General features: G+C 46.7%; 1 protein-coding gene across 3 annotated transcripts; it reads right to left on the minus strand.

Annotated features, from left to right (window-relative positions):
- Window positions 1-3,137: 3,137 nt before the first annotated feature.
- LOC143805480 (uncharacterized) lies at window positions 3,138-40,791 on the minus strand. Of its 3 annotated transcripts, none has more exons than XM_077284912.1 (7): window positions 40,658-40,791; window positions 38,136-38,656; window positions 37,871-38,051; window positions 5,642-6,538; window positions 5,046-5,105; window positions 4,911-4,973; window positions 3,138-4,102 (listed from the first exon to the last, which is right to left on the minus strand). In XM_077284912.1, exons 2-6 carry the CDS (start codon window positions 38,652-38,654, stop codon window positions 4,915-4,917), a joined length of 1,716 nt encoding a protein of 571 aa, XP_077141027.1. In that variant the 5' UTR covers window positions 38,655-38,656; window positions 40,658-40,791; the 3' UTR covers window positions 3,138-4,102; window positions 4,911-4,914. The 3 variants fall into 3 exon arrangements, with proteins under 3 accessions (XP_077141027.1, XP_077141037.1, XP_077141018.1); XM_077284922.1 differs by having other exon boundaries at window positions 3,875-4,102; window positions 38,157-38,656; XM_077284903.1 differs by having other exon boundaries at window positions 3,875-4,102; window positions 37,871-38,656.
- Window positions 40,792-72,089: the final 31,298 nt, after the last annotated feature.

Genomic DNA, 72,089 nt, shown 5'->3' on the forward strand with positions numbered 1-72,089 from the left:
GGTCGCGCTGGATCATGTGAAGTTGACACCTAGCCGGTCAGGCTATATCTACGCTCTTACCATCGTAGATCACTACTCCAGATTTTTGGTGGTTGTACCTGTCAAGGATCTAACGGCCAGGACTGCCGCCAAGGCCTTCCAGCAGTACTTTTGTAGGTCCCATGGCTACCCGGAGAAGGTACTGACCGATCAGGGACCAGCATTCGAAGCAGAAGTGTTCCAAGAGTTCTGCCAACTGTACGGGTGTAAGAAGATCTGAACCACGCCGTACTATCCTCAAACCAATGGGATGTGCGAAAAGATGAACTAGGTGGTGATCGACTTATTGAAGACCTTGCCCGTAGAGGAACGGAACCTGTGGCCGACGAAGTTGCCTGATTTGGTGGATATCTACAATCACATCCCAGTAAATTCCACCAACTGTACTCCAGCGTACCTAATGAGGGGAAGGCCTAGCCAGTTACGCGTTGATCTGGACATGGGGGTCCTAGTCCCCGAAGATACCTCACCGGATGCAGATTGGGATGCAGAAAGGCAGCGAAGGTACCGCAAAGTACAGGAGTGCGTGGAAAGAAGTCTCGCCCAGGCTAGGCAAAAACAAGAAAGGGACTACAACCAGCACGCTCCTGCGATTCCCCTGTCACCTGGTGAGCAAGTACTTAAACGAAAGAGGAGACTACACAAGCTCGATGACCAATGGGAAGCGGAACCGTATACCATCCTGCCATCCGATTTCGACAACACGAAGGTCTGTCTCATCAGCAAGGACAGAGGGGAGACCTCGACAGCGGTATCCAGGGATCACCTTAAGGTCTGCCCCGATAAGTTGAGAGAGAGGGACACGGCCCCAGGAATCTCCCCGCCGGTGGAAAAGGAGAAGATGATCCATACCGTCCTTGGTGACTTTCCCCAGTCCTGGATTCAGATAAATCAGGCCATCGTGGTACCTGTTCTAATGTTTCAACAGCCGGACCCACCAGAAACAATGGTGGTACCAGATAATCCGGCCCCGCAACCTCAACAAGCCTTACCTGAAGATGCCATGCCAACCGTTGAACCGGCAAATCCTCCCTCTGCTAGTGGTGAATCTGCTGTACCCACTGTTGATAGCAGCAGCTCTGAGAATTCCAGCCTGCCAGTGCTACCCAGACTCACTAGAAGTGTAGCTAGAAGACAGTGCACTACACCAGCGGTAGCAAGCATAGTGGGCCCTGTTAGGCCAATAGCAACCCCTGCGCTGCGAAGGTCCACACGCAGCACTCAAAATCAAACTCCCCTCCGCTACAAAACTTGGAGGTATTGATAAGGGCTGCTATCTAGTTGAAAATGTTTGTGTACATATCTTTTGTTACAGTTTGTAAAATGGACAATAGAGTAATGGACGGTGAATTGCTCAAAAACTTTCCAAAGGTGGGACCCCTTTGTTTACCCGGGGTCCCCGCTGTTTCAACCACTGAACTGAGAGTCATAAACTGTGCATGACCTAACTTTCGCAACGTTCAAGAGTCCTCACCTCCCATAAAGGGAAGCACTGTTATGTTTACTTGTTTATGCTATTTCAAAATTTTGTGTGTTTTCTGTTAACATGTATTATTGTTCTTGTTTTCCCAGTCCGGGAGTACTGGATTTAACCGGGGGGGAGTGCAGCGCCCCAGAGTCCTGGTCGTTGCAGTAATGTCGCTCTGCCACTAAGGGGAGTGATGTTACGTCTGATTGCAATAAAGGAGTTTCTCTGACCAGGTAACACTCACACTACACTTCACACTCCGGCCACCAGGGGGGGTGGTTCTATCTAGTAGGCCACTCCTCACACTCTGGTAAAACTGGGGGTTGGACAGGAAGACAGGGAGAGAAGTAACTGGGGAGAGCTAGTGAGAGGACCTGTCAGGGATGGGGTCCTGGCAGACTCCTAAGAGCAGAACTAACCAGTGAACAACGGGAATACAGTAAAGAGGAATTAGGACCAGAAGGAGTCGTGCTGTTAGACCGAGGCAACATCCTTCTGAGGCGCAAACAGTCAGTGGCCGGAACGCCGAGCAAGTAAGAGACTCTAAGTACTACTGCAAACCACGGCCGGACAGCCAGTTATAGGTTGGCTGTCTCACACAAATTACCTAAGCAGACAACGGAGGCAGCTGTGGGAGAGGGGCAACTCTAGGGTCCCGGAAGAACTCCAGGCCTACCCCGTCATACGGGTGCGTCCTACCATATCACCTGGGGGACGGAGAGAACGAACATCAGAGACAGGCAGAATCAGTTGTGAGGACTATCCCGGGAGCTCAGCAGGGAAGAACTACAACACCCAGCGCTAGAAGGTAGACACTGATTCCCACCTGAAAAGGGAACTCCTGATGTGCCTTTGGACCGGCCGGTCTCTGACAGCCCTGTTGACAGCACTCTGGACTGAGGACTCTAAAACCTTCAGTAAAGAGGTAAAGAGACTGCAACCTGGTGTCCTCGTTATTTACTACGACCTACACTGCACCGCAACATTACCATCGCATCTATCATTTACTGTACGCCCCTCAGCAGGGTCACGGACCGGGCCTAGCCACCGTGACAACCCCAGAGCAGAGACTCAGAGGCCCGGTGCCGGGTGCCCCTCGGCCCTGCGGCAGTGGGGGCGCTACAAGTACATCATACAGAACTTTTTGCATCCATATGCTATCAGTTTTAAATGTCAATTAAAAATATAATAAAAGTCCAAATACAGTTTTATATGTTAATAATTACAACTGAAGAGTAGAAAATGGATGCGGTATGGATGGTGGCTGTATTGCATCCATTCTTTCTTGAGTTTCGTGCACATCTATGATTTTTTCTACGCGGATCGAAACATTCATGTGAATTACTCCATTGACGTGCATTGGTCTGTGTGCTACATGTTTTGCACACAGACAACACCCAGATGTAAAATAAACTTGTCTGAGCAAGTGATAAACTTTGCAACTCCTCCATATTCTGGATTCAGTCCTCTTGATTTTGGTTTAGAAATACTGATGCAAAATGCTGCCATGCGAAGGAGATCTAAGAGTATATTCTGGCCCAGGCTCGATAAGACTAACGAAGATATTGTATGCAATGTAAGCCTAGGGGAAAGCATGACGTGCGCTAATGATGGAAAAAATCCAACAATGCTAGATTAATTCAGTTTATTTCTGAAAACATATTCAGGTTCCTTCCCTCTTATTACACAGAATATGGCTCCCATACCACATGCAAACTCGTATTGTGAAGTATTGTGGCAATATAATACAGTGAAGCTGTAGCCTTCAAGGGAGTCTATCAGCACAAAATGACTGTTCAAACCAAGGACAGGAGCCCAGGGCACCGTGGCGGGGCCAAGTAGTTCACCGCTCCTTCCCACCTACTTGTTTCCCCTCTATCTACACCCTTCTCTTCCTTGATTGACAACTCTGGCTGTACAGGAACATGGGAATGAGATAGATGTAAAGCAAGTAGGTGGGAAGGTGCACCCTAATTGCTTGGCCACATCAAGGGTTCCCCACTTGTTCAGGCTTGTTTTGAACAATCATTTTATGATGATTGACTGAGGATTTAAAGGGATTGTTCAGGATTAGAAAAACATTTCTACTTTAATTCAGAAATAGTGCCACACATGTCTAAAGGTTGTATGTGGCATTGCAGCTCAGTTTTGTTGAAGCAAGTGGGGTTGACCTGTGAGACCACACACACCAATACATTTTTGGAAAAAAGCACCCGTGTTTCTCTAATGCTGAACATCCTCTTTAATCTAAAAGGTTTCCCGTAGTGAGACTCAGCTAATTCATTCATTAGAACTTGACATAGAAATTCCTCAGTTTTATTTCAAAAAGTTCTACTCAAAAGAAAAAGGCAAATCTTACACTCGACATGAAAAATATGAGAGAGTTTAATCCTGGAGAAGGACCATATAGAAATCATAAACTGGTGGTGAGACTCCACATAATAAGACCATTGTGCAGGAGGAATACGGCTTGGCCGAGGGATATCTGATATTCATCCTAAAAGTTTACTTTTGGTCTGATATCAAAAGACTTTGGGATCCTCAGAAGATTCGACAATTCAATTCCAGCTTTAATAGAGTCACTCGTAGAAGAACCTGGAACATATGAATAATATAAGTCATCTCATGGTCTTCCCAGAATCACTGTCTTTAACGGTTCATAGCCAGAACAATCTTAAAACAGATTTTTACCACCTTGATGTTTATGATCCTTCCCCAGATGAATGGGGGTCCGATACCAGGCACCCCCACTAATTAGCTGCAATCAGCTCCGGCAATAGGCGAATATAAACGCTGTATGAAGCTGAACATAACACCTTAGCGATTAGCGAATGCAGGGTACTGCAGATGATCCTATTATGGGGGCCCCATCGCAAAGTCTCCTAACAATCAGTAGATCAGGTCTTCCACCTTTCATCCTGACCACATAACCTCAGTGAGAAAGAGACTGGAAAGGCATTAGGAGTGGACCTATGCATGCCAAGTGCATCAGTCTTCTCATTACTTTTCACCCGAAGCCAAGGAGAGGAATGTAGAAGTGGGCAGAAAGTAATGAAGAAACTTGGTGTGCATTGGTCCGTCACCAATGAACTTCCTGCCTCATTAGCAGATATGTTCAGATATGTTACAGATATGTTCTCTGCAATACAGCAGCACTTTGGAACCAAAGAAGTATCCATTATCTTGTATTTTCAAGACCTACACAGTCATGTATTCTGTTGTGAAGTCTAACGTTGATGACAGGTCCCCTTTTTAATTGGAGTGGTGGTGACGCAGTAAATGGTCAGTACTTTACATTTTGGGCATAAATGGAAAGCAGTAAACCACTGCCGACGCTTCTTGAAGATGGACCGTATCAATGAATAGACCAATGTCATCCTATGCTTACAGATGAAGTGATTACCTTATTACTGACTCTCTGTCGACTCCTGTGGCTCTTCAATGGATGGAGCATCACCGACAGGTTCTAAGATAATGTGAAATGGTCGTTATTGTCAACTTTCCAATTAATACAATATCCCAAACAGCAAAGCACTACCTTTATTCTCAGCACTTGCCACCACCTCAGCTGGCTCTTCAGAAGACTCAACATTCACATCTAGATAGAATTCAAGAAACGAAAGCATCACTATGTTGAATGGAGACTCGAGCTCAGAAAATAATCCAATAGATCACTCAACTGTAACCAGGTGTTAAACACACAATCTCCTTCACGTAGAGAGTTTTTTCATCATAGAAACCTATTAAAACCTAGTTTTGTACAACCAAATATGAAATTCTGAGAGCGGTCTAACATCCCGGAGCCCACTTGTGGCTAGAATTGAGAGTGGTTACAAAGAGGGACCCTTGCTCTGGAGGACCTGTCCTATCATACATTACACAGACAACATAGTAAATTTAATGGACACTGCATAATTCTTCATTTCGCCTGTGGTGGCGCTGCAGAAAAGTGGAATGACAGATTACAGCTGATTGCTAGTGGTCCCAGCAACGTTATGATTAAAAGGAGCTTTCCAACAAGCATGGATTGTCTAAAGTGAAGAATCTTTTTAATAGAACCACTCAGAAATTATTCTGGTCACATAAGAAGACAAGTGCATGGCTTCTCGTCACAACCCTGTATATCAGACTTACCAGGTGATTGTACTTCATTTTCTGCTGATGGTGCATCATTTTGTGCTGATGGGGAATCAGTCTCTGTGGCTGTAGCTTCAATGGCCTCTGATGGGGCTTCCTTCTCTTCGGCTGGAGGATCACTCTCTGTGGATGATGCTTCAGCTGACACAGAAGAAGCTTTGGATTCTGCAGCTGGAACCTCATTGTCTGCAGCTGGAGCCTCAGTGTCTGCAGCTGGAGCCTTAGTGGCCACCAATGCAGCCTCATTTTCTGTACCAGGAACCTCAGAGTCCTTGGATGGAGCAGCATTCTCCACAGATGAAGCTTTACTATCTACTGCCGCAGCCTCATTCTCTATACTAGCAACCTCATCAGCCACTGGTGTAGCCTCATCCTCTTTGGGTGGGGTCTCATTTTCTACAGATGGAGGCTCTTCAGCCACAGATGAAGCCTCAGTGTCTTTGGATGGAGCTTCATTCTCCACAGATGAAGCTTCACTGTCTACTGCTGGATCCTTATTCTCTATACTAGCAGCCTCATCAGCCACTGGTGGAGCCTCATCCTCTTTGGGTGGGGTCTCATTTTCTACAGATGGAGGCTCATCAGCCACAGATGGAGCCTCAGTGTCTTTGGATGCAGATTCATTCTCCACTGAAGGAGTCTCTTTAGCCACAGATGGAGCTTCAGCGTCCACCGGTGCAGCCTCACCATCTGTATTTCCAGCCACAGTGATGTCTGATTCAGCTACATTTTCATTTTCTGTAGGTGAAGATTTACTGTCCTCTGCAGGGGCATCAGTTTCCACTGATACATCCTTCTCAGGGGATGATGCTTCAGCCTCAGAAGCTGGTATCACCTCACAAGACACGGCTGGTGGAGCCTCTATGGCAACTATTGCTTCTACACTCAACATTTCTGAAAAAGGAAAAAAGAAAAGTTAAACACCAATGTCCTCAGTATATCTTCTATTTATTTACATGCTAATGGATCAAAAAATGCCTAAGATAATTCCAGGCCGTTCTCCATAATCACATAGTTACATACATTACAAAAGTGATCAGGTCCATCAAGTTGAACCTTTCTTGATCAATTGTATATTATCTCTTGATTATTTGTAACCCTCAATAACATGTATTTTGAGAAAAATCATCCAGCCTCTTTATAAATGCCAATATAGTATATGCCGTAATTACCAGGGATGTAACTATAATGGGTACAAGGCTTGGAGTTACACCCAGGTCGTGGACCAAAGTGGAGCCAAAAGATCTTTATGGCCCATATGAAAAGACCAGTGATGGTTGGTGGCCATTGTCATAGGTTTTGCACTGGAGCTCATAAGCTTCAAGTTACACCATACTACCTCTTGCAATTGGTCATTACACAGTCTGACATGTCTAACTGTAAAGAACCTTTTCCTATTTAGCTGCTAGAATCCTCTTTCCCCCATGTGTAATGAAAGTCCCCCGGTCCTTCACAAGGTCATTGGAATCAGTAAATTACATGCCAGTTCTTTGGATTGACCGCACATGTATTGATACATGTAAAAGAGATCTTCTCTAAAACACTTTTTTTTTTTCAAAATGCACAAAAACAACTTTTCTAACATCTCATTTTAGGAGAGACCTTCCATGCCATGTAATAATCTAATTGCCACCTATGAACTGACTCTGGCCTTGCAATATTATTTTTAGAATTTTTAAAACTAGATCCCATGTTCCAGATGTGGCCTCACAAGTGATTTATAGAGGGGTAATAATACATTAGAGTCACAGGATTTTAGTTCTTTTTTTTTATACACCCTAAAATCTTGTTTGCTTTTGCAGCTGCTGCCTGACATTGATTACTGCTGCTCAGCTTACTAGTAACCGTAATATCCAAGTCCTTCTCCTGTTCTGTAATCCCAAGTATATTTCCATTTAAGGTGTATGCAGCAATGCGATAACTACGGCCTTGGTGCATTACTTTACATTTACTGCAATAACTTTTCAGAATAAGTTGTCCTTTATGTGTAAATGAGGAATAACTCTATTTCTGAACATTGTCTGACTTTTGTCCTGAATTTCCAGTAGTTTTACCCTCTACAGGATCTATCTCTTAATTTGCAATTGAATCTGAGCTGGTGGAAGAAGACTAGTTGCCATGATGTTTCCCGTGGACACATCTACTGAACGGTGTACACGTGAATCCAGCTTTAGGGTGAGATAAAAGATGTAGCAGGCGATGGGCTGTACACTACGGAATTAAAAATCGCTCTCTTCATCAGAACTTTTTAATGCAAATTTTCAGCTGTGTTTTGCAGCATCAGCAAAGTCTATGAGATTTCATTAATCTTGTGCACACCTTGTTTTTTTTGTCATCAGGATTTTGTGCTTTGCATGTTTGTTTGCACAATGGAGCATTTCACTTCTTTCAGAGTTTTTCTAGCATGTCAAAACCACAGCAAAAAAACACACAAAAAATGCAGCAAAAACGCAGCAAGAAAAAAACAAGGAAAACTTGTTTCTTTCCTGCCAAGCAATCAGGTTCTGCTGCAGAAAAAAAAGGTGAGGAAAAAAATGAATTAACTATTAAAGGGAACTGTCAACAGGTTTTTGCTACCCCATCTGAAAGCAGCATGATGTACTCTAGGGGGCAAAGACCCTGATTCTAGCGATGTATCACTTACTGGGCTGATTGCTGTAGTTTTAGTAAAGGGAACCTGTCACCAGGTTTGTCCCATATGAGATAAGACCACCACCATTCAGCCCTGATATGCAACATTCTAATATGCTGTATATTTGCCCCCAATCTGGCTTACAAAACTAGAAAAACCACTTTGATTATACTCACTTATGGGGCGGTAGGGTCTGATGGATGTTGCTGTCTTGGTTCAGTGCCTCCTCTCTCCTTGTGATGCTGTTCTCCTTCTGTGATTCATGTAGATGACGCATCCAAGTTATCAACATAATGTCCCTTGGATCGCGGCTCCTGCGCGGGCGTACTTCTGTGCCGTGATCAGGGCAGAGGAAAGTACTGTAGTGCCCATGCACTGGGGCTCTTTGATCCTTCCCAGCGCATGTGCACAATAGTACTTTGCCTTGCCCTCAACAGGACAGAGAAAGCATGCCTGGACAGAAGCGCTGTGTCGAGGGACATTGTGTGGATGGCATAGGATGCGTCATCCACATGAAGCAAGAGGGAGGACGACATCACAAGAAGAGATGTGGCACCGGACCAAGACCAGCGACACCACTTGGACCGGAACCGCCCAGCAGGTGAGTATATTTTAAGGTGTTTTTCTTGTCTAGCAGGCCAGATTGGGGTGTATTTGAGTCGCCCCATGGGCTAGGGGTACTCGGTACCGGGTCCTGCAGGTCACAGGGGGATGTCACGGTGGCTGAGACCCGGTCCGTGGCCCTGGGTGCCCATGTAAAAGGGAAAGGTCTTTAAAGGGATAAAGTTTATGTTCGTGATGCGACCTGTGGTATTCGGTCAGGGTGACCGACACTGCTTAAAGGGGTCCGCTGGAGTGATGTTATGGCAGCTAGGTGGTATATCTTCCCACAGGTGAAGTATATCCCCAGGGTTCCCTGTGTGTAGATGGTGGTATGGTGAGAGGTGCAGAGAAGAACGAGGACCCAGGATTGCAGTCTCTTTACCTTGTTTACTGTTGGTTTCAGCAGCCAGAGTACAGGGCACCAGACCACAGGGCAGGTAGAGTCTGGCTGGTTCGGAGGCAAGTTCAGAGTCCCCTTATCCAGGTGGAGAATAGAAGCCTTCCTTTGCGCTGTAGTGGTGTAGTCCCTTACTGCTAAGTTTCACATAAGGTCCTCAGATGTTATCTCTCTCTCTGTCCCCCCGGTTAGGATAGGACAAAACCTGTATGACTGGTGACTTGAGCCTGTTTATAGGGTCTCTTAGATGACCCGGCTCCGTGGGGTGTCACCGTGCCTCCTGGGTGTGGGTGCAGACAGGTAACGTGCAATTAGCTGTCCTGCCGGTCTCTGATGTAAGGCGTGGAGGTCCTCACAACCTCGGTGTTCCAGCTACCGGTGTTTCTGCTGTCATGAATCCCAATGGCTAGGGATAGCACAGGACAAGCAAGGTACAAATATATAACGGACGAGCTCTAGGGTGATGGAACCTGGGCTGACCGCTGCCCTACGCCTGACAAACGCAACTAGAGATAGCCAGGGAGCGTGCCTACGTTGGTTCTAGACGCCACGCACCAGCCTAAGAGCTAACTAGTACTGCAGAGAAAATAAAGACCTCACTTGCCTCCAGAGGAACGAACCCCGAAAGGTATAGTTGCCCCCCACATGTATTGACGGTGAAATGAGAGGAAGGCACACACATAGAGATGATATATATAGGTTTAGCAAATAGAGGCCCGCTGTAAACTAGAAAGCAGAACGATACAAAAGGGGTCTGAGCGGTCAGCAAAAAACCCTAATCAAAAAACCATCCTGAGATTACAAGAACCCATGTGCCAACTCATGGCACATGGGGAGAACCTCAGTCCACTAGAGCTACCAGCTAGCATAGAGACATAATAAGCAAGCTGGACAAAAAACCAAACAACTGAAAATCAGCACTTAGCTTATCCTGAAAGATCTGGGAGCAGGTAGGCAGGAACAAAACAGAGCACATCTGAATACATTGATAGCCGGCAAGGAAATGACAGAAAGGCCAGGTAAAATAGGAAACACCCAGCCTCTGATGGACAGGTGGAAACCAAAGGCCGCAACCCACCAAAGTCACCCAGTACCAGCAGTAACCACCAGAGGGAGCCCACAAACAGAATCCACAACAGTACCCCCCCCTTAAGGAGGGGTCACCGAACCCTCACGAGAACCCCCAGGGCGATCAGGGTGAGCTCTATGGAAGGCGCGGACCAAATCAGTCGCATGAACATCGGAGGCGACCACCCAGGAATTATCCTCCTGACCATAACCCTTCCACTTAACCAAATACTGGAGTTTGCGTCTGGAAACACGAGAATCCAAGATCTTCTCAACAACATACTCCAATTCTCCCTCCACCAGCACCGGAGCAGGAGGCTCAACCGAAGGAACAACGGGCACCTCATACCTCCGCAACAACGACCGATGGAACACATTATGAATAGCAAACGATGCTGGGAGATCCAAACGAAAAGATACAGGGTTAAGAATCTCCGAGATCCTATAAGGACCGATGAACCGAGGCTTGAACTTAGGAGAAGAGACCTTCATAGGGACAAAACGAGAAGACAACCACACCAAATCCCCAACAAGAAGTCGGGGACCCACGCGGCGACGGCGATTAGCAAACTGCTGAGTCTTCTCCTGAGATAACTTCAAATTGTCCACCACCTGATTCCAAATTTGATGTAGCCTGTCCACCACCACGTCCACTCCAGGACAATCCGAAGACTCCACCTGACCAGAGGAAAAACGAGGATGAAACCCCGAATTACAAAAAAAAGGAGAGACCAACGTGGCAGAACTAGCCCGATTATTAAGAGCAAATTCGGCCAGTGGCAAAAAAGCAACCCAGTCATCTTGGTCAGCAGAAACAAAACACCTCAAATAAGTTTCCAAGGTCTGATTAGTTCGCTACGTCAGGCCATTCGTCTGAGGATGGAATGCAGACGAGAAAGACAAATCAATGCCCATCTTGGCACAAAATGTCCGCCAAAATCAAGACACAAACTGGGATCCCCTGTCAGAAACGATATTCTCCGGAATCCCATGCAAACGAACCACGTTCTGAAAAAACAAAGGGACCAACTCAGAGGAGGAAGGCAACTTAGGCAAGGGCACCAAATGAACCATCTTAGAAAAGCGGTCACACACAACCCAGATAACGGACATTTTCTGTGAAACCGGGAGATCAGAAATAAAATCCATGGAAATGTGCGTCCAAGGCCTCTTCGGGATGGGCAAGGATAACAACAACCCACTGGCCCGAGAACAGCAAGGCTTAGCTCGAGCACACACTTCACAAGACTGCACAAAGGCACGCACATCCCTAGACAAGGAAGGCCACCAAAAAGACCTGGCCACCAAGTCTCTAGTACCAAATATTCCAGGATGACCAGCCAACACAGAAGAATGGACCTCGGAGATGACTCTACTGGTCCAATCATCCGGAACAAACAGTCTTTCTGGTGGACAACGATCCGGTTTATCCACCTGAAACTCATGCAATGCACGTCGCAAGTCTGGGGATACGGCGGACAATATTACCCCATCCCTAAGGATACCAGTAGGCCCAGAATCTCCAGGAGAGTCAGGCACAAAACTCCTGGAAAGAGCATCTGCCTTCACATTCTTTGAACCTGGCAGGTATGAAACCACGAAATTGAAACGAGAAAAAAACAGCGACCAACGAGCCTGTCTAGGATTCAAACGCCTGGCAGACTCAAGGTAAATGAGATTCTTGTGATCAGTCAAGACCACCACACGATGTTTAGCACCCTCAAGCCAATGACGCCACTCCTCAAATGCCCACTTCATGGCCAAAAGCTCCCGATTACCCACATCATAATTGCGCTCGGCGGGCGAGAATTTTCTAGAGAAGAATGCACATGGCTTCATCACCGAGCCATCAGAACTTCTCTGTGACAAAACCGCCCCCGCTCCAATCTCGGAAGCATCAACCTCAACCTGAAAAGGAAGTGAAACATCTGGTTGACACAACACAGGAGCAGAAGAAAACCGGCGCTTAAGTTCCTGAAAGGCCCCCACAGCCGCAGGAGACCAATTAGCAACATCAGCACCCTTTTTAGTCAAATCAGTCAAAGGTTTAACAATACTGGAAAAATTTGCAATGAACCGACGATAAAAATTAGCAAACCCCAAGAACTTCTGTAGGCTCTTAACAGATGTAGGTTGTGTCCAGTCACAAATTGCCTGAACCTTGACGGGATCCATCTCAATAGTAGAAGTAGAAAAAATGTACCCCAAAAAAGAAACCTTCTGGACTCCGAAGAGACACTTTGAGCCCTTCACAAACAGAGAATTGGCCCGCAGAACCTGAAACACCTTCCTGACCTGTAGAACATGAGACTCCCAGTCATCAGAAAACACCAAAATATCATCCAAATACACAATCATAAACTTATCCAGATATTCACGGAAAATATTGTGCATAAAGGACTGAAAGACTGACAGAGCATTGGAGAGTCCAAAAGGCATTACCAAATACTCAAAATGGCCCTCAGGCGTATTAAATGCGGTTTTCCACTCATCACCTTGTTTTATCCGCACCAGATTATACGCACCACGAAGATCTATCTTAGTGAACCACCTAGCCCCCTTAATGCGAGCAAACAAGTCAGTCAATAATGGCAATGGATACTGATATTTGACTGTAATCTTATTCAGAAGGCGATAATCTATACAAGGCCTCAGGGAACCATCTTTTTTTGCCACGAAAAAAAAACCTGCTCCCAGAGGGGACGAAGATGACGAATATGTCCCTTTTCCAAGGACTCCTTAATATAATTCCGCATAGCAGTATGCTCTGGCAGTGACAGATTAAATAAACAACCCTTAGGGAACTTACTGCCAGGAATCAATTCTATAGCACAGTCACAATCTCTATGAGGAGGGAGCGAATTGAGCTTAGGCTCCTCAAAAACATCCCTATAGTCAGACAAAAACTCAGGGATCTCAGAAAGAGTAGATGAAGCGATTGAAATCGGAGGTGCATGATCATGAACCCCCTGACATCCCCAGCTTAACACAGACATTGTTTTCCAGTCCAGGACAGGATTATGAGTTTGTAACCATGGCAGCCCCAGCACTAGTACATCATGTAAATTATACAGTACAAGGAAGCGAATCACCTCCTGATGAACGGGAGTCATGCGCATGGTCACTTGTGTCCAATACTGCGGTTTATTCATAGCCAATGGTGTAGAGTCAATTCCCTTCAGAGGAATAGGAACTTCCAGAGGCTCCAGACTAAAACCGCAGCGTTTAGCAAATGACCAATCCATAAGACTCAGGGCAGCGCCCGAATCCACATAGGCATCAACGGAAATGGAAGACAGTGAAAAAATCAGAGTCACAGACAAAATGAACTTAGGCTGCAGAGTACCAATGGCAAAAGATTTATCAAGCTTTTTTGTGCGTTTAGAGCATGCTGATATAACATGAGCTGAATCACCACAATAAAAACACAATCCATTTTTCCACCTATAATTTTGCCGTTCACTTCTGGACTGAATTCTATCACATTGCATAGTCTCAGGTGCCTGTTCAGAAGACACCGCCAACTGGTGCACGGGTTTGCGCTCCCGCAAACGCCGATCAATCTGTATGGCCATAGCCATAGACTCATTCAGACCTGTAGGCATAGGGAACCCCACCATAATATCCTTAATGGCCTCAGAAAGACCATTTCTGAAGTTTGCAGCCAGGGCGCACTCATTCCACTGAGTAAGCACCGACCATTTCCGAAATTTTTGACAATATATTTCCGCTTCATCATGCCCCTGAGAGAGGGCTAACAAAGCCTTTTCAGCCTGAATCTCCAGGTTGGGTTCCTCATAGAGCAATCCCAATGCCAGAAAAAACGCATCCACACTGAGCAATGCAGGATCCCCTGGTGCCAATGCAAATGCCCAATTCTGAGGGTCGCCCCGCAGGAAAGATATTACAATCCTGACCTGTTGAGCAGGGTCTCCAGAGGAGCGAGATTTTAAAGAAAGAAACAATTTACAATTGTTCCTGAAATTCAGGAAGGTAGATCTATCTCCAGAGAAGAACTCTGGAATAGGAATTCTAGGTTCAGACATGGGAGTGTGAACAACAAAATCCTGTATGTTTTGAACTTTTGCCGCGAGATTACTCAGGCTGGAAGCCAAACTCTGGACATCCATGTTAAACAGCTAAGATCAGAGCCATTCAAGGGTTAAGAGGAGGTAAGAAGCAGCTAGACAGCAATTAAGGGCTAGGCAGCAAAACTCTGAAGGGAAAAAAAAAAAAAAAAAATTTCCCTTAAACACTTCTTATTCTCCTGCTTCAGCCCAAACAATTAACACTTTGTGGGCCGGCTATACTGTCATGAATCCCAATGGCTAGGGATAGCACAGGACAAGCAAGGTACAAATATATAACGGACGAGCTCTAGGGTGATGGAACCTGGGCTGACCGCTGCCCTACGCCTGACAAACGCAACTAGAGATAGCCAGGGAGCGTGCCTACGTTGGTTCTAGACGCCACGCACCAGCCTAAGAGCTAACTAGTACTGCAGAGAAAATAAAGACCTCACTTGCCTCCAGAGGAACGAACCCCAAAAGGTATAGTTGCCCCCCACATGTATTGACGGTGAAATGAGAGGAAGGCACACACATAGAGATGATATATATAGGTTTAGCAAATAGAGGCCCGCTGTAAACTAGAAAGCAGAACGATACAAAAGGGGTCTGAGCGGTCAGCAAAAAACCCTAATCAAAAAACCATCCTGAGATTACAAGAACCCATGTGCCAACTCATGGCACATGGGGAGAACCTCAGTCCACTAGAGCTACCAGCTAGCATAGAGACATAATAAGCAAGCTGGACAAAAAAACCAAACAACTGAAAATCAGCACTTAGCTTATCCTGAAAGATCTGGGAGCAGGTAGGCAGGAACAAAACAGAGCACATCTGAATACATTGATAGCCGGCAAGGAAATGACAGAAAGGCCAGGTAAAATAGGAAACACCCAGCCTCTGATGGACAGGTGGAAACCAAAGGCCGCAACCCACCAAAGTCACCCAGTACCAGCAGTAACCACCAGAGGGAGCCCACAAACAGAATCCACAACATTCTGCGCCTCAGAAGGAGGCAGCCTGCTCGCGGCTGATGCCCTTCTGGTATCCTCTCCTGTGCTTCCTCTCCTTCATGCTCGCTACAATCAATTCTGCCTTCAAAATGTCTCTTTCCGGGAGCTGCAGCTCTGGGGGCATGCACAGCTCCTTAAACCCTCTGTCCTCCTCAGACTGATGTCTGGAACTAACTAACTTTCCCTACAGACTACCAGTTATATATATATATGTATATATATATATGTATATATATATATATATATATATATATATATATATACATCACAAAAACAGGCAGCACTCCATGTCCTTAAGTTCACATGCAGGTGTTTATTGTGCCCACATCTCCATGCAACGTTTCGGCTCTGACTGAGCCTTTCTCAAGCCTTTTTTCTTTTATATATATATATATATATATATATATATATATATATATATATATACTGTATATATATATATATATATATATATATATATATATATATATATATAGGGAGTCACCTAGTAAATAGGATCAAAAGCTCCCCCTGGTGGCCTGGAGTGTGAATGTGTTGCATGTTTGTGGTACCTGGTTGCAGTTATCCTTTCTTGCCTCCGAACGTAGCACCACTCTCCCGGGAGGAAAGCAATGCCGCTGTGACGACCAGGACCCTGGGGCGCCACATATTTATACAGAATATTAGAATGGAGTATATGAGGGCTAAAAGGTGCTGGTCTTATCTCACATGCGACAACAGGTTCTCTTAACCCCTTCATGACCCAGCCTATTTTGGCCTTAATGACCTGGCCGTTTTTTGAAATTCTGACCAGTGTCCCTTTATGAGGTAATAACTCAGGAACGCTTCAACGGATCCTAGCGATTCTGAGATTGTTTTTTCGTGACATATTGGGCTTCATGTTAGTGGTAAATTTAGGTCGATAATTTCTGAGTTTATTTGTGAAAAAAACGGAAATTTGGCAAAAAATTTGAAAATTTCGCAATTTTCACATTTTGAATTTTTATTCTGTTAAACCAGAGAGTTATGTGACACAAAATAGTTAATAAATAACGTTTCCCACATGTCTACTTTACATCAGCACAATTTTGGAAACAATTTTTTTTTTTGCTAGGAAGTTATAAGGGTTAAAATTTGACCAGTGATTTCTCATTTTTACAACAAAATTTACAAAACCATTTTTTTTAGGGACCACCTCACATTTGAAGTCATTTTGAGGGTTCTATATGGCTGAAAATACCCAAAAGTGACACCATTCTAAAAACTGCACCCCTCAAGGTGCTCAAAACCACATTCAAGAAGTTTATTAACCCTTCAGGTGTTTCACAGCAGCAGAAGCAACATGGAAGTAAAAAATGAACATTTAACTTTTTAGTCACAAAAATGATCTTTTAGCAACAATTTTTTTATTTTCCCAGCGGTAAAAGGAGAAACTGGACCACGAACGTTGTTGTCCAATTTGTCCTGAGTACGCTGATACCTCATATGTGGGGGTAAACCACTGTTTGGGCGCACGGCAGGGCTTGGAAGGGAAGGAGCGCCATTTGACTTTTTGAATGAAAAATTGGCTCCAATCTTTAGCGGACACCATGTCATGTTTGGAGAGCCCCCGTGTGCCTAAACATTGGAGCTCCCCCACAAGTGACCCCATTTTGGAAACTAGACCCCCCAAGGAACTTATCTAGAAGCATAGTGAGCACTTTAAACCCCCAGGTGCTTCACAAATTGATCCGTAAAAATGAAAAAGTACTTTTTTTTCACAAAAAAATTATTTTAGCCTCAATTTTTTCATTTTCACATGGGCAACAGGATAAAATGGATCCTAAATTTTGTTGGGCAATTTCTCCTGAGTACACAAATACCTCACATGTGGGGGTAAACCACTGTTTGGGCACATGGTAAGGCTCGGAAGGGAAGGAGCGCCATTTGACTTTTTGAATGAAAAATTATCTCCATCGTTAGCGGACACCATGTCGCGTTTGGAAAGCCCCTGTGTGCCTAAACATTGGAGCTCCTCCACAAGTGACCCCATTTTGGAAACTAGACCCCCCAAGGAACTCATCTAGAGGCATAGTGAGCACTTTAAACCCCCAGGTGCTTCACAAATTGATCCGCAAAAATGAAAAAGTACTTTTTTTTCACACAAAATTTCTTTTAGCCTCAATTCTTTCATTTTCACATGGGCAACAGGATAAAATGGATCCTAAAATTTGTTGGGCAATTTCTCCTGAGTATGCCGATACCTCATATGTGGGGGTAAACCACTGTTTGGGTGCATGGCAAGGCTCGGAAGGGGAGGCGTGCCATTTGACTTTTTGAATGGAAAATTAGCTCCAATCGTTAGCGGACACCATGTCGCGTTTGGAGAGCCCCTGTGTGCCTAAACATTGGAGCTCCCCTACAAGTGACCCCATTTTGGAAACTAGACCCCCCAAGGAACTTATCTAGATGCATAGTGAGCACTTAGAACCCCCAGGTGCTTCACAGAAGTTTATAACGCAGAGCCGTGAAAATAAAAAAATAATTTTTCTTTCCTCAAAAATGATTTTTAGCCCAGAATTTTTTATTTTCCCAAGGGTAATAGGAGAAATTGGACCCCAAATTTTGTTGTCCAGTTTGTCCTGAGTACGGTGATACCCCATATGTGGGGGTAAACCACTGTTTGGGCGCACGGCAGGGCTCGGAAGGGAAGGCACGCCATTTGGCTTTTTGAATGGAAAATTAGCTCCAATCATTAGCGGACACCATGTCGCGTTTGGAGAGCCCCTGTGTGCCTAAACATTGGAGCTCCCGCACAAGTGACCCCATTTTGGAAACTAGACCTCCCAAGGAACTAATCTAGATGTGTGGTGAGCACTTTGAACCCCCAAGTGCTTCACAGAAGTTTATAACGCACAGCCGTGAAAATAAAAAATGTGTTTCCTTTCCTCAAAAATATTTTTTAGCCCAGAATTTTTTTATTTTTGCAAGAGTAACAGGAGAAATTGGACCCCAAAAGTTGTTGACCAGTTTCTCCTGAGTACGCTGATACCCCATATGTGGGGGTAAACCACTGTTTTGGCACACGTCGGGGTTCGGAAGGGAAGTAGTGACGTTTTGGAATGCAGACTTTGATGGAATGGTCTGCGGGCATCATGTTACGTTTGCAGAGCCCCTGATATGCCTAAACAGTAGAAACCCCCCACAAGTGACCCCATTTTGGAAACTAGACGCCCCAAGGAACTTATCTAGATGTGTGGTGAGCACGTTCAACCCCCAAGTGCTTCACAGAAGTTTACAACGCAGAGCCGTGAAAATAAAAAATCATTTTTCTTTCCTCAAAAAAGATGTTTTAGCAAGCAATTTTTTATTTTCACAAGGGTAACAGGAGAATTTGGACCCCAATATTTGTTGCCCAGTTTGTTGTGAGTATGCTGATACCCCATATGTGGGGGTAAACCACTGTTTGGGCGCACGTCAGGGCTCGGAAGGGAAGTAGTGACATTTGAAATGCAGACTTTGATGGAATGGTCTGCGGGCGGCACATTGCATTTGCAGAGCCCCTGATGTGCCTAAACAGTAGAAACACCCCACAAGTGACCCCATTTTGGAAACTAGACCCCCGAAGGAACTTATCTAGATGTGTGGTGAGCACGTTCAACCCCCAAGTGCTTCACAGAAGTTTACAACGCAGAGCCGTGAAAATAAAAAATCATTTTTCTTTCCTCAAAAAAGATGTTTTAGCAAGCAATTTTTTATTTTCACAAGGGTAACAGGAGAATTTGGACCCCAATATTTGTTGCCCAGTTTGTTGTGAGTATGCTGATACCCCATATGTGGGGGTAAACCACTGTTTGGGCGCACGTCAGGGCTCGGAAGGGAAGTAGTGACATTTGAAATGCAGACTTTGATGGAATGGTCTGCGGGCGTCACATTGCATTTGCAGAGCCCCTGATGTGCCTAAACAGTAGAAACACCCCACAAGTGACCCCATTTTGGAAACTAGACCCCCGAAGGAACTTATCTAGATGTGTGGTGAGCACTTTCAACCCCCAAGTGCTTCACAGAAGTTTATAACGCAGAGCCGTGAAAATAAAAAATAATTGTTCTTTCCTCAAAAATTATGTTTTAGCAAGTAATTTTTTATTTTTGCAAGGGTAACAGGAGAAATTGGACCCCAACAGTTGTTGCCCAGTTTGTCCTGAGTACGCTGGTACCCCAAATGTGGGGGTAAACCACTGTTTGGGCGCACGTCGGGGCTTGGAAGGGAGGGAGCACCATTTGACTTTTTGAATGCAAGATTGGCTGGAATCAATGGTGGCGCCATGTTGCGTTTGGAGACCCCTGATGTGCCTAAACAGTGGAAACCCCTCAATTCTAACTTCAACACTAACCCCAACACACCCCTAATCCTAATCCCAACTGTAGCCATAACCCTAATCACAAACCTAACCCCAACACACCCCTAACCACAACCCTAACCGCAACACACCCGTAACCCTAATTCCAACCCTAATCCTAACCCTAATCCCAACCGTAGCCCTAATCCCAACCCTAACCACAACTGTAACCCCAACACACCCCTAACCCTATCCGTAACCCTAACCACAAGCGTAATCTTAACCCTATTTCAAACCCTAGCCCTAATTCCAACCCTAACTCTAATTCCAACCCTAACCCTAAGGCTATGTGCCCACGTTGCGAATTCGTGTGAGATTTTTCCGCACGATTTTTGAAAAATCTGCAGGTAAAAGGCACTGCGTTTTACCTGCGGATTTACAGCAGATTTCCAGTGTTTTTTTGTGCGGATTTCACCTGCGGATTCCTATTGAGGAACAGGTGTAAAACGTTGCGGAATCCGCACAAAGAATTGACATGCTGCGGAAAATACAACGCAGCGTTTCTGCACGGAATTTTCCGCACCATGGGCACAGCGGATTTGGTTTTCCTTAGGTGTACATGGTACTGTAAACCTGATGGAAAACTGCTTCGAATTCGCAGCGGCCAATCCGCTGCGGATCCGCGGCCAATCCGCTGCGGATCCGCGGCCAATCCGCTGCGGATCCGCGGCCAATCCGCTGCGGATCCGCTGCGGATCCGCTGCCAATCCGCTGCGGATCCGCTGCCAATCTGCTGCGGATCCGCTGCCGATCCGCGGCCCATCCGCTGCGGATCCGCTGCCAATCCGCTGCGGATCCGCTGCGGATCCGCTGCCGATCCGCTGCGGATCCGGGGCTGATCCGCTGCGGATCCGCTGCCAATCCGCTGCGGATCCGCTGCGGATCCGCGGCCGATCCGCTGCGGATCCGCTGCCCATCCGCTGCCGATCCGCTGCGGATCCGCGGCCGATCCGCTGCGGATCCGCTGCCTATCCGCTGCGGATCCGCGGCCCATCCGCTGCGGATCCGCTGCCAATCCGCTGCGGATCCGCGGCCGATCCGCTGCGGATCCGCGGCCGATCCGCGTCCGATCCGCTGCCGATCCGCTGCGGATCCACGGCCGATCCGCTCTGTGTGCACATGCCATAACCCTACCCCTAATTACCCTACCCGTAACCCTAACCCTACCCCTAACCCTACCCCTAGTTCTAACCCTAGTTCTAATCCTAACCCTAGAGGAAAAAAAAAAAAAAAAAAAATTCTTTATTTTATTATTGTCCCTATGGGGGTGATAAAGGGGGGGGGGGGTTATTTATTATTTTTTTATTTTGATCGCTGTGATAGAACCTACCACAGCGATCAAAATGTACCTGTAAGGAATCTGCCGACTGGCAGATTCGGCGGGCGCACTGAGCATGCGCCCGCCATTTTCCAACATGGCGGCGCCCAGCGAGGAGACGGACGGACACCGGGAGGATCGGTAAGTATGAAGGGGTGGTGGGGGGGTGGATCGGAGCACGGGGGGGGGGAACGGAGCACAGGGGGGGTGGGTCTGGGCAAGGAGGGAGCGGACAGGAGGACGGGGGAGCCGGCAGGCGGACGGAGGGGACCGGACCCCATAACAGAGGACGGGGGGGGCGATCGGTGGGCGTGGGGGGGGGTACTTCAGTATTTCCAGCCATGGCCGATGATATTGCAGCATCGGCCATGGCTGGATTGTAATATTTCACCATTTTTTTAGGTGAAATATTACAAATCGCTCTGATTGGCAGTTTCACTTTCAACAGCCAATCAGAGCGATCGTAGCCACGGGGGGGTGAAGCCACCCCCCCTGGGCTGAAGCACCACTCCCCCTCTCCCTGCAGATCGGGTAAAATAGGAGTTAACCCCTTCACCCGATCTGCAGGGACGCGATCATTCCATGACGCCACATAGGCGTCATGGGTCGGATTGGCACGGGTTTTCATGACGCCTACGTGGCGTCATGGGTCGGGAAGGGGTTAACCCCTTCATGACCCAGCCTATTTTGGCCTTAATGACCTGACCGTTTTTTGCAATTCTGACCAGTGTCCCTTTATGAGGTAATAACTCCGGAACGCTTCAACGTATCCTAGCGGTTCTGAGACTGTTTTTTCGTGACATATTGGGCTTCATGTTAGTGGTAAATTTAGGTTGATAATTTCTGCGTTTATTTGTGAAAAAAATGGAAATTTGGCAAAAATTTTGAAAATTTTGCAATTTTCACATTTTGAATTTTTATTCTGTTAAACCAGAGAGTTAGGTGACACAAAATAGTTAATAAATAACATTTCCCACATGTCTACTTTACATCAGCACAATTTTGGAAACAAAATTTTTTTTTGCTAGGAAGTTATAAGGGTTAAAATTTGACCAGTGATTTCTCATTTTTACAACAAAATTTACAAAACCATTTTATTTAGGGACCACCTCACATTTGAAGTCATTTTGAGGGTTCTATATGGCTGAAAATACCCAAAAGTGACACCATTCTAAAAACTGCACCCTCAAGGTGCTCAAAACCACATTCAAGAAGTTTATTAACCCTTCAAGTGTTTCACAGCAGCAGAAGCAACATGGAAGTAAAAAATGAACATTTAACTTTTTAGTCACAAAAATGATATTTTAGCATCAATTTTTTTATTTTCCCAAGGGTAAAAGGAGAAACTGGACCACGAACGATATTGTCCAATTTGTCCTGAGTACGCTGATACCTCATATGTGGGGGTAAACCACTGTTTGGGCGCACGGCAGGGCTCGGAAGGGAAGGAGCGCCATTTGACTTTTTGAATGAAAAATTGGCTCCAATCTTTAGCGGACACCATGACGCGTTTGGAGAGCCCCCGTGTGCCTAAACATTGGAGCTCCCCCACAAGTGACCCCATTTTGGAAACTAGCCCCCCCAAGGAACTTATCTAGAAGCATAGTGAGCACTTTAAACCCCAAGGTGCTTCACAAATTGATCCGTAAAAATGAAAAAGTACTTTTTTAAAAAAAAAATAATTATTTTAGCCTCAATTTTTTCATTTTCACATGGGCAACAGGATAAAATGGATCCTAAAATTTGTTGGACAATTTCTCCTGAGTACACCGATACCTCACATGTGGGGGTAAACCACTGTTTGGGCACATGGTAAGACTCGGAAGGGAAGGAGCGCCATTTGACTTTTTGAATGAAAAATTGGCTCCAATCTTTAGCGGACACCATGTCGCGTTTGGAGAGCCCCCGTGTGCCTAAACATTGGAGCTCCCTCACAAGTGACCCCATTTTGGAAACTAGCCCCCCAAAGGAACTTATCTAGAAGCATAGTGAGCACTTTAAACCCCAAGGTGCTTCACAAATTGATCCGTAAAAATGAAAAAGTACTTTTTTTAAAAAAAAAAAAAATTATTTTAGCCTCAATTTTTTCATTTTCACATGGGCAACAGGATAAAATGGATCCTAAAATTTGTTGGGAAATTTCTCCTGAGTACGCCGATACCTCATATGTGGGGGTAAACCACTGTTTGGGTGCACGGCAAGGCTCGGAAGGGGAGGCACGCCATTTGACTTTTTGAATGGAAAATTAGCTCCAATCGTTAACGGACACCATGTCGCGTTTGGAGAGCCCCTGTGTGCCTAAACATTGGAGCTCCCCTACAAGTGACCCCATTTTGGAAACTAGACCCCCCAAGGAACTTATCTAGATGAATAGTGAGCACTTAAAACCCCCAGGTGCTTCACAGAAGTTTATAACGCAGAGCCATGAAAATAAAAAATAATTTTTCTTTCCTCAAAAATTATTATTATTATTATTATTATTATTTATTGTTATAGCGCCATTTATTCCATGGCGCTTTACAAGTGAGGAGGGGTATACATAATAAAAACAAGTACAATAATCTTGAACAATACAAGTCATAACTGGTACAGTAGGAGAGAGGACCCTGCCCGCGAAGGCTCACAATCTACAAGGGATGGGTGAGGATACAGTAGGTGAGGGTAGAGCTGGTCATGCAGCGGTTTGGTCGATCGGTGGTTACTGCAGGTTGTAGGCTTGTCGGAAGAGGTGGGTCTTCAGATTCTTTTTGAAGGTTTCGATGGTGGGCGAGAGTCTGATGTGTTGTGGTAGAGGGTTCCAGAGTAGGGGTGATACGCGAGAGAAATCTTGTATACGATTGTGGGAAGAGGAGATAAGAGGGGAGTAGAGAAGGAGATCTTGTGAGGATCGGAGGTTGCGTGTAGGAAAGTACCGGGAGATGAGGTCACAGATGTAAGGAGGAGACAGGTTGTGGATGGCTTTGTAAGTCATGGTTAGGGTTTTGTACTGGAGTCTCTTGGCAATGGGGAGCCAGTGAAGGGATTGACAGAGGGGAGAGGCCGGAGAATAGCGGGGGGACAGGTGGATTAGTCGGGCAGCAGAGTTTAGAATAGATTGGAGGGGTGCGAGAGTGTTTGAGGGGAGGCCACAGAGCAGGAGGTTGCAGTAGTCAAGGCGAGAGATGATGAGGGCATGGACTAGGGTTTTTGCAGATTCTTGGTTGAGGAATGAACGGATTCGTGATTTTTAGCCCGGAATTTTTTATTTTTCCAAGGGTAATAGGAGAAATTGGACCCCAAATGTTGTTGTCCAGTTTGTCCTGAGTACGAAGATACCCCATATGTGGGGGTAAACCACTGTTTGAGCGCACGGCAGGGCTTGGAAGGGAAGGCACGTCATTTGGCTTTTTGAATGGAAAATTAGCTCCAATCATTAGCGGACACTGTTATGGTTCTCAATGGCAAGAGAACATAGCCCAGCATACATAGGAACTAGCTCTTGGAAGGATGGAAACTCAAACTGACCATGAACTAAACCTGCCGCACAACTAACAGTAGCCGGGTAGAGTAGCCTGCGTTTTATCCCTAGACGCCCAGCGCCGGCCGGAGGACTAACTAATCCTGGCAGAGGAAAATATAGTCCTGGCTCACCTCTAGAGAAATTTCCCCGAAAGGCAGACAGAGGCCCCCACATATATTGGCGGTGATTTAAGATGAAAATGACAAACGTAGTATGAAAATAGGTTTAGCAAAATCGAGGTCCGCTTACTAGATAGCAGGAAGACAGAAAGAGTACTTTCATGGTCAGCTAAAAACCCTATCAATACACCATCCTGAAATTACTTTAAGACTCTAGTATTAACTCATAACATCAGAGTGGCAATTTCAGATCACAAGAGCTTTCCAGACACAGAAACGAAACTGCAGCTGTGAACTGGAACAAAATGCAAAAAACAAACAAGGACAAAAGTCCGACTTAGCTGGAAGTTGTCTGGTAGCAGGAACATGCACAGAAAGGCTTCTGATTACAATGTTGACCGGCATGGAAGTGACAGAGGAGCAAGGTTAAATAGCGACTCCCACATCCTGATGGGAACAGGTGAACAGAGGGGATGATGCACACAAGTTCAATTCCACCAGTGGCCACCGGGGGAGCCCAAAATCCAATTTCACAACAGTACCCCCCCCTCAAGGAGGGGGCACCGAACCCTCACCAGAACCACCAGGGCGATCAGGATGAGCCCTATGAAAGGCACGGACCAGATCGGAGGCATGAACATCAGAGGCAGTCACCCAAGAATTATCCTCCTGACCGTATCCCTTCCATTTGACCAGATACTGGAGTTTCCGTCTGGGAACACGGGAGTCCAAGATTTTTTCCACAACGTACTCCAACTCGCCCTCAACCAACACCGGAGCAGGAGGCTCAACGGAAGGCACAACCGGTACCTCATACCTGCGCAACAATGACCGATGAAAAACATTATGAATAGAAAAAGATGCAGGGAGGTCCAAACGGAAGGACACAGGGTTAAGAATCTCCAATATCTTCTACGGGCCGATGAACCAAGGCTTAAACTTAGGAGAAGAAACCCTCATAGGGACAAAACGAGAAGACAACCACACCAAGTCCCCGACACAAAGCCGAGGACCAACCCGACGCCGGCGGTTGGCAAAATGCTGAGTCTTCTCCTGGGACAACTTCAAATTGTCCACCACCTGCCCCCAAATCTGATGCAACCTCTCCACCACAGCATCCACTCCAGGACAATCCGAAGATTCCACCTGACCGGAGGAAAATCGAGGATGAAACCCCGAATTACAGAAAAAAGGAGACACCAAGGTGGCAGAGCTGGCCCGATTATTGAGGGCAAACTCCGCTAAAGGCAAAAAAGCAACCCAATCATCCTGATCTGCAGACACAAAACACCTCAAATATGTATCCAAAGTCTGATTCGTCCGCTCGGTCTGGCCATTAGTCTGAGGATGGAAAGCAGACGAGAAAGACAAATCTATGCCCATCCTAGCACAGAATGCCCGCCAAAATCTAGACACGAATTGGGTTCCTCTGTCAGAAACGATATTCTCCGGAATACCATGCAAACGAACCACATTTTGAAAAAACAGAGGAACCAACTCGGAAGAAGAAGGCAACTTAGGCAGGGGAACCAAATGGACCATCTTAGAGAAACGGTCACACACCACCCAGATGACAGACATCTTCTGAGAAACAGGAAGATCCGAAATAAAATCCATCGAGATGTGCGTCCAAGGCCTCTTCGGGATAGGCAAGGGCAACAACAATCCACTAGCCCGAGAACAACAAGGCTTGGCCCGAGCACAAACGTCACAAGACTGCACAAAGCCTCGTACATCTCGTGACAGGGAAGGCCACCAGAAGGACCTTGCCACCAAATCCCTGGTACCAAAGATTCCAGGATGACCTGCCAACGCAGAAGAATGAACCTCAGAAATGACTTTACTGGTCCAATCATCAGGAACAAACAGTCTACCAGGTGGGCAACGATCAGGTCTATCCGCCTGAAAATCCTGCAAGGCCCGCCGCAGGTCTGGAGAAACGGCAGACAATATCACTCCATCCTTAAGGATACCTGTAGGTTCAGAATTACCAGGGGAGTCAGGCTCAAAACTCCTAGAAAGGGCATCAGCCTTAACATTCTTAGAACCCGGTAGGTATGACACCACAAAATTAAACCGAGAGAAAAACAACGACCAGCGCGCCTGTCTAGGATTCAGGCGTCTGGCGGACTCAAGATAAATTAAATTTTTGTGGTCGGTCAATACCACCACCTGATGTCTAGCCCCCTCAAGCCAATGACGCCACTCCTCAAAAGCCCACTTCATGGCCAAAAGCTCCCGATTCCCAATATCATAATTCCGCTCGGCGGGCGAAAATTTACGAGAAAAAAAAGCACAAGGTTTCATCACGGAGCAGTCGGAACTTCTTTGCGACAAAACCGCCCCAGCTCCGATTTCAGAAGCGTCGACCTCAACCTGAAAAGGAAGAGCAACATCAGGCTGACGCAACACAGGGGCGGAAGAAAAGCGGCGCTTAAGCTCCCGAAAGGCCTCCACAGCAGCAGGGGACCAATCAGCAACATCAGCACCCTTCTTAGTCAAATCAGTCAATGGTTTAACAACATCAGAAAAACCAGCAATAAATCGACGATAAAAGTTAGCAAAGCCCAAAAATTTCTGAAGACTCTTAAGAGAAGAGGGTTGCGTCCAATCACAAATAGCCCGAACCTTGACAGGATCCATCTCGATGGAAGAAGGGGAAAAAATGTATCCCAAGAAGGAAATCTTTTGAACCCCAAAAACGCACTTAGAACCCTTCACACACAAGGAATTAGACCGCAAAACCTGAAAAACCCTCCTGACCTGCTGGACATGAGAGTCCCAGTCATCCGAAAAAATCAGAATATCATCCAGATACACGATCATAAATTTATCCAAATAATCACGGAAAATGTCATGCATAAAGGACTGAAAGACTGAAGGGGCATTTGAAAGGCCAAAAGGCATCACCAAATACTCAAAGTGGCCCTCGGGCGTATTAAATGCGGTTTTCCACTCATCCCCCTGCTTAATTCGCACCAAATTATACGCCCCACGGAGATCTATCTTAGAGAACCACTTGGCCCCCTTTATGCGAGCAAACAAATCAGTCAGCAGTGGCAACGGATATTGATATTTAACCGTGATTTTATTCAAAAGCCGATAATCAATACACGGCCTCAAAGAGCCATCTTTCTTAGACACAAAGAAAAAACCGGCTCCTAAGGGAGATGACGAAGGACGAATATGTCCCTTTTCCAAGGACTCCTTTATATATTCTCGCATAGCAGCATGTTCAGGCACAGACAGATTAAATAAACGACCCTTAGGGTATTTACTACCCGGAATCAAATCTATGGCACAATCGCACTCCCGGTGCGGAGGTAATGAACCAAGCTTAGGTTCTTCAAAAACGTCACGATAGTCAGACAAGAATTCAGGAATCTCAGAGGGAATAGATGACGAAATGGAAACCAAAGGTACGTCCCCATGCATCCCCTTACATCCCCAGCTTAACACAGACATAGCGTTCCAGTCGAGGACTGGGTTATGAGATTGCAGCCATGGCAATCCAAGCACCAACACATCATGTAGATTATACAGCACAAGAAAGCGAATAATCTCCTGATGATCCGGATTAATTCGCATAGTTACTTGTGTCCAGTATTGTGGTTTATTACTAGCCAATGGGGTGGAGTCAATCCCCTTCAGAGGTATAGGAGTTTCAAGAGGCTCTAAATCATACCCACAGCGTTTGGCAAAGGACCAATCCATAAGACTCAAAGCGGCGCCAGAGTCGACATAGGCATCCGCGGTAATAGATGATAAAGAACAAATCAGGGTCACAGATAGAATAAACTTAGACTGTAAAGTGCCAATTGAAACAGACTTATCAAGCTTCTTAGTACGCTTAGAGCATGCTGATATAACATGAGTTGAATCACCACAATAAAAGCACAACCCATTTTTTCGTCTAAAATTCTGCCGTTCGCTTCTGGACAGAATTCTATCACATTGCATATTCTCTGGCGTCTTCTCAGTAGACACCGCCAAATGGTGCACAGGTTTGCGCTCCCGCAGACGTCTATCGATCTGGATAGCCATTGTCATGGACTCATTCAGACCCGCAGGCACAGGGAACCCCACCATAACATCCTTAACGGCATCAGAGAGACCCTCTCTGAAATTCGCCGCCAGGGCGCACTCATTCCACTGAGTAAGCACAGACCATTTACGGAATTTTTGGCAGTATATTTCAACTTCATCTTGCCCCTGAGATAGGGACATCAAGGCTTTTTCCGCCTGAAGCTCTAAATGAGGTTCCTCATAAAGCAACCCCAAGGCCAGAAAAAACGCATCCACATTGAGCAACGCAGGATCCCCTGGAGCCAATGCAAAAGCCCAATCTTGAGGGTCGCCCCGGAGCAAGGAAATCACAATCCTGACCTGCTGAGCAGGATCTCCAGCAGAGCGAGATTTCAGGGACAAAAACAACTTGCAATTATTTTTGAAATTTTGAAAGCAAGATCTATTCCCCGAGAAAAATTCAGGCAAAGGAATTCTAGGTTCAGATATAGGAACATGAACAACAAAATCTTGTAAATTTTGAACTTTCATGGTGAGATTATTCAAACCTGCAGCTAAACTCTGAATATCCATTTTAAACAGGTGAACACAGAGCCATTCCAGGATTAGAAGGAGAGAGAGAGAGGAAGGCTGCAATATAGGCAGACTTGCAAGTGATTCAATTGAAAGCACACTCAGAACTGAAGGAAAAAAAAAAAAAAAAAATTTTTTAGCAGACTTCTTTTTTCTCTCCTTTCTCTGCCAATTTAACCCTTTGCGGGCCGGTCAAACTGTTATGGTTCTCAATGGCAAGAGAACATAGCCCAGCATACATAGGAACTAGCTCTTGGAAGGATGGAAACTTAAACTGACCATGAACTAAACCTGCCGCACAACTAACAGTAGCCGGGTAGCGTAGCCTGCGTTTTATCCCTAGACGCCCAGCGCCGGCCGGAGGACTAACTAATCCTGGCAGAGGAAAATATAGTCCTGGCTCACCTCTAGAGAAATTTCCCCGAAAGGCAGACAGAGGCCCCCACATATATTGGCGGTGATTTAAGATGAAAATGACAAACGTAGTATGAAAATAGGTTTAGCAAAATCGAGGTCCGCTTACTAGATAGCAGGAAGACAGAAAGAGTACTTTCATGGTCAGCTAAAAACCCTATCAATACACCATCCTGAAATTACTTTAAGACTCTAGTATTAACTCATAACATCAGAGTGGCAATTTCAGATCACAAGAGCTTTCCAGACACAGAAACGAAACTGCAGCTGTGAACTGGAACAAAATGCAAAAAACAAACAAGGACAAAAGTCCGACTTAGCTGGAAGTTGTCTGGTAGCAGGAACATGCACAGAAAGGCTTCTGATTACAATGTTGACCGGCATGGAAGTGACAGAGGAGCAAGGTTAAATAGCGACTCCCACATCCTGATGGGAACAGGTGAACAGAGGGGATGATGCACACAAGTTCAATTCCACCAGTGGCCACCGGGGGAGCCCAAAATCCAATTTCACAACAGGACACCATGTCGCGTTTGGAGAGCCCCTGTGTGCCTAAACATTAGAGCTCCCCCACAAGTGACCCCATTTTGGAAACTAGACCTCCCAAGGAACTAATCTAGATGTGTGGTGAGCACTTTGAACCCCCAAGTGCTTCACAGAAGTTTATAACGCAGAGCCATGAAAATAAAAAATAATTTTTCTTTTCTCAAAAATGATTTTTTAGCCCACAATTTATTATTTTCCCAAGGGTAACAGGAGAAATTGGACCCCAAAAGTTGTTGTCCAGTTTCTCCTGAGTACACTGATACCCCATATGTGGGGGTAAACCACTGTTTTGGCACACGTCGGGGTTCTGAAGGGAAGTAGTGACGTTTTGAAATGCAGACTTTGATGGAATGCTCTGCGGGCGTCAGGTTGCGTTTGCAGAGCCCCTGATGTGCCTAAACAGTAGGAACTCCCCACAAGTGACCCCATTTTGGAAACTAGATCTCCTAGGAGCTTATCTAGATGTGTGGTGAGCACTTTGAACCCCCAAGTGCTTCACAGAAGTTTATAACACAGAGCCGTGAAAATAATAAATGTGTTTCCTTTCCTCAAAAATATTTTTTTAGCCCAGAATTTTTTAATTTTCCCAAGGGTAACAGGAGAAATTTGACCCCAAAAGTTGTTGTCCAGTTTCTCCTGAGTACGCTGATACCCCATATGTGGGGGTAAACCACTGTTTGGGCACATGCCAGGGCTCGGAAGGGAAGTAGTGACCTGTTGGAATGCAGACTTTGATGGAATGGTCTGCGGGCATCATGTTACGTTTGCAGAGCCCCTGATGTGCCTAAACAGTAGAAACCCCCCCACAAGTGACCCCATTTTGGAGACTAGACCCCCCAAGGAACTAATCTAGATGTGTGTTGAGCATGTTCAACCCCCAAGTGCTTCACAGAAGTTTACAACACAGAGCCGTGAAAATAAAAAATCATTTTTCTTTCCTCAAAAAAGATGTTTTAGCAAGCAATTTTTTATTTTCACAAGGGTAACAGGAGAAATTTGACCCCAAAAGTTGTTGTCCAGTTTCTCCTGAGTACGCTGATACCCCATATGTGGGGGTAAACCACTGTTTGGGCGCACGTCAGGGCTCGGAAGGGAAGTAGTGACATTTGAAATGCAGACTTTGATGGAATGGTCTGCGGGCATCACGTTGCATTTGCAGAGCCCCTGATGTGCCTAAACAGTAGAAACACCCCACAAGTGACCCCATTTTGGAAACTAGACCCCCCAAGGAACTTATCTAGATGTGTGGTGAGCACTTTCAACCCCCAAGTGCTTCACAGAAGTTTATAACGCAGAGCCGTGAAAATAAAAAATAATTGTTCCTTCCTCAAAAATTATGTTTTAGCAAGTAATTTTTTATTTTTCCAAGGGTAACAGGAGAAATTGGACCCCAACAGTTGTTGCCCAGTTTGTCCTGAGTACGCTGGTACCCCATATGTGGGGGTAAACCACTGTTTGGGCGCACGTCGGGGCTTGGAAGGGAGGGAGCATCATTTGACTTTTTGAACGCCAGATTGGCTGGAATCAATGGTGGCGCCATGTTGCGTTTGGAGACCCCTGATGTGCCTAAACAGTGGAAACCCCTCAATTCTAACTTCAACAATAACCCCAACACACCCCTAACCCTAATCCCAACTGTAGCCATAACCCTAATCACAACCCTAACCCTAACACACCCCTAACCACAACCCTAACCCCAACACACCTGTAACCCTAATCCCAACCCTAACCCTAATCCTAACCCTAATCCCAACCCTAACCCTAATCCCAACCCTAACCACAACTGTAACCCCAACACACCCCTAACCCTATCCATAACCCTAACCACAAGCCTAATCTTAACCCTATTTCCAACCCTAGCCCTAATTCCAACCCTAACCATAAGGCTATGTGCCCACGTTGCGGATTTGTGTGAGATTTTTCAGCACCATTTTTGAAAAATACGCAGGTAAAAGGCACTGCATTTTACCTGCGGATTTACAGCGGATTTCCAGTGTTTTTTGTGCGGATTTCATCTGTGGATTCCTATTGAGGAACAGGTGTAAAACACTGCGGAATCCGCACAAAGAATTGACATGCTGCGGAAAATACAACACAGCGTTTCTGCGCGGTATTTTCCGCACCATGGGTACAGCGAATTTAGTTTTCCATAGGTTTACATGGTACTGTAAACCTGATGGAACACTGCTACGAATTTGCAGCGGCCAATCCGCTGTGGATCCGCAGCCAAATCTACTGCAGATCCGCAGCCAAATCCGCTGCGGATCCGCAGCCAAATCCGCTGCGGATCCGCAGCCAAATCCGCTGCGGATCCGCAGCCAAATCCGCACCGTGTGCACATAGCCTAATTCTAACCCTAGTTCTAACCCTAATTCTAGCCGAAACCCTAACCCTAAGGCCAGGTTCACACTGCGCTAGCAGCAGCCCGTTCAGCACATACGTTAGCGGGCTGCTGCTAGCGCAAGTGGCGACGTTTGCATCGCGCTAGCGCAGATAGAGCATCTGCTAGCTCTATCTGCGCTAGCAGTGACGGACCCGGAAACGCTGCAGTCCGCCTCTCTCAATGACGGCACATCCCTAGTGCACAGCCATTGTGGGCGTACGCTTGTGATGCGTCCGACATTGCTGTCAATGGCGGCTGTAACGGACTACGTTATACCGCGTTTATGCCACGGTGTAACGTAGTCCGTCAAACGGACTGCTTAGACGCAGTGTGAACTAACCCTAACCCAACCCTAACCCTAACCCTAGTGGGGCAAAGAAAAAAAAAAATTCTTTATTTTATTATTGTCCCTACCTATGGGGGTGATAAAGAGGGGGTTTATTTATTTTTTTTATTTTGATCGCTGTGATAGAACCTATTACAGCGATCAAAATGTATCTGTAACGAATCGGCCGGCCGCACAGCCATGGCTGGATTGTAATATTTCACCAATTTTCATTGGTGAAATATTACTATCGCTCTGATTGAAAGTGAAAGTGAAACGTCCAAGCAGCCAATCAGAGCGATTGTAGCCACGGGGGGGGGGGGGGGCGAAGCACCCCCCCCCCGGGTTAAAGTACCACTCCCCCTGTCCCTGCAGGCCGGGTGAAATTACAGTTAACCCTTTCACCCGGCCTGCAGGAGCGCGATCCGGCCATGACGCATATGCTGCGTCACAGGTCGGATTGGCACAGGTTTTCATGACGCATACGCTGCGTCAAAGGTCGGGAAGGGGTTAAAATCCCTGTTTTATCTGCTGCAGATTTAACAGTTCTCTGAAAGCTGAGCTCGGTATAACCGCGCCCACATCACCGATTGGCCACTTTCTGTGTATACTGTGTATAGTCAGAAAGCTGCCAATAAGTGGTGGAGGCGGGGTTATGCAGAGCTCATGATTACGGAGGACTACATGGCAGCAGGTTTACTAGTCCTAGTTACTAGTGATAATCTCCTGGTGGTAAATCTGTGATTTTATCAAAACAACAGCAAGCAGCCCAGTGAGTGACACATTGCTTGAATCAGTCTCTCTGTCTGCATTATTCTGCTCTCAAATTAAATGTCAAAACGCTGGTAACAGATGTTTTTTAATCTCCATCTGGAGAGAATTTCTTTGAAACATGTAACTTTATATGCTGCTTACAAGATTCAGAGTTCAGACCCTGCGGCAGTAGAAGTGCACACGCTACATAATCAAGGGCAAATCAAGGTCAGTGCTGCAGGAGCTCAGGGTCAACCATGTGAGCTAAGTTGAGTTTTGACATTTTTTCTTTCAGTGTGAAAATCATTTATCATCACTTCCTAACAGCAGCATTCTTGAGCTCTGGCCTATTTGTGAAAACATCTCCCCGTGGACTTCAATGAGCAAAACTGCAAAACTGCAGCAGGAAATAACATACGGTAGTAAAAATCACAATGCTGAACCATAAGGTTCCTGTAGGAAAAGAAAAATTCTAGAAATCTATCCTAGAACAACTTCATTAGCAAAAACCTTAACTGTCCAACATTACGGCTATCTTTACACATTGCGTTTTTGCTGCTTTTTGTGGCTTTTTTATGGCAAGTTTTAGGCTGTGTGCACACGATGCGGATTTAGTGTGGATCCGCAGTGGATTTTTCCGCCAGAAACGCTGCAGTTCCGCACAATGATTTACAGTACAAAGTATATCAATTGGAAAAAAAAAGGCTGTGCTAATGGTGTGGAAAAATCCACATGAAATCTGCTGCGGATAAAAAGAAGTAGCATGCTACTTCTTTTGTGTGGAACTGCAGCGTTTCTGACCCATTCCATTACAGAAACCCGCAGGGGTAAAAAATGCAGAAAATGCTCCGCATAAAATCCGCATCAATTCCGCAACAAAAACGCACAAAATCCGCATATAATCTGCGGAAAATCCGCACCTGCGTTTTCTGCCAGGAGATGCGGATTTTGTACGGAAAATTCTGCACCCCAATCCGCAACATGTGCACATAGCCTTAAGCTGTGTTTTACAGTATCAGCAAGGAATATGAGATTTCAGAAATGTCATGCACATACATGATTTTTTTTTCATGACTGATTTGGAAAACTGCTGCGTTTTTGAAAGCTTCAGCCTGTCACTTCTTTCAGCGTATTTTCACCCATAGAAAGAGATGAGTAAGTGCAAAAATGCAGTAAAAAACGCTGGTATCAGGTTTTGCTGCATTTTTGGTGCAAAAACCTTAAGGAAGTTGTATCATGATTTTTTTTTTGGGGGGGGGCACTAAACTTTAACGGCATGCACAAGAGACAACAAAAATGCAGCAAAAACGTTGCGAATACGCAGCAAAAAATCACAGCAAAACCTGCTTTTTCTAGCTATTTCTTTGAGCAGGTTTTTCCAGAGGAAAAAAAAAAACACAGCAAAAACGCAACATGTAAATGTAGCCTTCTGCAGATTTTGCCACAATTTTCTTTGTGATTGTGATGCTGGTTTGGGGCTCTAAAAGGGTTAATACATGAGCCCAATGTGACAGCAAAAATTGTATTTGTTGTATTGAATAATTATATGAAACTAGATGGTGGCCCGATTCTAATGCATCGGGTATTCTAGAATATGCATGGCCACAAAGTATATTGCACAGCCACATAGTATATTGCCCAGCGACGTAGTATATTGCACAGCCCACGTAGTATATAGCACATGCCACTTAGTATATTGCAGAGCCCTCGTAGTATATAGCACGGGCCATGGAGTATAGTGCAGAGCCCACGTAGTATGTAGCACAGCCCACGGAGTATATTGCACAGGCCACGGAGTATATAGCACAGCCCACGGAGTATATAGCACAGCCCACGGAGTATATTGCACAGCCACGTAGTATATACTCACCTTCCGTCCGCAGCCGTCACCGCCGCATGTGCTGCGCTGTTTCCTGCTGTCGCGGCCGTCATCAATGACCGCGGCCGTCATCCCTGATCGCGGCCGCTAATTTAGTCCCCGGCTTTTGGCCACGGTAGGCCTAACAGCGGCCATGGTCCCAGCCGGCTCCGCCTTCCTCACGGCAACTCCGCCCCCTTTGCAGCGCTTGTGGCCGGGCCTGTACGGAGTGGGCGAGGACTCGCTCTGCATACTTCCTGGCCTCCCCTGCCCTTTTGTCTCCGCTCACTGGCTGGCCACGACCCACGGACGCTAATTTAGTCCCCGGCTTTTGGCCGCAGTAGGCCCAACAGCGCCCATGGTCCCGGCCGGCTCCGCGCTCCTCATGGCGACTCCGCCCCCTTTGCAGCACTTCTGGCCGGGCCTGTACGAAGTGGGCGGGGACTCGCTCTGCATACTTCCTGGCCTCTCCTGCCCTTTTGTCTACGCCCACTCTCTGGCGGCGACAGACAGAAAGACAGACAGACAGAAAGACGGAAGTGACCCTTAGACAATTATATAGTAGATGTGGCTGTCAGCAGGTATAGGAGGAACAGTTCCTCACAAAGGTGCCAGTCTCCTACCTGTCTCCGGCATGGAACTCCGCTTAATGCCGGGGTCACAAAAGTGCAATGCGAGAAACTTGCATCAATACCTGTCACTGTCACCGGCACTTGGGACCGGAGCATGCGGCTACATGTATTTCTATACAGCAGAACACTCCGCTCCGCTGGGTATTGATGCGAGAGACTCTCGCTAGTTTCTCTCATTGCACTCGCAAGTGTGACCCTGGCCTAATGGGGTTGTCCAGGTTTGTGGCTCACATCTGCAGTCACTCTGTATGACTATAGACTTGTGATTCCTAACACCGTGTACAGTGCTCGCTGTCAGGATTCTCTGGTTCTGGGAGTGGGCAGTCATGTGATTGCAAGTTTTATTTGCATACTTCCTGTCCACATTCCGACTAGACATGTTTGGCCTCGCTCAAATCACATAGGGTGGAGGCAGAATTGAACCCCAAGCCTGGAAAACCACATTATCACTCAGGCATCAGTTTTCAGATTCCTCTGGTATGGCTTTCCTTTCTCCGCTCAGGTAGATAACCCCTGGTCCCTCACAAGAAGATGTCATCTTCACAGAAAGAAAAAAAATCTTCCCCTTAATGAGGCAATCCACTCCAGTCGGTACTCTGTCATGCAGGTTTTCTGGTCTCCTTCACCTATGCCAGGGCTCACATGCTACATTTCATGCTGGAGCTTTTACTTTGCTCCACTGTAGACCTAATCATACATTGCTTACTCACTCCCACTTGCTAGCTAACTATGACGCAGATGTTTTTCTGCAGCACAACCTCCCTCTTCCATGCTCACATGTGTCTGACCACTACTGGAGGGAAGAAGTCTCATTGTAGGCTCTCAGGAACACAAACAGAAGGTACTAAGTATGCTTGCGGCATTGATCCCACGCTGACCCATGACACAGCCATCTCACCAGCAACTATAGTGCACATTAACATTTTAAAGGGCACAGTGTAAAATCCTGGCCCTTATTTGATCCTTACCTAACAAACCTAAACAGATACTTGCAATACCCTACAAAGTGCTTAATGACCCACGGGGTATCTTCCATACTATTATTAGACATACGTCAATCACCTGCATCTGTCATGTGGTATTTCAGACATTCAGGTAACTGCAGAGTCCTTTCTTGTAAGAATGTTAGAAAGTTATCTGTGGTGTTACATAGGACTCCAGGTGATTGTAGCGCATAGGACTGCAGGAGACGTAAACACACTCATTTGTAACCAGGTGTTAAACACAAAATCTGCTCCACGTAAAGGTTTTTTCGATCATAGAAACTTATTAAACCCTAGTTTTGTACACCAACGATGGAATTCCGAAAGAGGTCCCACTTGTGGCTAGAACTGAGAGTAGTTACAAAGAGTGACCCTTGCTCTGGAGACCTGTCCTGTCATACATTACACAGACAACCTAGTAAATTTAATGGACCATGAGTAATTCTTTATTTCCTCTGTGGAGGCGCTGCAGAAAAGTGGAACAACAGATTATAGCTGATTGCTAGTGGTCCCAGCAACGTCATGATTAAAAGGAGCTTTCCAACAAGCATGGATTCTCTAAAGTGAAGAAACTTTTTAATAGATCCACTCATAAATTCTTCTGGTCACATAAGAAGACAAGTGCTTGGCTTCTCGTCACAACCCTGTATATCAGACTTACCAGTTGAATGTACTTCATTTTCTGCTGATGGTGCATCATTTTGTGCTGATGGGGAATCAGTCTCTGTGGCTGTAGCTTCAATGGCCTCTGATGGGGCTTCCTTCTCTTTGGCTGGAGGATCACTCTCTGTGGATGATGCTTCAGCTGACACAGATGAAGCTTCGGAATCTGCAGCTGGAGCCTCAGTGTCTGCAGTTGGAGCCTCAGTGTCTGCAGCAGGAGCCTCAGTGTCTGCAGCAGGAGCCTCAGTGTCTGCAGCAGGAGCCTCAGTGTCTGCAGTTGGAGCCTCAGTGGCCACCGATGCAGCCTCATTTTCTGTAGCAGGAACCTCAGAGTCCTTGGATGGAGCCTCATTCTCCACAGATGAAGCTCCACTGTCTACTGCCGCAGCCTCATTCTCTATACTAGCAGCCTCATCAGCCACTGGTGGAGCCTCATCCTCTTTGGGTGGAACCTCGTTTTCTACAGATGGAGGCTTATCAGGCACAGATGGAGCCTCACTATCTTTGCATGAAGCTACGTTGTCTACAGATGGAGGCTCTTCAGCCACAGATTGAGCTTCAGTGTCCACTGGTGGAGCCTCACTCTCTGTAGTTCCAGACACAGTGACATCTGATTCGGCTACATTTTCATTTTCTGTAGGTGAAGATTTACTGTCCCCTGCAGGGGCATCAGTTTCCACTGATGCATCCTTCTCAGGGGATGATGCTTCAGCCTGAGAAGCTGGTATCATGTTACAAGACACGGCTGGTGGAGCCTCAACTTCTGCATCCACACTTGACATTTCTGAAAAAGGAAAAAAGGAAAAGTTAAACACCAATGTCCTCAATATATCTTATATTAATTCACATGTTGATGGATCAAAAAATGCTAAGGTAATTCCAGGCCGTTCTTGATGATCACACAGTTACATACATTACAAAAGTGATCAGATCCATCAAGTTGAACCTTTCTCGATCAATTGTATATAATCTCTTGATTATTTGTAACCCTCAATATGATTTGCTATGAAAAAAGCATCCAGCCTCTTTCTAAGGCCGGGGTCACACTTGCAACTGCGATGCGAGAAACTCGGTCACGAATACCCTGCACTGCCGCCGTCACTCAGGACCGGAGTGTGCGCCTACGTATATTTCTATGCAACTGAACGCTCCGGTCCCGAGTGCTGGCGGCAGTGCCGGGTATTGATGCGAGTTTCTCGCATTGCAGTTGCAAGTGTGACCGCGGCCTAAATGCCAATATAGTATCTGCCATTACTATAATGGGTACAAGGCTTGCAGTCACACCCAGGTCCTGGACCATAGTGGGGGCCAAAAGATCTTTTTGGCCCATATGAAAACAGTAATGATTGGGGGTCATTGTCATATGTTTTTGCATTGGAGCTTATAAGCTTCAATTTACAGTGTAAATTTTACACCATTCTACCTCTTGCAATTGGTCATTACACAGTCTGACATGTCTAACTGTAAATAACTTTTCTAACCTCTCATTATAGGAGAGACCTTCCATACCATGTAATAATCTAAATGCCACCTATGAACTGACTCTAGCCTTGCAATATTATTTTTAGAATGTGGAGCCCAAAACTGGATCCCATGTTCTAGATGTGGCCTCACAAGTGATTTATAGAGGGGTAACAATACATTAGAGCCACAAAATGTACACCCTAAAATCTTGTTTGCTTTTGCAGCTGCTGCCTGGCATTGATTACTGCTGCTCAGCTTATTGGTACGTGGAATATCCAAGTCCTTCTCCTGTTCTGTAGTCCTAAGTAGATTTCCATTTAATGTGTATGCAGCAATACAATTACTGCAGCCTTGGTGCATTACTTTACATTTACCGACTTCAAAAGGATAAATAAACTTTCAAGTAACTCTTCAGAATAAGTTGTCCTTTCTGCGTACATGAGGAATCACCTTATTTCTGAACATTATGACTTGTGTCCTGCTGCATTTCCAGTAGTTTTACCCTCTGCAGGATCTACCTCTTAATTTGCAGTTGAATCTGAGCTGGTGGAAGAAGACTAGTTGCCATGATGCTTCCCATACACAGCACTGCACACATCTACTGAACGGTGTACATGTGAATCCAGCTTTAGGGTGAGATAAAAGATGTAGCAGGCGATGGGCTGTACACTATGGAATTAAAAATCGCTCTCTTCATCAGAACTGATTAGGAGTTTTAATAAAAGGTAAATTGCACAGTGTTTTTTGCAAATGTACCTATTTATGAACTTGAGACAAACCTTTTAACCATTTTTTTTACCACTATTCATACAGTGTCCTCTAGTCCCAGATTCCGAATTATTCTCTCACACATCACAGAACATAATAAATGGTATAATACACACATGGGTACAAGAATTATAGCATAACTTATGTAACCAGGTAAAATTTCTATTGCGACAGGGGCCAGGACCGCAGAGTCCTTTTTTGTAAAGATGTTCGAGGGGTATCACCGTGTTATCTGTGGTGTTACATAGGACTGCAGGTCACATCTAGTACATTATTTGTACTCCATGCTATCACTGTTATTTGTGATGTTACATAGGACTGCAAATAACCTCTATCAAAAGCAAAATTCTGCTATATTAAATAATATATTTAAATATTAAATATATAAATTATCATTTAGTTTGATGAGCGAGTTCTTGGATTTTTGCTAATACTATATAAGTGATATGTTGTCACACTGGACAGTCAGCATATACCGTAAGTGTGGATATGGATCTATTCTCTATGGACACCCCAGCCCTCTTTTTCCCTCAATTCCATCCTTCGCCCTTACCTTGTGTGGCTTGGGAACTGCTCTGCTGGGAGAGGTTGATGTCCGCACAGTCTATAAGGTCGTACACTGGAAGGAGGATTGTGCACAAGGAATCATATAGCTGGGTGTGTCAGGAGAGTCACTGCCCTGATTAGACTGCCTCGGGCATGAAATGGTTAAAAGGGAAAATATACTTCGTTACTGAATCTGAACTTCAGCTATTGAAGATGCAAAAACTTTATGAGTGGTAACATGAGCCATAAAGATCTGCACAGCACTACATTCCTCACATTATTAGGTGATGTATCTAAGACTCTCATATGTGATAATGGGATACCCATTATGTAATATACACTGCTCGCAAAAATAAAGGGAACACTAAAATCCCATATACTAGATATCACTGAATGAAATATTCCAGTTGCAAACCTTTATTCGTTTCATTACGCATTACGGAATGCGTTGAGAACAATAAAACATAAAAATGATTCAATGTAAATCAAAATTAATATCCCATGGAGTTCTGGAGTTGGAATGATGCTCAAAATCAAAGTGGAAAATCAAATTACAGGCGGATCCAACTTCAGTGAAAATGCTTCAAGACAAGGAAACGATGCTCAGTAGTGTGTGTGACCTCCACGTGCCTGTATGACCTCCCTACAACTGGGCATGCTCCTTATGGGGCAGTGGATGTTCTCCTGAGGGATCTCCTCCCAGACCTGGATTAAAACATCAGTCAACTCCTGGACAGTTTGTGGTGCAATGTGGCGTTGGTGGATGGATTAAGACATGATGTCCCAGATGTGCTTGATTGGATTCAGGTCTGGGGAACAAGTCATGCATCAGAAGTCAGGGCCCAGTGCACCTGAAAATGGTCTCACAATGGGTCTGAAGATCTCATCCCTGTGCCTAATGGCAGTCAGGGTACCTCTGGCTAGCACATGGAGGGCTGTGTGGCCGTCCAAAGAAATACCTCCCCACGTCATTACTGACCCACTGCCAAACTGGTCATGCTGGAGGATGTTGCAGGCAGCAGAACGTTTTCCATGGTGTCTCCAGACTCTGTCATGTCTGACACATGTGCTCAGTGTGAACCTGCTGTCATCCGTGAAGAGCACACAGTGCCAATGTTGAATCTGCCAATGTTGGTGTTCTCTGGCAAATGCCAATCACCCTGCATGGTAGTGGGCTCTAAACACAACACCCACTTGTGGACATCGGGCCCTCATACCATCCTCATGGAGTCTGTTTCTGACAATATGAGCAGACACATTGGATGTTAGTGGCCTGCTGGAGGTCATTTTACAGGGATCTGGCACTGCTCCTCATGTTCCCCCTTGTAGAATGGAGGAGGTAGTTGTCCTGTTGTTGCCTGTTGTGATTTTGCTTTTTGCTCCCTCTAGTGGTCATTAGTGATTTGACTCTGGAGCTTCTGTCTTTTCCTATATCCTCACCTGGGCCGTTAGTTCAGGGGCGTTGCTATATAAGCTCCCTGGACCTTCAGTTCAATGCCTGGCATCGTTGAAATCAGAGCTAATCTGTTGTGCTCTTGTCCTATGATCCTGGTTCCTGTATTTCAAGCTAAGTCTACTTCCTTGCTTTTTGCTTTTGTTTTGTTTGGTATTTTTGTCCAGCTTGTTCCAATCTGTATCCTGACCTTTGCTGGAAGCTCTAGGGGGCTGGTGTTCTCCCCCCGGACCGTTAGACGGTTCGGGGGTTCTTGAATCTCCAGCGTGGATTTTTATAGGGTTTTTGTTGACCAGATAAGTTATCTTGCTATATTCTGCTATTAGTAAGCTGGCCTCTCTTTGCTGAACCTGGTTCATTTCTGTGTTTGTCATTTCCTCTTACCTCACCGTTATTATTTGTGGGGGGCTTGTATCTTGCTTTGGGGTCCCTTTCTCTGGAGGCAAGAGAGGTCTTTGTTTTCTTCTCCTAGGGGTAGTTAGATTCTCCGGCTGGCGCGAGTCATCTAGCGATCACCGTAGGCATGATCCCCGGCTACTTCTAGTGTTGGCGTTAGGAGTAGCTATTTGGTCAACCCAGTTACCACAGCCCTATGAGCTGGATTTTTGAATCTCGCAGACTTACACGTTCCTCTGAGACCCTGTCCACTGGGGTCATAACAGTATGCCAGGCCAGTATTAAATGTTTAATGCATTGCAGAAGTGGGATTATAAGAAAGAAAATTTTGAGTTTTTTTTTCCCTCTCTCATTTTTTTTTTTTTTTTTTTTCTTTTCCCCTTTACCTCAGAGTGGCTTAAGCTTGCTGCAGACATGAATGTCCAGACCTTGATTACAAGTGTGGACCAGCTTGCCGCTCGTGTGCAGGGTATACAAGATTATGTTACCAGAAATCCTAGGTCTGAACCCAAGATTCCGATTCCTGAACTGTTTTCAGGAGACCGATTTAAGTTTAGGAATTTCAGGAATAATTGTAAATTGTTTTTGTCCCTGAAACCTTGTTCGTCTGGAGACTCTGCTCAACAAGTAAAAATTGTTATTTCATTCTTACGGGGTGACCCTCAAGATTGGGCTTTTTCGTTGGCGCCAGGAGATCCGGCATTGGCTGATATTGATGCGTTTTTTCTGGCGCTCGGTTTACTTTATGAGGAACCCAATCTTGAGATTCAGGCAGAGAAAGCCTTGCTGGCTATGTCTCAGGGCCAGGACGAGGCTGAGGTGTATTGCCAAAAATTTCGGAAATGGTCCGTGCTGACACATTGGAACGAGTGTGCACTGGCCGCTAATTTTAGAAATGGCCTTTCTGAGGCCATTAAGAATGTTATGGTGGGTTTTCCCATTCCCACAGGTCTGAATGATACCATGTCCCTGGCTATTCAAATTGACCGGCGGTTGCGGGAGCGCAAAACCGCAAATTCCCTCATGTTGTTGTCTGAACAGACACCTGATGTGATGCAATGTGATAGAAAAACCGCAAATTCCCTCATGGTGTTGTCTGAACGGACACCTGATTTGATGCAATGTGATAGAATCCTGACTAGAAATGAGAGGAAAATTCATAGACGCCGGAATGGCTTGTGCTACTACTGTGGTGATTCTACACATGTTATCTCAGCATGCTCTAAACGTATATCTAAGGTTGTTAGTCCTGTCACCGTTGGTAATTTGCATCCTAAGTTTATTCTGTCTGTAACTTTGATTTGCTCACTGTCATCTTATCCTGTCATGGCGTTTGTAGATTCAGGTGCTGCCCTGAGTCTTATGGATCTCTCATTTGCTAAGCGCTGTGGTTTTATTCTTGAACCATTAGAAAATCCTATCCCTCTTAGGGGTATTGATGCTACGCCATTAGCAGAAAATAAACCGCAGTATTGGACACAGGTTACCATGTGCATGACTCCTGAACACCGCGAGGTGATACGTTTTCTCGTTCTACATAAAATGCATGATTTGGTTGTTTTGGGGCTGCCATGGTTACAGACCCATAATCCAGTCCTTGACTGGAAGGCTATGTCAGTGTCTAGTTGGGGCTGTCGTGGTATTCATGAGGATTCCCTGCCTGTGTCTATTGCTTCTTCTACGCCTTCGGAAGTTCCGGAGTATTTGTCTGATTATCAGGATGTCTTTAGCGAGTCCAGGTCCAGTGCATTGCCTCCTCATAGGGAATGTGACTGTGCAATAGATTTGATTCCAGGCAGTAAATTTCCTAAGGGAAGACTGTTTAATCTGTCGATACCTGAACATACCGCTATGCGTTCATATATCAAGGAGTCTCTGGAGAAAGGACACATCCGTCCGTCTTCTTCCCCTCTTGGTGCGGGATTCTTTTTTGTGGCTAAAAAGGACGGATCTTTGAGGCCTTGTATTGACTATCGGCTTTTAAATAAGATCACTGTCAAATTTCAGTATCCTTTGCCGCTGTTGTCTGACTTGTTTGCCCGGATTAAAGGTGCCAAGTGGTTTACCAAGATAGACCTTCGTGGTGCGTACAACCTTGTGCGCATTAAGCAAGGGGATGAATGGAAAACCGCATTCAATACGCCCGAAGGTCATTTTGAGTACTTGGTGATGCCTTTTGGGCTCTCTAATGCCCCTTCAGTTTTTCAGTCCTTTATGCATGACATTTTCCGGAACTATCTGGATAAATTTTTGATCGTTTATCTGGATGATATTCTGGTTTTTTCTGATAATTGGGACTCGCATGTGGAGCAGGTCAGGATGGTCTTTAAAATTTTGCGTGAAAATTCTTTGTTTGTCAAGGGCTCAAAGTGTCTTTTTGGTGTACAGAAGGTTCCCTTTTTGGGGTTCATTTTTTCCCCTTCTGCTGTGGAGATGGACCCAGTCAAGGTCCGAGCTATTCTTGATTGGACTCAGCCCTCGTCAGTTAAGAGTCTTCAGAAGTTCTTGGGTTTCGCTAACTTCTACCGTCGTTTTATCGCTAACTTTTCTAGCATTGTGAAACCTTTGACGGATATGACCAAGAAGGGCTCCGATGTGGTTAATTGGGCTCCTGCTGCCGTGGAGGCTTTCCAGGAGTTGAAACGTCGGTTTACTTCGGCGCCTGTTTTGTGCCAGCCTGATGTCTCGCTTCCCTTTCAGGTTGAGGTGGATGCTTCAGAGATTGGAGCAGGGGCCGTTTTGTCGCAGAGAGGCCCTGGTTGCTCTGTTATGAGACCTTGCGCCTTTTTCTCTAGGAAGTTTTCGCCTGCAGAGCGAAATTATGATGTGGGCAATCGGGAGTTGTTGGCCATGAAATGGGCATTTGAGGAGTGGCGTCATTGGCTCGAGGGTGCTAAGCATCGTGTGGTGGTCTTGACTGATCACAAAAATCTGATGTATCTCGAGTCTGCTAAACGCCTGAATCCTAGACAGGCCCGCTGGTCATTGTTTTTCTCCCGTTTTGACTTTGTTGTCTCGTATTTACCAGGTTCAAAAAATGTGAAGGCCGATGCTCTTTCCAGGAGCTTTGTGCCTGATGCTCCTGGAGTCGCTGAACCTGTTGGTATTCTTAAGGATGGTATTATCTTGTCAGCTATTTCTCCAGATCTGCGACGTGTGTTGCAGAGATTTCAGGCTGATAGGCCTGATTCTTGTCCACCTGACAGACTGTTTGTGCCTGATAAGTGGACCAGCAGAGTCATTTCCGAGGTTCATTCCTCGGTGTTGGCAGGTCACCCAGGAATTTTTGGCACCAGAGATCTGGTGGCCAGATCCTTTTGGTGGCCTTCCTTGTCTAGGGATGTGCGGTCATTTGTACAGTCCTGTGGGACTTGTGCTCGAGCTAAGCCTTGCTGTTCTCGTGCCAGCGGGTTGCTCTTGCCCTTGCCTGTCCCTAAGAGACCTTGGACACATATCTCCATGGATTTCATTTCTGATCTTCCGGTGTCTCAAGGCATGTCTGTTATCTGGGTGATATGTGATCGCTTCTCCAAGATGGTCCATTTGGTTCCTTTGCCTAAGCTGCCTTCCTCTTCCGATCTGGTTCCTGTGTTTTTCCAGAACGTGGTTCGTTTGCACGGCATCCCTGAGAATATTGTGTCAGACAGAGGATCCCAGTTCGTTTCCAGATTCTGGCGATCCTTTTGTAGTAGGATGGGCATTGACTTGTCGTTTTCGTCTGCTTTCCATCCTCAGACTAATGGACAGACGGAGCGAACTAATCAGACTTTGGAGGCTTATTTGAGGTGTTTTGTCTCTGCTGATCAGGACGATTGGGTGACCTTCTTGCCGTTGGCTGAGTTTGCCCTTAATAATCGGGCTAGTTCCGCCACCTTGGTTTCGCCGTTTTTCTGCAACTCTGGTTTCCACCCTTGTTTTTCTTCGGGTCATGTGGAACCTTCTGACTGCCCTGGGGTGGATTCTGTGGTGGATAGGTTGCAGCGGATCTGGAATCTTGTGGTGGACAACTTGAAGTTGTCACAGGAGAGGGCTCAGCGCTTTGCCAACCGCCGCCGCGGTGTGGGTCCCCGACTACGTGTTGGGGATTTGGTGTGGCTTTCTTCCCGCTTTGTTCCTATGAAGGTTTCCTCTCCCAAATTTAAACCTCGTTTTATTGGTCCTTACAAGATATTGGAAATCCTTAATCCTGTATCCTTTCGCCTGGATCTTCCTGTGTCGTTTGCTATCCACAACGTGTTTCATAGGTCCTTGTTGCGGCGGTACGTTGTGCCTGTGGTTCCTTCTGCTGAGCCTCCTGCTCCGGTGTTGGTTGAGGGCGAGTTGGAGTACGTGGTGGAGAAGATCTTGGATTCTCGTCTCTCCAGGCGGAGGCTTCAGTACCTGGTCAAGTGGAAGGGCTATGGTCAGGAAGATAATTCCTGGGTGGTCGCCTCTGATGTTCATGCGGCCGATTTAGTTCGTGCCTTTCACGCCGCTCGTCCTGATCGCCCTGGTGGTCGTGGTGAGGGTTCGGTGACCCCTCACTAAGGGGGGGTACTGTTGTGATTTTGCTTTTTGCTCCCTCTAGTGGTCATTAGTGATTTGACTCTGGAGCTTCTGTCTTTTCCTATATCCTCACCTGGGCCGTTAGTTCAGGGGCGTTGCTATATAAGCTCCCTGGACCTTCAGTTCAATGCCTGGCATCGTTGAAATCAGAGCTAATCTGTTGTGCTCTTGTCCTATGATCCTGGTTCCTGTATTTCAAGCTAAGTCTACTTCCTTGCTTTTTGCTTTTGTTTTGTTTGGTATTTTTGTCCAGCTTGTTCCAATCTGTATCCTGACCTTTGCTGGAAGCTCTAGGGGGCTGGTGTTCTCCCCCCGGACCGTTAGACGGTTCGGGGGTTCTTGAATCTCCAGCGTGGATTTTTATAGGGTTTTTGTTGACCAGATAAGTTATCTTGCTATATTCTGCTATTAGTAAGCTGGCCTCTCTTTGCTGAACCTGGTTCATTTCTGTGTTTGTCATTTCCTCTTACCTCACCGTTATTATTTGTGGGGGGCTTGTATCTTGCTTTGGGGTCCCTTTCTCTGGAGGCAAGAGAGGTCTTTGTTTTCTTCTCCTAGGGGTAGTTAGATTCTCCGGCTGGCGCGAGTCATCTAGCGATCACCATAGGCATGATCCCCGGCTACTTCTAGTGTTGGCGTTAGGAGTAGCTATTTGGTCAACCCAGTTACCACAGCCCTATGAGCTGGATTTTTGAATCTCGCAGACTTACACGTTCCTCTGAGACCCTGTCCACTGGGGTCATAACAGTTGCCCTCCTATGGCCCACTCCACGTCTCCTGGTGTACTGGCCTGTCTCGTCTCCTGGTGACTGCTCCATGCTCTGGACAATGTGCTGCAGACACAGATATCCTTCTTGCCACAGCTCGCATTGATGGGCCATCCTAAATGAGCTGCACTACCTGAGCAACTTCTGTGGGTTCAGGAGACATCATCTCATGATACTACTGTACAGTACCTCTAAGGGTGAGAGAAATGACAAATTGCAAAAGTGATCAGAACAACAGCCAAAAAGGATGATAACAGAGAAATGGTCTGTGGCCACCCCCCACAGAACCACTCCTTTATAGGAAGTGTCTTGCTAATTGTCTATCATTTCTACCTGTTGTCTTTTCCATTTGCACAACAGTGTTGCTTCATAACTGGACAGTTTGATTTCACAGAAGTGTGATTTACTTGGAGTTACATTATGTTGCTCAAGTGTTCCCTTTATTTTTTGAACAGTGTGTATATACATCGGGTGACATAAACAGAAAATTGCAGCCGACTATGCTTTCCTATACAGTTTACAAAAAGCCAAGCTGTCATGTACTGCTCCCATGTAACATTGCAAATGTGGCGCTATGAGCACCAATGGGTCTGTGTATCAAAGCCTATTATGTGTAATAGTGTCTGCTGAGCTGTGGTATCTAAAGAACTTCATACATATTAGATTAAAGATGGCCAAACTCAACAATGTATTTAGGCCCAATATCATAGAATGACAAAATGTTAGAGTTGGAAGGGACCTGCAGGGCTATCATGTCCAACACATGCTCAATGCAGAATTCACTAAATCATCTCTGACAAATACCTGTTCAGCCTCTGTTTGAAGACTTCCATTGAAGGAGAACTCACCACCTCTCATGGCAGCCTGTTCCACTCGTTGCTCACCCTCATTGTCGAAATTTTTTTTCTAATATCCTGTATCTTCCCCCTTTCAGTTTCATCCCATTGCCTCTCGTATTTTCATGTGGAAATGAGAATAAGGATGATCCCTCTACACTATGACATCCCTTCAGATATTTTTTTGACAGCTATTAAGTCTCCTCTTAGCATTTTTTTTTTTTACAAGCTAAACATTCCCAGATCCTTTAATCGTTCCTTGTAGGACTTACTTTGCAGTCCACTCACCATCCTGGTAGCTCTTCTCTGAACTTGCTCCAGTTTTTCAATATCTTTTTTAAAATGTGGTGCCCAGAACTGGACACAGTATTCCAGCTGAGGTCTGACCAAGAAGGAATAGAGGGGGATAACTACTTTACATGATCTTGACTCTATGCTTCTTTTAATACATCAAAGAACTGTGTTTGCCTTTTTTTGCTGCTGCATCACATGTTGACTCATGTCCAGTATGTGATCTATTAGTATACCCAAGTCTTTTTCATACGTGCTGTTGCTTAGTTCTATTCCTCCCATTCTGTGGATGTAGTTTTCATTTTTCTTGCCCAGATGTCTTACATTTCTCCCTGTTAAATATCATTCTGTTAGTCATTGCCCATTGTTCAAGCTTAAGTAGATAATCTGCAAATTTGATTGGTTTACCTTCAGTTTCCTTATCTAAATTATTTATAAAAATGTTGAACAACCCTGGGGCCAGGACAGAGCCTTGTCGTACCCCACATGAAACACTCTCCTAATTTGATGTACAACCATTTATTACCACTCTTCGAGTACTATCACTGAGCTAGTTATGAATCCACCCAACCATAGCCTTGCTAATCCCATACTTGGTAATTTTTTCAATAAGGATAGTATGAGATACTTTATTAAATGCTTTGCTGAAGTTGATATATACTATATCTACTGCATTTCGCTGATTCACCCAGTTAGTGACTCCATCATGAAAGGAAATTAAAATTAGTCTGGAATAACTTGCTTGCTGCAAACCCATGCTGGCTCTGGTCAATTACTGTATTCTTATCCAAGTACTTACATACAAGCTGATTAATGACTATTAATTTGTTCAAATATCTTTTCTGGTATAGAAGTAAAGCTCACTGGCCTGTAATTTCCTAGCTCCATCTACTAATTTTTTTTTTAAGATAGGGACATTTTCCCTTCTACAATGGGCGTCAGAATACCGCGTCTGTGCCCTGTAATACCACGATTATGCAAACCTTTTCCACCTTTCTATGGGCGTTGGCTTCATTGTTCTTTTGCGCAGGCGCCAGCAAGTCACTGCTACTGAAGTACTGAAGAAGCAGTGACTCACCGACACCTGCGCAGAACAATGAAGCTAATGCCCATAGAGGGGTGGAAAAAGTATGCATATGTACAGTAGCTTTCTAAACTGTATGGGGGGGCTTTAGACTCATGGAGATACTGATTTGGCAGTTTAAGGCCTGATCCTTTTCTTTCCATGGCAGAAAAGTCACCATGAGTGTTGTCTGGCAACAGCTTTCTCCCTCCTTTTTTCCCCACTGAGGACATATGAAACCTCAGCTGAAATGAGTCTTTTTATTTTTGGGACAGTTGAAGAAGATCTAAGCTGTTCTGGAACCTTAAAGGGTTATTCCTATCTCGGAAACTTATGGCATATGCCATAAATGTAAGTTCAAGGTATGGGAATACCCACTTAGGCTTAGATGTAACAGCTCAGCAGACACTATCACTGGATAAGCTTATATCATGCCATTCAGAAGTCACTATATCCAGTTTTGTGTGATACAATCCCAGATAACTTCATCGCTCCACAGTTCCCATCATGTCATCTAATTCTTCATTAAAATTCCCAGGATATCACAATAGTGTGATATCCACGAGGCTCAGCACTTCCCCCATCTAATATATTTGCAACATTTATAACTATTACATTAGCATTAAAGATCTGTTTAGTTACCTGGTATCAGATGAGATCTGTCAGGTTTGATATCCCGGGGCTTCACCTTCAGTATCAATGTTTTTTATGTTTAGACACGTCCTTTCATTTATCACATTTTCCGACTTATACAGCCAGCTCAGCGGATCCTGAATTATTAGGGTTACACATGTTCAGTCAACACCAAGGTATACATGTTATTTTGCCTTTCCCAGGAATTATTGCGCACAAAATATCAAAATCTTCAGAAAGAGCTTAAAAATAGAATTAGTCTTACTGGTAATTCGGTTTCTAGGAACCTTCCACGACAGCAGCATAGGAGAATGTCTCCCAGCCCTAATGGGGGACAGGAAACACAAAGAGGTTAAATACCTTCCCCTTCCTGCAACCACCAGTGTTTTTTCTGGACACAGTAGCATGTATAATTACCACTCAAGTGCAGGAACAATTCAAAAAGGATCATCAATAGGGAGGGAAATTAGTGCTGTCGTGGAAGGTTCCTAGAATCCAAATTATCTGTAAGACTAATTCTATTTTCTCCAGTCACCTTCCACGACACCAGCATAGGAGTAGTACACAATTTAATTTCTCACCGAGGGACAACAGCCTGCAGAACTCTTCTGCCGAATGTTAAATATCTGTTAAAGTCTAGTCTGTAATGCCTGGTGAACGTATGGACCGAAGACCAGGTGGCGGCTCTGCATATCTGCTCCGTAGATGCGTCTCCTCTCTCTGCCCATGATGTTGACACTGATCGAGTAGAGTGGGCCTTTACTGATGAAGGAGGAGATAGATTCTGAGATGAGTATGCGAGAAATATGGCTTGCTTGATCCAATTGGCGATTGTGTTTTTTGCCGCCTTCTTGCCTCTGTTCCTTCCTGATTGTTGGATAAATAAATTCCGATCAATCCTCCAACTCTCGGTCTGCTAAAGGTAATAAAGAACCACCCTTCGGACATCCAGGGTGTGGAAGGATTCTTCCTTATTGTTATGGACTATACTATCTGTTCTTACCGATAAGTAAGGCTCCTGCATGGATAGGGCCTGTAATTCTCTTATACGTCTAGCGGAGGTAATTGCCACTAAAAAGACAGTTTTGAGGGTAAGAACCTTTAAAGAAGTTCCCGATAAAGGTTAGAATGGATCTTGCGTTAAGCTATTAAGTACCAGATTTAGGTCCCAAGGAAGAGTGCGACTATGAACTCTGGGACGAATTCTACTGGCTGAGGTCATGAAGCGTTTTATCCAATGATGGTTGGCTAAGTTCTGGTCAAAGAAAGAACTAAGTGCTGAGACCTGAACCTTTAGGGTACTAGGCCTAAGACCTATATCGAGACCCTTCTGGAGGAAATCTAAGATTTGAGCAATATTTGGGTGGAATGGGTCTGGAGTGTTTGGGGAACACCAAGATGAAAATTTCTTCCAGATTTTGCCATAAATGGCGTTAGTTACAGGTTTCCTGCTTCTCAGGAAGAGTTCAAATTACTTCATAGGAAAGGCCTCTTGCTTTTAGTATCTCGGCCTCAGTAGCCATGCCACAAGGTTCAACTTGTGTAGGTTTGGATGTAACAGGGGACCCTGGTGAAGAAGGTCTTCTTCTAAGGCAGTAGTAGTGGACCCTCCTGGGCCATGTCCAACAGTGCGCTGTACCAGCTTCTTCCCAGCCACATGGGGGCGATCAGGATAGTAGTGACCCGCTCAGATCAGATTTTCTGTAGCGTTTTTGACAGAATCGGGATTGGAGGGAAGGCATAGGCAAGGTTGAACCCCCAGGGGTGAGAGAAAGCATCCAAGCCCCGTACTCTGTCTGCCCTGTTTAGGGAAAAATATGTTTCTAGTTTTGCATTCTGGTTGCTGGCGAATAAATCTACATCCGGGATCCCCCATCGAGATAGTAGAGAGAGGAAGACTACCTGATCTAGGCACCATTCCCCCGGATGCACATCCTTTCTGCTGAGAAAGTCTGCTTGTGTATTGGCAGATCCCTTTAGATGGACCGCTGTGATATACAGGAGGTGTCTTTCCACCCAGGAAAAAATTCTTGCAGTCAGTGACTTTAATTTTGCAAATTTCGTGCCCCCTTGGTGACGGAGGTACGCTACTGTGGTCATGTTGTTGGAGTATATGCGCACATGGTGACCCTGGACAAGAGCCGATGCTGCTTTCAAGGCCTCTTTCACCGCCTTCAGTTCTCTGAAGTTTGATGAGCTGGCTCTGAAATCTGGGGACCATATGTCCTGGAAATTAGATTTCTCCACTATGGCTCCTCGTCCCTCTGACTGGCATCTGATGTAAGAATCTTTGGAGGGAACTGCTGGAGGCTCCAGTGACACAGCCACCATGCCAGGGATATCCTGACATGATTGGGAAGAGGAATTTTCTTGGATAGGTAGTTCTGCTGTCTGTCTCAGGATGAGAGTACTTGTGTCTGAGGGGCTCTTGTATGGGCTTGGGCCCATGATACCATCTGGATGCAAGATGTTAAGGACCCCAGAATGGACATGGAGTGCCGCAGAGTGGGAGCCTTCAGGCTTCTGTATTGTGCTATCCTCTGTACCAGATTGAGCTGGCGCTCTCTGGGCAGGAAGGATTTCCTTAATTCGGAATTCAGTAGGACCCCTAGGAATTTCTTTTTTTGTGGAGGGAATCAGATCTGATTTCTCCCATTTCAGAATCCAACCCAAGGATTCCAGGATTTCTAGAGTCCTTCTTACATCTGTGTTTAGAAGGGAAATAGATGGAGCGACAATGAGCATGTCGTCCAAGTATGGTATAATGCAAATCCCTTGAAGCCGAATTAAAATCACTGCCTCCGTCATGATCTTTGTGAACACACGAGGTGCTGGCGAGATTCCGAACGGTAGGGCGTTGAACTGATAATGAGTGATCTGATGGCCCTGGGAAATTGCAAACCTTAGGAACTTCCTGAATTTTTGATGGATGGGAACATGATAAAAGGTATCCCTCAAATCTATCGTAGCCATCACCCAATCTTGACCAATCATGGGAATCACTGACCTGATTGACTGCATCTTGAATCTTCTGTATGAAATTATCCGATTTAGGGGTTTCAGGTTGATAATTATTCTGTGCTTCCCTGAAGGTTTTTTGATTAGAAAAAGGCGAGAATAGTGGCCCCTGCCAATCTCTTGTTGGGGTACTGGGGAAATCACTCCTGCTTGGAGTAATTCCTGAAGGCCAGAAAGAAATGCGTCCCGGGGATAGAGATTTTGTAATGGGGTAATCCTTAGGCGCCAAGGGGAGGACTCTGGAACTCTAGTTTTAATCCATCTTGAATGGTACTGAGTACCCACTGGTTTGAGGAGATGGACCGCCATTGGTGGATAAAGTTCGAGAGTCGCCCCCAACACACCGAGAGTAGTCACTGTTTGTCAGGGGTCTGCTGGGTCTGGGGGACAAGGATATTTCTGCCCTTTCCCCTTTTGGATAATTCCAGAGGCCCGTTTTGCCTTTCCCTTTGAATTCTCTTTGAGAAGTTTGATCTTTTGAGGGACCAAAAAACATTTTTTTGGATTCCTCTGTTCAGGAAGTGCTTTCTTTTTGCCTGTGGCCTTGTCTAATATATCGTCAAGGGCTTGGCCAAACAAATAGTGACCTTGAAATGGAATGTTTCGCTTTAGATGTAATGTCGCCACTCCAGGATTTCAGCCACAGGGCTCTCCTGGCTGAGTTGGAAAGGACTGCAGATTTGGCTGCCACTCGAACCGATTCTGCCGAGGCATCAGCAAGGTATCCCGTGGCCTTCTGGAGAAGGGGAAGGAAATCAAGAATCACCTCCCTAGAAGTTCCCTGGGTAAGGTAATCCTCTAGGGTACAGAGCCAGTGAAAAAAAGACCTAGCAACACAGGTAGATGCTATGTTTGTTTTAAGGAGGTTAGTGGAAGTATCCCAAGATCTCCTTAGCAGACTTTCAATTTTCCGGTCCATGGGGTCCCTGAGCTGAGATGAGTCCTCAAATGGGAGGGCTGTTTTTTTCATCAATCTAGAAACCTGTACGTCTACCTTCGGGGTATCCCAAAGAGAGATGTCTCCGTCTAACGGGAAGCGATTTTTCTAATTCAGATGGAACGCTAAGTCCTTTCTCGGGGAACTCCCATTCATGAAGAATGAGGCTCTGAACATTTTCATGCACAGGAAATTCCTTTAGCTTTCTATGTTTAAGGCCCCCAAACATTTCATCCTGTACTGACTGCTTTACCTCCTCTTCCTTAACCCCCATTGTCCCCCTGACCATACTAATTAATTCCCGTATGTCTTCAGAGGAAAAATAATATTTTTTATTATCCTCTTTAGGGTTGGAAGTAGAGCCCTCATTCTCCCACCTATCCTCAGAGTCAGAAGTACGTAACTCGCCAGAGTCTGAATCCGACTCTACAGCCGTCAATTTTCTCTTTTTAGGAGGAGGAGGCTGCGGTAATAAGGTCTGGGAATGGGCCGATACTGAGGACTGGACCTCCTGTTTAATAAGGGTCTTAATGCTTTTGCAGCGCCCCAGAGACCTGGTCGTTGCAGTACTGATGCTCCACCGCTAAGGGGAGTGATGGTACGTCTGATGGCACTGAAGGAGTTCACCTGACCAGGTATCACAGACACCAATACACTTCATAGTCTGGCCTCCAGGGGGAGCTAAGGGCGCTATGTATTAGGCCACTCCTCACAATCTGGTAAAACTGGGGGTTAGACAGAAAGTTAGACAGAAAGCTGACTGGGTTGGAACCAAGCAACATCCTGTGGCAGAGGGTGTTGCAGGGGAAGATTCAGGGGGGTCCCTGTCAGGGGTGGGATCCTGACAGAGGCCTAGCGAACAGGAAAGAACGTTAAGGAACCGCACCTGCACTACATCGCGGCAGTATCTCAAGAAAGGACAAGAAGCGAGGTTTATTGTGGAGAGTGAGAAACGAGATCAAAGCAAAAAGGAGATGACACCAGTAGGAATCGTGCTATAAGATTGAGGCAACATCCTATTGAGGCATATAGCCGGTGGCCAGAACGCCGAGGAAGTATTAGACTCCAAGCAATACTTCAAACAGAGGCAGGACAGTTGATTTTAGGTTGGCTATCTCACCAAAATCACCTAAGAAGACATAGGGGGCAACTGTGGGAGAGGGGCGACGCTAGGGTCCCGGAAGAACTCCAGGCCTTCCCGTCATACGGGTGCGTCCTATCCATATCATCTGGGGGACAGAGAAGAACATCAGAACAGACATAAATTGTGGGAAATAACATCAGAAACAGACACAACAGTTGTGAGGACTATCCCGTGGTGCTCACCGGGTAAGTACTACAACACACAGGCGCTAGAAGGTAGGCACAGATTTCCACCTGTAAAGGGAACTCTGGAGGTGCCATCAGACCGGCCGGTCTCTTGCAGCCCTGTTAACCGTACTCTGGATTGAGGACCTTGAAGCCTTCAGTAAAGAGGTAAAGAGACTGCAACTGTTGTGAACTGTGTTTCTGGGCTCCCTCTGGTGGTCACTAACGGTATTGTGTTAGGCATGTCTTGTTGCAGGCCTGAGCTCCAGCTGTGTCGTTAAGCAGCGGGTGTTCCCTATTTAAGTCTCCTCTGGACTCAGTCTCTTGCCTGGCATCGTTGTATCCAGACCTATATGGTCTCCTCCGGATTCCTTTCAGTCTGCCTCATGCAAGAAAAGCTAAGTCTGTTTTGTACAATTTGGATCGTTTGCATTATTCAGTGTTTTTGTCCAGCTTGCTTTACATTTGATTTTCTGACTCGCTGGAAGCTCTAGGGGGCTGATATTCTCCCTCCACACCGTCAGTCGGTGTGGGGGTTCTTGAATGTTCAGCGTGGATGTTTTTGTAGGGTTTTCTGCTAACCGCATAGTCCACTATCTATTTTCTGCTATTTAAACTATTGGGCCTCACTTTGCTGAATCTAGTTCATCTCTACGTTTGTGCTTTCCTCTTGCCTCACCGTTATTATTTGTTGGGGGCTTTCTATATCTCTGGGGTTCAATTTCTCTAGAGGCAAGTGAGGTCTTATTTTTTCTGTCTAGGGGTAGTCAGTTCTCCGGCTGGCTCGAGACGTCTAGAACCAACGTAGGCACGTTCACCGGCTACTTTTAGTTGTTCGTGTTAGGATCAGGTATGCGGTTAGCCCAGTTTCCACCTCCCTAGAGCAGTATTTATATTTTTGCTATCTTGCCGGAATATCAGAGATCCTCTGCCATTGGGATCATAACAGAATGCCAGGCCAAAAGAAAATGTTTAATGCATCGCAGAAGCGGGATTAAAAAGAAGTTCTGAGTTTTTTGTTTTTTTTTTTGCTGCAGTTTGCCTAGCTTCTTCAATCCCCTTTTTCTCTGAGTGGCTGAAACTCTGCTGCAGATATGAATGTCCAGACTCTGACTTCTAGTGTGGATCAGCTTGCTGCTAGGGTGCAAAGCATTCAGGATTTTGTTATCCATAGCCCTATGTCTGAACCAAAAATACCTATTCCTGAGCCGTTTTTTGGAGATAGATCTAAATTCCTGAATTTTAGGAATAATTGTAAATTGTTTCTGTCTCTGAAACCTCGTTCCTCTGGTGATTCCGCTCAGCAAGTTAAGATTGTTATTTCCTTCTTGCGCGGCGACCCTCAGGATTGGGCCTTCTCTCTGGCGCCAGGAGATCCTGCATTGGTGAATGTTGATGCGTTTTTCCTGGCGCTTGGTTTGCTTTATGAGGAGCCTAATCTTGAAAATCAGGCTGAAAAAATGTTGCTGGCTATCTCTCAGGGTCAGGACGAAGCTGAGGTATATTGCCAAAAATTTCGGAAATGGTCCGTGCTTACTCAATGGAATGAGTGTGCACTGGCCGCAAATTTTAGAAATGGTCTTTCTGAAGCCATTAAAGATGTGATGGTGGGGTACAGAAGGTTTCTTTTTTGGGTTTTATTTTTTCCCCTTCTACTGTGGAGATGGACCCAGTCAAGGTCCGTGCCATTCATGACTGGACTCAGCCCACGTCTGTTAAGAGCCTGCAGAAGTTCTTGGGCTTTGCTAATTTTTACCGTCGTTTTATCGCTAATTTCTCCAGCGTGGTTAAACCTTTGACGGATATGACTAAGAAGGGTTCTGATGTTGCGAACTGGTCTCCTGCGGCCGTGGAGGCCTTTCGGGAGCTGAAGCGTCGGTTTACTTCAGCGCCAGTCTTGTGCCAGCCGGATGTCTCTCTTCCCTTCCAGGTTGAAGTTGATGCTTCTGAGATTGGTGCAGGGGCTGTTTTGTCGCAAAAAAGTTCTGATGGCTCCGTGATGAAGCCATGCGCCTTCTTTTCAAGGAAATTTTCGCCTGCTGAGCGGAACTACGATGTTGGTAATCGGGAGTTGTTGGCTATGAAGTGGGCATTTGAGGAGTGGCGACATTGGCTCGAGGGAGCTAGACATCGTGTGGTGGTCTTGACTGATCATAAAAATCTGATTTACCTCGAGTCTGCCAAGCGCCTGAATCCTAGACAGGCTCGTTGGTCGTTGTTTTTCTCCCGTTTTGACTTTGTGGTCTCGTACCTGCCTGGTTCGAAGAACGTGAAGGCTGATGCACTTTCTAGGAGTTTTGTGCCTGACTCTCCGGGAGTCTCTGAGCCGGCTGGTATTCTCAGAGAGGGAGTGATTTTGTCTGCCATTTCCCCAGATTTGCGACGAGGGCTGCAAAAATTTCAGGCTGATAGGCCTGATCGTTGTCCACCTGAGAGATTGTTTGTCCCTGATGGATGGACCAGCAGAGTTATTTCTGAGGTTCATTCTTCGGTGTTGGCGGGACATCCTGGGATTTTCGGTACCAGAGATTTGGTGGCTAGGTCCTTTTGGTGGCCTTCCTTGTCGCGGGATGTGCGTTCTTTTGTGCAGTCCTGTGGGATTTGTGCTCGGGCTAAGCCTTGCTGTTCTCGTGCCAGCGGGTTGCTTTTACCCTTGCCTATCCCAAAGAGGCCTTGGACGCACATTTCCATGGATTTCATTTCGGATCTTCCGGTATCTCGGAAGATGTCTGTCATCTGGGTGGTGTGCGATCGTTTTTCTAAAATGGTCCATTTGGTGCCCTTGCCTAAGTTGCCTTCCTCCTCTGATTTGGTCCCTTTGTTCTTTCAGAATGTGGTTCGTTTGCATGGCATCCCTGAGAATATTGTATCTGACAGAGGATCCCAGTTTGTGTCCAGATTCTGACGATCCTTTTGTGCTAAGATGGATATTGATTTGTCTTTTTCGTCGGCTTTTCATCCTCAGACTAATGGCCAGACCGAGCAAACTAATCAGACGTTGGAGACTTATTTGAGATGTTTTGTTTCTGCTGATCAGGACGACTGGGTTACCTTTTTGCCACTGGCCGAGTTTGCCCTTAATAATCGGGCTAGTTCTGCCACCTTGGTTTCACCCTTTTTCTGCAACTCTGGTTTTCATCCTCGTTTCTCCTCGGGCCAGGTTGAACCTTCTGACTGTCCTGGGGTTGATTCTGTGGTGGATAGGTTGCAGCGGATTTGGAACCATGTGGTGGACAATTTGAAATTGTCACAAGACAAGGCCCAACGTTTTGCCAACCGCCGCCGCGGTGTGGGTCCCCGACTTCGTGTTGGGGATTTGGTTTGGTTGTCTTCTCGGCATGTTCCTTTGAAAGTCTCCTCTCCTAAGTTCAAGCCTCGCTTTATCGGTCCTTATAAGATTTTGGAAATCCTTAACCCGGTGTCTTTTCGCTTGGACCTTCCAGCGTCATTTGCTATTCATAATGTGTTCCATAGGTCCTTGTTGTGGCGGTACGTGGTGCCTATGGTTCCTGCTGTTGAGCCTCCTGCCCCGGTTTTGGTTGAGGGCGAGTTGGAGTACGTGGTGGAGAAGATTCTGGATTCTCGTATCTCTAGACGGAAACTCCAGTATTTAGTTAAATGGAAAGGCTATGGTCAGGAGGATAATTCCTGGGTTGTCGCCTCTGATGTTCATGCGGCTGATTTGGTTCATGCCTTTCACGCTGCTCATCCTGATTGCCCTGGGGGTCTTGGTGAGGGTTCGGTGACCCCTCCTCAAGGGGGGGTACTGTTGTGACTGTGTTTCTGGGCTCCCTCTGGTGGTCACCAACGGTATTGTGTTAGGCATGTCTTGTTGCAGGCCTGAGCTCCAGCTGTGTCGTTAAGCAGCGGGTGTTCCCTATTTAAGTCTCCTCTGGACTCAGTCTCTTGCCTGGCATCGTTGTATCCAGACCTATATGGTCTCCTCCGGATTCCTTTCAGTCTGCCTCATGCAAAAAAAGCTAAGTCTGTTTTGTACAATTTGGATCGTTTGCATTATTCAGTGTTTTTGTCCAGCTTGCTTTACATTTGATTTTCTGACTCGCTGGAAGCTCTAGGGGGCTGATATTCTCCCTCCACACCGTCAGTCGGTGTGGGGGTTCTTGAATGTTCAGCGTGGATGTTTTTGTAGGGTTTTCTGCTAACCGCATAGTCTACTATCTATTTTCTGCTATTTAGACTATTGGGCCTCACTTTGCTGAATCTAGTTCATCTCTACATTTGTGCTTACCTCTTGCCTCACCGTTATTATTTGTTGGGGGCTTTCTATATCTTTGGGGTTCAATTTCTCTAGAGGCAAGTGAGGTCTTATTTTTTCTCTCTAGGGGTAGTCAGTTCTCCGGCTGGCTCGAGACGTCTAGAACCAACGTAGGCACGTTCACCGGCTACTTTTAGTTGTTTGTGTTAGGATCAGGTATGCGGTTAGCCCAGTTTCCACCTCCCTAGAGCAGTATTTATATTTTTGCTATCTTGCCGGAATATCAGAGATCCTCTGCCATTGGGATCATAACATGCAACCCTGTGTCCTCATTATTCATCGCGACTTGCACCACGCACCACCACTTACAACTTTCATTGGACGCAGACCGGGTTTAGCCACCGTGACAACCCCAGAACTGAGACCGAGAGGCCCGGTACTGAGTGCCCCGCGGCCCTGCGTCTGGGGGCGCTCCAAACTTGGCGTCACGAACAGGATCTACTTAAGCCTGAAGATTCAGGTCATGTGTGCCTTGGAACTGTGATTTACTGTGCTTGAACTGTGCCTTATTGCAAAGACTGTGTATTGCCACTTGTCACCAAAAGTTCCCGCCAAAACCGCCGCCATTGCAGCGCCATGGGGAGCGCAGAGGAAGAAGAAGGGCGTGCCATGGGAGGAGACTACCAAAGCGGCGCCAAAAGCGGCGACCGCCCCCTCCAACTACTGCTGCGAGATGACGACCTGCCCAGAAGCAGAGGAGAACCACCCCCTGATTTGCAACGGCGGGAACGAGGTGAAGAGGGAGCTCCACCCCGGAGAAATGGCGGAGCCAGGTGCATGTGCAGCCATCGAATGCGGGACAACGGAGATGATCAGCGAGTGCCCGAGCGACGGCGAAGTGATCCCGGCCTGTCCTCGTCCACTGGAGACGGACCCGAGTCCACTGCAGCTGGAGGATCCGGACCTCTCGGCGCCGCAGGCGGCGGAGCCGAGCCAGCCCATCCCGATCATGGAGACAGTCGATGCGAAGCAATGGGGGTCGGAATTGCATCAGTAGACCGCCCTGGAGGAACCGCAGTCCGGGCTGCAGCCGATTCCAGTGTCCTTGTCAACGGAACAGATCGACATCGGTGGAATCACATCAGATGCAGGTATGGAAAGCGTCCCTGCTCCCCCGACCGATCCTGCTCTCCTGACCGACCCTGCTCCCATGACCGCTCCTCAGCCCGACAATAACCGAGTTTTCACCGCTGAGCTAGTGATACTGACCCCAGGCACTATGGAGAAGCTGGTGCCTCCGCTACCAACCACGATGGGGGAACCGCTAGATGTCAGCTCAGAGGGGATGACCTTCCAATGGGACACCCCACGGGTCGGGCCAGACGGGGCCAGACAGGAGGGCCTCAGCATTGCTGTGCTCACCTGGGAACAGTATAAACAATGCTTAATTCGACAATGGCAAAACCGAAGGGAGACAGAAGCAAATGACCCACCGAGAGTACAGAGATCAAAGACTGAACACAACAGGAGGAACCCGGTCAGGTAGGGGACTGTACTAGCCTTCCACCCGAAGCGGGGTTGGGGCTCTATACAGGAACCGGGACTATCGATTGACATCTTCTTTACCAGCTACAATGTGAAGACTCCATCCCGCAATCGATATGACAATCAGCTACCATGTAAAGGGGACCAGGTGACCTACACCCGCCACCGGAGCGCGCAGGGGTGGTGCACTCGGGACGTCCAACGGTGTGAGCCGGTAGTAGCGCCACCTGTTGTCCCGCTGACGACTAACCCAGATTTGACCAATGCTACTACTGTTGCTACGGTGTACATCATCGCCGCTGCTGAACTCGCAACCACAGCTGACATTCGAATCCAGACGCCGGGTGATCTGGCCGCGTCTGGGGGACCAACCAATCATACTGATTCTGCATCCGCTGAGGACAGAGGACCGCAGCCTTCCCGGCCGGCGAGTGTCCGTCACCAATTGATGCAGTGTAACCTTCTGTGAGGATAAACCTCGGAACCACGAGTATGTATATAGTTAACTGTTCGTCTTTTTGTGTTTTTCCTGCTGCTATAACCCGACCAGGGTTATCTCTTAAAGGGATCCCTTAGTTGACCTGGGATCCCTATTTTGCCTTTTGATTGGTTCATCACTGTTTTAAAGACTACCGAATCATGGACGGTGAATGATTCACAAACTGTTTTGTAAATAGTTCGCACCCTCTTAAGGGTGCCCTCTACTGGTTTTACAACAAAGAGAACTCTTTGCGAAGAAACTGTTCCTGGGACAGCATTGGAGTTCCTACCTACACGGACTTGCACATGAGTAGCTGCACCACCTTAAAGAGACTTGGCTCCCTCTTAAAGGGAATGTTTGTTAGTTGTATTTAAGATACAATGTCGCCTTGAAAGAGAATAGATGTAATAAAGAGAAATAATGTTTTACATAGAAAAGTTATATGTAATTAGTTAGTTGATTATAGAAAATGTTTAATAATGTGTTAGAGAACGAGGACAGGAGAGTGAACCCGTAGGGGTTAGTGAGTGAGTCCTCCTAGGAGCTATAGAGAGATGGCTCAATGATACTGTACTAAGAAAAGAGGCAGTAGGCCTGGGCAGATAGACAGGCGGTCCTGCATGAGACAATCAGAGAGTAAAAAGAAAATATTGCACTTAGGAAAGAAAGATGAAGAAAAGTTAATTTATATTTTAGAAGTTTTATTATAGGCCTTTAGTGGATTCAGCTTACACGTCCTTAGAGGCAAAGTTAAATTATTGTTCAGAATTTACACTCAGTAGAATACCCGGCTGGGTAATAGAAGTTATTTATAGACTGTTATTTAAAAATAATAAACCATGTTTGTAACGTTCAAGAGTCCTCACCTCCCATAAAGGGAAGCATTATTACTTTCACTTGTTATTGGTTTACTGCATTTCAAAATTTGTATGTCTTTTGCTGACATGTATTGTTGTTTTCTTCCCAGTCCGGGAGTACTGGATTTAACCGGGGGGGAGTGCAGCGCCTCAGAGTCCTGGTCGTTGCAGTACTGATGCTCCGCCGCTAAGGGGAGTGATGGTACGTCTGATGGCACTGAAGGAGTTCACCTGACCAGGTATCACAGACACCAATACACTTCATAGTCTGGCCTCCAGGGGGAGCTAAGGGCGCTATGTATTAGGCCACTCCTCACAATCTGGTAAAACTGGGGGTTAGACAGAAAGTTAGACAGAAAGCTGACTGGGTTGGAACCAAGCAACATCCTGTGGCAGAGGGTGTTGCAGGGGAAGATTCAGGTGGGTCCCTGTCAGGGGTGGGATCCTGACAGAGGCCTAGCGAACAGGAAAGAACGTTAAGGAACCGCGCCTGCACTACATCGCGGCGGTATCTCAAGAAAGGACAAGAAACGAGGTTTATTGTGGAGAGTGAGAAACGAGATCAAAGCAAAAAGGAGATAACACCAGTAGGAGTCGTGCTGTAAGATCGAGGCAACATCCTATTGAGGCGCGTAGCCGGTGGCCAGAACGCCGAGGAAGTATTAGACTCCAAGCAATACTTCAAACAGAGGCAGGACAGTTGATTTTAGGTTGGCTATCTCACCAAAATCACCTAAGAAGACATAGGGGGCAACTGTGGGAGAGGGGCGACGCTAGGGTCCCGGAAGAACTCCAGGCCTTCCCGTCATACGGGTGCGTCCTATCCATATCATCTGGGGGACGGAGAAGAACATCAGAACAGACATAAGTTGTGGGAAATAACATCAGAAACAGACACAACAGTTGTGAGGACTATCCCGTGGTGCTCAGCAGGGAAGTACTACAACACACAGGCGCTAGAAGGTAGGCACAGATTTCCACCTGCAAAGGGAACTCTGGAGGTGCCATCGGACCGGCTGGTCTCTTGCAGCCCTGTTAACCGTACTCTGGATTGAGGACCTTGAAGCCTTCAGTAAAGAGGTAAAGAGACTGCAACCCTGTGTCCTCGTTATTCATCGCGACTTGCACCACGCACCACCACTTACAACTTTCATTGGACGCCCCTTAGCAGGGTCACAGACCGGGTCTAGCCACCGTGACAACCCCAGAACTGAGGCCGAGAGGCCCGGTACCGAGTGCCCCGCGGCCCTGCGTCTGGGGGCGCTCCACTTTCAAACAGAGAGGATTGTTCAGAGTGCAACACCTCGTCAGTGCAGGATTGGCAAAGCTTCTTCTTGTAGGAGAAAGGAAGCCTGGTCGCACAAACAGCACACTTGCGGTCTTCTACCACCTTCCTGGATGTTTTGTCCTTGCAGGCAGGAGCCTTTTCTCCCTAAAAAGAGAGAGAGGGGGACTAAGTCTATTTGCCACCTAGAAGTAAGGGACCTTCATCTGCTACTTACGGTAGGAGGGAGAACGCTGGGCTCCGCAGATGCAGATGCAGCGCCCCAGAGTCCTGGTCGTTGCAGTACTGTGGCTCCGCCACTATGGGGAGCTATGGTGCGTCCGATGGCACTGAAGGAGTTCATCTGATCAGGTATCACAGACACCAATACATTTCACAGCCGGGCCTCCGGGGGGAGCTAAGGGTGCTATTCATTAGGCCACTCCCCACCATAGTGGGTAAACTGGGGGTCGGGCAGGAAGTTAGATCAGAAAGCTGACTGGGTTGGAACCAGGCAACACCTTGTGGCAGAGGGTGTTGTAGGGGAAGATACAGTAGGGTCTCTGTCAGGGGTGGGATCCTGACAGAGGCTTGGCAACGAGAACGAACGTAACGGGACCGTGCCTGCTCCGGGTAGCGGCGGTGCCCAAGAAAGGATTAGAAGAGAGATAGATTGTGCTGAGTGAGAAACGGGATCACGCAAAGGAGAAATACCAGTAGGAGTCGTGCTGTAAGACCGAGGCAACATCCTACTGAGGCGCACTACCGGTGGCCGGAACGCCGAGGGAGTAGAATAACATTCAGCTTCAAGCAATACTCCAAACAGCGGCAGGACAGTCAGTCTCAGGCGGGCTGTCTAACTCAAATCACCTATGAAGTCTTGGGAGGCAATTGTGGGAGAGGGGCATCTCTAGGGTCCCGGAAGAACTCCAGGCCTACCCGTCAAACGGGTGCCGTTCCTACCCGAACCTCAGGGAGGGACGGAGGATTAGCAGAACATCATCTAGTCGAGTTGTGAGGGAACTTAAGAAACAGACACAACAGTTGTGGGGTACTTTCTGTAAGCGCAGCAGGGAAGGACTACAACACATAGCGCTAGGGGGAAGGCACAGATTTCCTCCTGTGAAGAGAACTCTGGAAGTGTCATTGGACCGGCCGGACTTGCGCAGCCTGGTGAGCCGTATTCTGGACTGAGGACTCAGAGATCTTCATTAAAGAGGTAAAGAGACTGCAACCTGGTGTCCTCGTTATTTACCGCGACCTGCACCCCACAACTGCACCGTTACAACACCACTTATTGCACCGGACGTCCCCCACTGACAGACAGGGCCACGGACCGGGTCTAGCCACCGTGACAACCCCAGAGCAGAGACTCAGAGGCCCGGCTCCGGGTACCCCTCGGCCCTGTGGCGGTGTGGGGGCGCTCCAACTTGGCGTCACGAACAGGATCTACTTAAGCCTGAAGAATCAGGTCATGTGTGCCTTGGAACTGTGATTTACTGTGCTTGGACTGTACTTCATTGCAAAGACTGTGCTGCGCCATTTACCGCCAAAAGTTCCCGCCAAAAGTTGCCGCCATTGCTGCGCCAAAGAAGAGGGAGGGTGTGCCATGGGAGGAGACTATCGAAGTGGCGCCAGAAACGGCTACCACCCCCTGCGCCTCTTGCTGCAAGGCGATGACCTGCCTCAACGGAGAGGACCGCCCCCTGACTGGCAATGGCGGGGACGAGGTGAAGACGGAGCCCGACCTCGGAGAAATGGCAGAGCTAGGTGCATGCGTTGCCGCCGAATGCCCGACAGCGACGATGAGCAGCAAGTGTCCGAGCAACAGCGGGGTGATTCCGGCCTGCCCTTACCCATCAGAGACGGACTCGCGCCCACCGCCGGTGAGGGATCTGAACTCCTTAGAGCCGCCGACGGAGGAGCCGAGCCTACCTATCCCGACCACGGAGCCATGGAGGGCGGGGCCACCACAGGAGACCATCTCGGAGGAGCTGCGGTCCGGGCTGCAGCCGATTCCAGTGTCCTTGTCAGCGGAACGGATCGACACCGGTGGAATCACATCAGGCGCAGGTATGGAAAGCGCCCCTATTCCCCTGGCCGATTCTGCTCCCCTGACCGGTCCGGTTCCCCCGATCGATCCCGCTCCTGTGAGCGCTCCTCACCCCAGCAATAATCGTTTCTTCTCGGTGGAGCGGGTGATCCTCACCTCTAACACGATGGGGAAGCTAGTGCCTCCACTACCAACCCAGATGGGAGAACCTATAGATGTGGGCCCAGACGGGGTGGTCCTCCGGTGGGCCACCCCCTGGACCGGGCCGGATGGAGCCCGGGAGGACGGCCTCACCCTTGCCGTGCTCACTTGGGAGCAATATAAGCAATGCCTAATCCATCACTGGAAGGATCGAGACGAGGTTGAACAACCGGATACGCAACGCAGAAAGTCTGTGCAGGGCAGGAAAGGCGTGGTGAAGCGGGGGACTGTGTTGGCCTTCCACCCGAAGAGGGGTTGGGGTTCCATCCAGGAGCCGGGGCTACCCACTGACGTCTTTGTTACAAGTTACAATGTGAAAACTCCCTGCTGCGACCGGAATGGCGATCCACTACGAAGGGGGGACCAGGTGACGTACACCCGTCACAGGAGCGCACAAGGATGGTGTGCTCGGGATGTTCGGCGATGTGAGCCTGAGGGGGCGTCACCTGTTGCCCCGATCATGACAGATCCAGATTTGTCAGATATTGTGACCATCACCACTGTATGCGTAGTAGCGGCTGCTGAACTCGCAAGCAAGGTCAGCCTTCAGATCCAGACACCGGGTGGTCTGACGGCCCCTGCGGGACCTGCTACCGGCGCAGATGCCGCAGCGGTCGGAGGTCAGGGACCAAGACCGCCAGAACAAGAATAAACCTCGAAACCATGATAATGTAAATAGTTCTTCCCTTTAACTGTTTGTTCCTGTTTTGCTGCTGAACCCGTCTAGGGTTAACTTTTAAAAGGATCCCTTTGTTGACCCGGGATCCCAATTGTTTGGTTTGTTTTTCCACTTTTTGTTTCCTGTTATCAAGAACTGCTGCAATCATGAACAGTGCATGATACAAACTTTTTGTATATAGTTAGCACCTTATTAAAGGTGCTCCCTACTGGTTTTACTTAAAGAAGGACTCTTTGTGAAGATACCATACTGGATCCTTTGCTGAGTAAGGACTGGTAGCTTGAGAAGAAATGCTACCTCATAGAGACTTGGTCCCTTCTTAAAGGGGATGTTCAATTGTTGCACTTAAACGGTGATATTGCTTTAAGACAGGTAGCAATAATGTTCGATGAAAGAAAGTGATGATAATGTGTACATGAGAAAGTTATATGTATCCAACCAGTTAATTGTGAAGAAATGATGATGATGTTTCTCGGAAGAAAAGGGATGATTGATAATGTTGATAGAAAGTGGGGATAGAAGGTAAACCCTGAGTCCTCCATAGAAAGTTAGTTTATTGTAAAGAAAGAGTTAATAATGTGTTACAGAGGACAGAAAGTGAACCCGTAGGGGTTAGGTAGTGAGTCCTCCTAGGAGCCATACGTAGATGGCTCAGTGCTTCTAAAACTGAAAGTAATGTTATGATCTATACGGTGTATAGAAGTTGAAAAGGCGGTAGGCCCTGGCTGAACGGGGCGGTCCTGTAACAGAAAGGAGAGGCAGTAGGTCTGGTGCCGATAGGACAGGCGGTCCTGCAGATTTAAAGAAGGAGAATGAAAAAGTTAAATTACCTTATAATGTGATTATAGGAAGGTCTTTAGTGGATACGGAGTGTATGTCCTTAAAGGCAACGTTAAAGTATTGTTTAGCAATTTTTGCACTTAGTAGAATACCCGGTTGGGTAAGAAGAGTTATTTATAGCATGTTGCTATGTTATTTAACCATGTTTGTAACGTTCAAGTGTCCTTACCTCCCATAAAGGGAAGCCTGTTCAAGTATACTTATTGTTATTGCACTCAACAAAATTGTATGTCTTTTTGCTAAACTTGTATTGTTGTTTTCTTCCCAGTCCCGGAGTACTGTGTTTAACCAGGGGGGAGTGCAGCGCCCCAGAGTCCTGGTTGTTGCAGTACTGTGGCTCCGCCACTATGGGGAGCTATGGTGCGTCCGATGGCACTGAAGGAGTTCATCTGATCAGGTATCACAGACACCAATACATTTCACAGCCGGGCCTCCGGGGGGAGCTAAGGGTGCTATTCATTAGGCCACTCCCCACCATAGTGGGTAAACTGGGGGTCGGGCAGGAAGTTAGATCAGAAAGCTGACTGGGTTGGAACCAGGCAACACCTTGTGGCAGAGGGTGTTGTAGGGGAAGATACAGTAGGGTCTCTGTCAGGGGTGGGATCCTGACAGAGGCTTGGCAACGAGAACGAACGTAACGGGACCGTGCCTGCTCCGGGTAGCGGCGGTGCCCAAGAAAGGATTAGAAGAGAGATAGATTGTGCTGAGTGAGAAACGGGATCACGCAAAGGAGAAATACCAGTAGGAGTCGTGCTGTAAGACCGAGGCAACATCCTACTGAGGAGCACTACCGGTGGCCGGAACGCCGAGGGAGTAGAATAACATTCAGCTTCAAGCAATACTCCAAACAGCGGCAGGACAGTCAGTCTCAGGCGGGCTGTCTAACTCAAATCACCTATGAAGTCTTGGGAGGCAATTGTGGGAGAGGGGCGTCTCTAGGGTCCCGGAAGAACTCCAGGCCTACCCGTCAAACGGGTGCCGTTCCTACCTGAACCTCAGGCAGGGACGGAGGATTAGCAGAACATCATCTAGTCGAGTTGTGAGGGAACTTAAGAAACAGACACAACAGTTGTGGGGTACTTTCCGTAAGCGCAGCAGGGAAGGACTACAACACATAGCGCTAGGGGGAAGGCACAGATTTCCTCCTGTGAAGAGAACTCTGGAAGTGTCATTGGACCGGCCGGACTTGCGCAGACTGGTGAGCCGTATTCTGGACTGAGGACTCAGAGATCTTCAGTAAAGAGGTAAAGAGACTGCAACCTGGTGTCCTCGTTATTTACCGCGACCTGCACCCCACAACTGCACCGTTACAACACCACTTATTGCACCGGACGTCCCCCACTGACTGACAGGGCCACGGACCGGGTCTAGCCACCGTGACAACCCCAGAGCAGAGACTCAGAGGCCCGGCTCCGGGTACTCCTCGGCCCTGCGGCGGTGTGGGGGCGCTCCACAGAGAGGGGGTTTTGTCACCGTCCATGGTCTGTCTATCCGTTACAGTCACACAGAGACAGAGAGTGGGCCTTACCTGGTGGTGTCCCCTGACCAGTGTTAAATAACCGAGGTCACAGTGTCCGGTATAGCATGCTCCTCCTTTCCCAGGTCAGCAGGTGAAGGGGGGAAGGGGGAACCCGAGCGGGAATGCCCCATATGGCAGCCGACTCCGTAGTACTAGCGGTGATGCTTAGTGTGTGAGCGTTCCACCCTGAAACGCACAGGAAGTAAACCGGAAGTTCGGGTATACGTCACTTCCGGTGAGCGCGTACACTGAGTTCCGGCGCCAAGAAGGAGAGGAAGATGCCGGGGAGCTGCGAGAGGACCCCGGCCGCACGTCACCGCCCCGCTTTACACCCGGAGGGGCGCAGGGGGGGGGGGCGGGAAGGAAGGTCCTGAGTCCATCCCAAAAATGGAGACGGGAGCAGCTATGAAGGGAGGAGAGCGGAGCCCCCGACCCCAGCTGCCCGGCTAAAGCTACGCAAAGCTGGGTACTCCGATCGCTGGCCATGGCAGCACCACAGCAGGACCTCTTCATGCCCCATAGGGGACAGGAAAAACACTGGTGGTTGCAGGAAGGCGAGGGTATTTAACTTCATGGTGTTTCCTGTCCCCCATTAGGGAGGGGAGACATCCTCCTATGCTGCTGTCGTGGAAGGTGACTGGAGAAAGGGTTATTCACTACCGAGACAACCGCCTGGACAACCCATGATTTAGTAAAGTTGTCACTTGTAAAATAAGAGAGAAAAAAATTATACTCACCTCCAGCACCGGCACCATTCCAGCACAGGGTCTACTGGGATTCACGTGGCTCACATCTATTGCGTGTTCGACATTCTTCTTCTGAATAATTAGCCCAATAATGGCCCCTGAATTGCTGCAGGGCTCTTATGGCATAACAATGGCACATTAACTCTGGCAGCCAACATTTTTAGAATGGCACTGGTGTGTATATGCTTTTATATCTGACAAGGCGGACTACTTCATTTAAAATAGGGAACCTTTTAAAGCGAACCTGTCATGTCTCCAAATGCTATTAAACTGCAGATACAGGGTAAACCTGCAGGTAAATAGCATTACAATGCTGTTCAGCCACCTTACCTGGAGAAAATTAAATTTATTCCTCCCGGGAGCCGCCGGCTTTCAGTCATAGAGGTGTTCCGGAAGCGGCTACAATCATCACTCATATCATTGTGAGCACTGGCTTTAAGCACCTCTTGGGACTATGATTGACACCTTTTTCAGTACAGATGCGCTGCCGAGCAATCTGTCAATCATACTATTGATACAGTTTACTGAGCCATGACTGACACTTCACCGGCCATGCCTTAATGACTGAAAGCCTGCTGCACCAATAGAAATAAAGCTAATTTTCTCCCAATGGGTGCACTTTCAGTAAGGTGGCCGGATAGCAATTTGGAGCACTATTAACCTGGAGATTAAACCCATTATCTTCAGGTTTATCTTTCTTTTCCAGAAAACTATATTATAAAAAAATCTATAAACAAGTATTTATGGTATCACTACTGTCACGGATGGCAAAGAATGCGCATGGATGGCAGCAGTCAGATGCATATTATTGGCATGGGGAGCCGGGGAACAACATGCAGTGGATCTGGGCGTTCATACTAATACTGTTACACGTGGTCGCCCTTACAGTATGGTGTCTCTACATGTAAGAAACACATTTTCCACACACAAAGTCACTTGTCAGACATTCACAGTCATGAGACATCCAAGCTTATAAGAGGTTTAAAAACTTGTAAGCCACCCTCTTACAAATATTACGCCTCTCAAACCTGGTGGTTTTTTTTGTTTTTTTTTTCCAACATTTTTGCTCTCTTTTTTTTTCTCCCACCTCTTCTTTTCTTCCTTGTTTTTCCCTCGACACAGCTGTATGTATAAAATGTTCTTGGGAACAAATTCAATAAGGGGGGAAATGCTGAGAAAGTTCAATTTTTCTATTGCTTTTTTAAGGTTAGTTATAAGATTCTCCAGGGTTCTAGGATTACAGTGCTACAAAACTTTGCTTAATTTATATTTTATTAAACTTTTCAGCTCTGTTCATACTGTGTACATCTGACGGCTGCCGGTGCTGCTCTCAGCTACTCTGTGGGGGTGCTGGTGTCTCCCCCCCACCGACTTAAATCGGTCATTCATATGCTGTGAATTGCCTGCAAATCAGTGGTGGTCCGTGTCCTGAGATCTCCACTTTTCACGCAATAGACCCCTGGTAAGTGCTCAGCCCAGCAAACAAGAGCACCCAGATCCTGTCTGAGCGCACACACATCAGTGAGTACTGATTCGATAGAAATCATAGACAACAAAGCATTGATATTCTTTAATGGGAACCTGTCATGTCCCCAAATGCTATTAATTTACAGATAGAGCATTAAGCAGGTCAGTAGAAATTACAATCCTGTCCAATCGCCATAGTGAAAGTGCGGCTACTGTAAGACAACAAACTTTATTCTTCCAAGGAGCCACCGGCTTTCAGTCATAGACGCGTGCAGGAACAGCTACAGTCATTGCTGACAGCATTGTGAGTGGTGGCTGTAAGCA

Source organism: Ranitomeya variabilis, chromosome 1 (genome assembly GCF_051348905.1).
Source record: "Ranitomeya variabilis isolate aRanVar5 chromosome 1, aRanVar5.hap1, whole genome shotgun sequence".
NCBI classification, from domain to species: Eukaryota; Metazoa; Chordata; class Amphibia; order Anura; family Dendrobatidae; genus Ranitomeya; species Ranitomeya variabilis.

Bases quoted from the DNA above. Each gene is read 5' to 3' on its own strand.
- LOC143805480 (XM_077284903.1), bottom strand. From the start codon at position 38,654: ATGTCAAGTGTGGATGCAGAAGTTGAGGCTCCACCAGCCGTGTCTTGT. The intron at 6,539-37,870 runs GTAAGTCTGATA...TTCCTTTTTCAG, and splicing joins AAATGAAGTACATTCAACTG to AAATGTTGAGTGTAGAAGCA. The intron at 5,106-5,641 runs GTAAGTCTGATA...AATTCTATCTAG, and splicing joins AAATGAAGTACAATCACCTG to ATGTGAATGTTGAGTCTTCT.